This window comes from Populus alba, chromosome 17 (genome assembly GCF_005239225.2).
Source record: "Populus alba chromosome 17, ASM523922v2, whole genome shotgun sequence".
NCBI classification, from domain to species: domain Eukaryota; kingdom Viridiplantae; phylum Streptophyta; class Magnoliopsida; order Malpighiales; family Salicaceae; genus Populus; species Populus alba.
The window spans coordinates 4,719,858-4,791,530 of record NC_133300.1 but is presented as its reverse complement, the minus strand read 5'-3'; the positions used below and the strand labels follow the sequence as shown (position 1 = coordinate 4,791,530).

The 71,673-nt window shown below is 36.8% G+C and overlaps 7 protein-coding genes across 7 annotated transcripts in view; 3 read left to right on the top strand and 4 right to left on the bottom strand.

Moving 5' to 3' along the window:
* Positions 1-125: 125 nt before the first annotated feature.
* On the bottom strand, positions 126-2,198 carry LOC118040686 (uncharacterized; the record flags this gene model as incomplete). Its single annotated transcript, XM_035047689.2, has 5 exons — positions 126-463; positions 625-717; positions 1,374-1,490; positions 1,641-1,727; positions 2,010-2,198. Coding segments are annotated over 5 exons (537 nt in total), but the record flags the coding sequence as incomplete, so codon positions are not given.
* A 1,609-nt stretch (positions 2,199-3,807) lies between these two features.
* Positions 3,808-5,072, bottom strand: LOC118040691 (ATPase family AAA domain-containing protein At1g05910). Its single transcript, XM_073405587.1, has 2 exons — positions 4,799-5,072; positions 3,808-4,306 (listed from the first exon to the last, which is right to left on the bottom strand). The coding sequence occupies exons 1-2, from the start codon at positions 5,037-5,039 to the stop codon at positions 3,906-3,908; spliced, it is 642 nt and encodes a 213-aa protein (XP_073261688.1). The 5' UTR covers positions 5,040-5,072; the 3' UTR covers positions 3,808-3,905.
* Positions 5,073-6,625: 1,553 nt separating this feature from the next.
* Positions 6,626-7,308, top strand: LOC118040687 (uncharacterized). Its single transcript, XM_073405522.1, has 2 exons — positions 6,626-6,695; positions 6,869-7,308. Exons 1-2 carry the CDS (start codon positions 6,626-6,628, stop codon positions 7,306-7,308), a joined length of 510 nt encoding a protein of 169 aa, XP_073261623.1.
* Positions 7,309-17,574: 10,266 nt separating this feature from the next.
* On the bottom strand, positions 17,575-23,561 carry LOC140954769 (uncharacterized). Its single transcript, XM_073405521.1, has 8 exons — positions 23,041-23,561; positions 22,599-22,959; positions 20,841-22,370; positions 20,546-20,751; positions 19,937-20,091; positions 19,667-19,893; positions 18,147-18,389; positions 17,575-17,649 (listed from the first exon to the last, which is right to left on the bottom strand). The coding sequence occupies exons 1-8, from the start codon at positions 23,559-23,561 to the stop codon at positions 17,575-17,577; spliced, it is 3,318 nt and encodes a 1,105-aa protein (XP_073261622.1).
* A 16,433-nt stretch (positions 23,562-39,994) lies between these two features.
* LOC140954768 (uncharacterized) lies at positions 39,995-42,136 on the bottom strand. The gene is made up of 3 exons (XM_073405520.1): positions 40,994-42,136; positions 40,262-40,540; positions 39,995-40,129 (listed from the first exon to the last, which is right to left on the bottom strand). Exons 1-3 carry the CDS (start codon positions 42,134-42,136, stop codon positions 39,995-39,997), a joined length of 1,557 nt encoding a protein of 518 aa, XP_073261621.1.
* A 19,284-nt stretch (positions 42,137-61,420) lies between these two features.
* LOC118040688 (NAC domain-containing protein 83-like) lies at positions 61,421-62,640 on the top strand. The gene is made up of 3 exons (XM_035047690.2): positions 61,421-61,626; positions 61,914-62,179; positions 62,284-62,640. Exons 1-3 carry the CDS (start codon positions 61,485-61,487, stop codon positions 62,638-62,640), a joined length of 765 nt encoding a protein of 254 aa, XP_034903581.1. The 5' UTR covers positions 61,421-61,484.
* Positions 62,641-68,199: 5,559 nt separating this feature from the next.
* The window catches only part of LOC118061158 (ATPase family AAA domain-containing protein At1g05910), a 76,550-nt gene continuing 73,076 nt past the window's right edge, over positions 68,200-71,673 (top strand). The window contains exon 1 of the mRNA XM_073405516.1: positions 68,200-68,343. The gene's annotated coding sequence lies outside the window, so the exon portion shown is untranslated. The remainder of the gene's footprint in view (positions 68,344-71,673) is intronic.

The window sequence follows — 71,673 nt, the reverse complement described above, 5'->3', positions numbered from 1 at the left end:
CTTACTGTTGTCTCTTTCAAAGGATAACGTTGATGTCATGGAGCATATTTCAGTTCGTCTAGTTATTAAAGCCAAATGCAGATTGTTAAAAAAAGTTGGTGTGCTTGGAATTGGTTCTCCTATGCCTTTCCCGCATGCAATACCCATGGCACTCTTGAATCTCTCATCTTTTGAACAACAATCTGCATTTGAAAGGGAGAGTAGACTGTATGTCTCTGTGCACTCGCACGTGAGAGAGAGGAGGGGGGTTTCCTAGCAAGGTCTGGTATGTTGTCTGCATTTGAAATTACATCGCCCTATGATCATCCCACTCAACTGGTTGTTACAGGACATGTTTCTTGTTACATACAAGCTGGTTGTCGTCTTTGTCCAGTATTTGTGCTTCCTTTCACTGTTTACACTTCACAATATTCTAACTTCTTTGCAACTTACCAGATACAACAAGGCCCAATACAATAAGAACCTACATCCACAGTAAAAGAGTCACAAATATATCAGACTACAGATGAACTGGGTGGTTAAAAACAGGGAGAGAAATAAACAATGGAGACCTATATATCAGAAAATGACTCAAAACCGAACTCGAGCATGTAAGAAAAGGATAGGGTCCTTAGGACTCCTTACCCAACGAGTAGTTGAAAACTCACTCCACCCATGAGTCACATCAGAAAGATCCTTGAGTGTCGTTCCAATGTACACTAAAGCAAGGGTTATTGGCTGTAAGAAATACCATTGTAGATACGGTGAAGTGATTCAAACCAGCACTACCTTCTCAATTATGTTCTTCCATGAATATCTCATGAGCTAACATAATTAGAAGGTCATAACTATTTTGGAAAAGAATTGAAAACAAAAGAAAACCTAGAATTTCAAATTTTTTAAACACCAATTTAATTTCTCTCTTTGTTTTCTGGATATACACAAAGACAAACTAGCCAGCAATTGAAATGTTTGATCCACAAACTTAACATTGCTTAAGCTTAATGAAAGCACTAAGCATAACAACTGATTACACAAATCATCAAGTACCACCCATAATAATAACAAGTTAGTTGTTCTTCTATGGGGTGAGGACTCCCTCCCTTTGGTCAGTAATCCTCACACTAAAAAATTTTAATCAGTGCACAACATGCCAGTAAAAATCATGTCAGAACATGTTTTAATGTTTATATCAGATAGGGGCAATCAAAGTGGAGACCACATCACATCAACAACATGATTAAACAGGCCCATCAAGCACCAATGCTATCCTTCAATTGATCCACATGAAAATAAATCTCTTTTAAATACATATTTGGCATTTCATAAGGCTTTTGTATCTCGATACAGCATTAAAATTAATTCACCATGTACAATTGGATGAGTGAACATACCATCATTCCTATCCAGGAAGCCAGCATGTATTCTCTTATTGGAACAGGAGTGATGGACAGCAGGTAATTCAGCATTTTGAAAGGCAGTAAAGGAACAAGTCGAAGCAGCAGAACAATCTGCACAACAAAATAAGAAACTTCAGAGATTTCAGAGAAGAGTAAGCCATGTTAGAAATAATGGACAAGAGAGGAATAACAAGGAACTTGCAAATATATGTAGCAACAAAACCACTGAAGTTTTGAGGATCAAATATGAAGCACACAAACCTTGAAGCCAGACTTCTGAATAGCAATTGCAACTGAACTAAACTTTGGGTAATCCTTCAACTTGGAGACAACGAAAGATCTACCAATCTGAAGGCACCAGAATAAGACATAAACTAAACACTCACTTGCAGTATCAAACATAGAAACTACAAATCCTCTAGCTAGTTAGAGAAAACCAAAAGGAAATGAAAATACATAAAAAAAAATGCATGTTTCCTTTTTTTCCCAAGCCTTTAATAGTAAACAACAAACGCAAGCTCAGGTGAGTGATTAAGCACAAGTAACAAAAGATGCGCCTTTTCTCCTTCTATGCATATTATGCTGCTGGAACTAGTAAGTATATACCATTGCAAGAGTCTAATAACTTACTGTTCTTCCTAGAAGAAATGCTGCCCCAGCAGCGCCAATAGAATCGGCAACAAAGCCCACGGGCAACCCGAAAAGATATCCACCACCAAGCTGAAATATGGAGACCAAGTTACAAGAGAAATAGAGCTTACACAGGATAAGTTTTCTTCCACAACTACTTGAAGATATGCAAATGGAGAGAGATCCAAATCAAAGAATTGGGAGTGCATGATCTTGATAGCAGAAGTGGGAGAACAAACAAAGGGCGGATAAGCAAAATAGAAGCCAATAGGATGAAAGGATTGTTTGTGCCAAGAATCTTCGAACCATAAATGATTATGAGGATGGACAGCCAAAATAAAGGAATTGACTTTGAAGCCCTAAGAAGGGTCAGAGTATCAAACCAAAAAATACTGGAGCTGGACCACAGGCCCAAATGAAAAGGCCGGAGGGGCCTAAAGGCAAAATGTGGGCCAAGATGTAGAGGAATTATTAGCTTTAGAGGAGCAAGCCCACATTAAAAGTTCTTTGGCAGGCCCAAGCACAACTTCAGCCTGAGATGCTATACCAAATTTGAATGGTGAGGCAACTACAACCCTGTTTGGCATTATATTTTAAATGGGAGCAGAAATTTTTTTATTTGTTTTAAATAATTTTTTCATGTTCTTAAATCTTTTTTACATTCTAGTATCAAAATTAATTTTAAAAAATAAAAAATCTATTATTTTAATACATTTCTAAATAAAAATCACAACAATTGTTACACACTTTCAGATATCTTCTGCAAGTCAGCCGCGGGGAATCAGGAAGGCAACCAGTTGTTTTATCCAATAACACTAATTCATACGAGATGCCGAGACCACCAGATTCCACAGGAAGACTATATCAATGTTTTAAAAAAGTATGCTATAATATATATACATATATATTCAGTTTATAATTAATTTTGTTTACTAAAAATACGTTAATAATACCCTTACTCTTGACGTTTCTTAAAAAATAATTCAATGGTAGGCAAATTAAAACTAAAAAAGAAAGAAAAAGAATTTAACAACGAGGCTTGCCCGGCCCCGGATATTAAACCTAGTAATGAAATGAGACAACACCTTGAGGAGTTTAGAAGACTTGGAGGGAAATACGACAAGAAATGATCCAATCAGGGCTTCTGTTTTAGAAAGGCCCACATAAGTATCAATTGAGGGCTTGGCGCCTTCCCATCTGTTTTTCTTCTTGTTTCTTGAGTCGCTGCATTTTCTATTTTTTAACTTGTCTCCTATTTTACCAGCATGTTTATTTTTAATTTTTTTATATAGATTCAGTTTTAAATGTTGAAAATAAAATAAATAATTTTAAGACTTAATATCATAATTTTGAATCTCCGAAAAAATACTTGTTTTTAAATTAAATAAAATAATAGCTCTAATACCCTTTCTTCTCCTGTCTCTCTCTGAGTAGTTTGAAGTTGAAGATATTAAACAAACATCTTGGAAACTATGAAAAAATACTCAAGAATATTGTCAATCAGAAAGAGACTAATTTGTACCAGCGATGCTTTTGCTGAAATTCAAACCCTATTCTTGATATGTCAGCTTCAGAAAAGATCCCACTTAGTCCTCCCTGTAAAAGAATGCTACATTGGATATGCCACCAGCCATAATAATACCATGGAGCTTGACAGCTTGTGAGGTCAAATAAGCTTATGGAAACTGTACTCTGGGAGAGAGAGAGAGAGAGAGAGAGGGGTATAGAGAGAGAGAGGGGTATATAGAGAGAGAGAGAGAGACTGCTTTCACTCTAATTTTTTTGCATTGACAAGAAAATCCCGACTTTACATCAGCTACCTGCAAGATTTCTTTTTTTTGGGTTCATTTTTCATTTTTCTTTTATCCTCTGTTTTAAGGGGAAAAGGTATTGAGTTCAGAAGTTTGCAGTGTTCTCGGCAAATTTCACCAAAAACCTCAAAATTGAGTATCTGGGGCCATCATCTTCGATCCCTTTGTCCTTGGTTTCGAAGATTCCCTTCATTATACGAGTGTAGAGCCTTTCAAGCAGTGGAATGCCATAATTTTCAGTGCGCTCCACGAAAAGCCGCTTGATATGATCCACGTGGCTTGATACTTCGGCTTCTGACATTGTAACATCTTGGGATCCACTCCCTTCGGTATGACCAGAAGCTTCTCCTCCTGAAGTTTCATGTCGACTGTCATCGGCTGAAGAGGACTCGGGTCTGTCTGGATTCATATCATCTGCCCCGGCTTCCTGCGGCGGCTTTTCCTGTACTGAATCCTGATGCCGTGATTTATCTTCTGCTGTTGAAGCTGTTTTTCATGAAAAGTATAAAATGATCAGAGAGTTGTGTCCGAAGAGCGATCATATGGCAAATTAAAGAGTTCAGTCAAAGAATAACATTAAATATAACAAATCTAGGACAATTAGGAGCTAAAAACTTCAGATAAAGGGCACAAGCTGAAAGAATGCTAGTTTGGAATATGGGCTGCGAGATCAAATTCATATATTGAATAGAAAAATTCAGATTTCTGGCTTCAGGATTTAGTTGTCAATATTTACGAGAGGTTTTTCTAACAAGGAAAGGAAATTTGAAAACATGAACTACAAACAGGTCATCTCTATTATATACAAGAAGTCGGTGGCTGAGATTAGTTTTACTTGCTACTGATCTATTACATCAGTATCCGCACCAAAATTCAACATGTAAAATGTGTCTTGCAACTTGACATGTTTCAAGACATCATTCAGATAGCTGGGAAAAACAAACAGCAATATCACAAGGACATTACCAATCAACATACCAGCTTGAGTAGCATCAGCATTTTTCTTCTGCCTTTTCAAGGCCTCGTAGCTTTGATCCAGATTAACATCAGGCTGGACATTGCGTAGCCTCGCACTTGTTCTAGTAACTGTTCCAAGCTGCACAACTGGGGTTGAAGGGAAAATAGATCCCCCTAAATCATCTGGTATTTGTACAGGACCCCCTTGAGCAGCAATCTTGTCACAGTATGTGACAAGCGCAGGATCCATCTGTGACAACATTCCATGCACCTGTAAAATATTATGAGAAGGGATTCATCAAATGATTCTTCAGGTGATGGGACAAAATGAGAGGGAAAATCAGGGAAAACCAAAAGGCTTGGAAACTTCCTGCATCCCGAAGCTCATATCCTCAAGACAAATGCTGGCACCATCAGTGCACTTTTATGCTGGGGAATGGGAGGAACTCCCCACAGTTTTATCTATTGTGAGGAGCGATACATTTGAAGTGACAACAGGGATGAGCCTGAGTTTTTCTGAGGAGGATTTCATGGATGGATGTAGTAGCCAAGATGGCAGCATCATTGGTCAGGAGACTTCCTCAAGACGATCAAGGAAGCTTTCAGGGAGCCGGGCATGGGAAAGGGCTAGTGAGACCGGTCATGGAGAAGGGGGTTATGATGTTATTCTGATGACAGATATCCCACACTCTGTGTCTTCTTTGAATAAGCCTATGGGAATTGAAAGATGACGACGTCATCCTCATTTTGGAAAAAATTATCTTGAATCTATGGAATAAAAAGGTAGTTGAATGAAGTACTGTACTAGTTTGTTTTATTTGTCATGACCGTGACAACCTTAGCAGTGAAACAATAAACAGATTACTTATAATGTTTGCTATCTCATTATGCCAGAGTATCTTGCACCTAGGGCTGCAAATAAGCCAAGCTGAGCTGAGCTTTGATGTGTTTGAGCTTAGCTCATCTAATTTTAATAAGGCTTGTCGCACCCGACGTCACAGCAGCCTTCAAAATTATAATATTTAGAAAAGGAATAGATATATGGCATCCTATTCTTTGATGGAGAGGAAAATGTCTTATTTAAGGAGTTGCCACCTAGTATTATGGTCACTAGAAACCCTAATTGGTCAACAGAGATTCTATGGTTCGAAACTGGTTACGTAAAAGGAAAGATATTATCACCTCTTAAACGTCCTGCCTGAGGCAGGCTGCATTGCTAGTTTCATCTTAAATTGTTAAATGTTTATTAGTTTATGCTACGATAATTTGCTTATAATATTCCTGACTCTGGCGCCAATGAATATTCAACTATGAATATTTCCAACTCTGGCGTTGGTAAATATTATATAGTTATAAAACAAAATAAATTTAAATCCATATTTTTATATTCCTGACTCTGGCGTCATTGAATAAACAAATAAAATAAATTTATTTTTACGCATGCACAATCTTTTTATTTTTCTAGTTAAATAAAATAAAATACAATGAAAGAATAATATAAATTTAAACTGGTATTTTTATTCATGACTCTGACGTCAGTGAATAAACCAATAAATTTTATATTGTCTTTATTCATACATAACATATTTTTTTTATTTTTTACTTTTTTACTTTTCTGTTTTTTTTTTATTTTTTTTAGATTGGGTCTTGCCCTATCATATGCGGGCTGGGCTGGAACCAACAAGCCGAAACCCGGTTACTAGCATAAGCTGGTAACCCGTTTTCCTTTTTACCTTCATTTTTTTTTTACCTGCAGGTGTGCATGAACTGCTCACGCACGCCTGCTACAGAAACATGGTAATTAAAATGCAAACCGAAGCTTACCTGTTGCTGCATTTGAAGATGAAGATGACGGTGATGGAGGGCTGGCCAGCTGAAACGTTTTCTTCTCCTCTGTTTTCTCTTCATTCTTCCCCTGGTCTTCTTCCCGTGCTCTCCTTGTCTCTACTGCGCTCATCCATTTTCCTTCTCACTCTTTTAGTTTTCTTTTCATTTTAATCATCCCTTTCTGCTCCCTTCCTTTCATGGCTTCTTCAAGGGAAGGACACTATAGGGGAGTTCGAAAGAGACCATAAGGTCGCTATGCTGCAGAAATACGTGACCCATGGAAGAAAACACGGGTATGGCTAGACACATTTGATACACCTAAAGAAGCTGCTCTCGCTTATGATGGTGCATCTCGTTCTCTTCGTGGAGCTAAGGCGAAGACTAACTTCCCATCACCACCTTCCACTTCTGGTCTCTCTCTCGACCTCAATCTTCCATCCGAGCCTCACCACCACCACCTTCGTTGGAGTTCAAGTCCTCATGTCGGGTCCCACAGGTTTGGTGGTCTTGGTGAGTTCTTGCAGACTGGAGTGGTTTTTAATGAAATGAACTTCAATGCTACTAAGGCTGCAGCAGCTTCTGGGCCAGTAGTGAAGATAGAGGGTCCTGGTGTTGGTGCTGTAGTTGGAGCTCTTCTGCTGCTGGCTGGAAGAGGCGCGCCTTGCTGGTTGCTGATGCATGCTCACAATGCATGGAGGGGCTGAGGATGATGGTTAATGGGGAGAGTGAGAGCGGGGAGGATGAAAAAGGAAAAGGCCGAGGAGGGGGAAGGTATGGCTGGTCTCAGACCAGGGAAGAACAGAGAAAAAAGCCGTGGGGGGGGGGCAGCAGCGGCTAGTCTAGGATTCTGCCGTGCCCCCTCTTTTTTTTGTAAATGTCTTTTTTCGTAGGGTTTCGGGTAATAGCCTTCTTTTGGGGTTTTCTCTTCTTTTAGGGTTTTTCTCTTTTTTTTAGGGTTTCTCTCTCTAATTTCCTCCTCCTCTTTTGCATAGATTGGGATCAATATTTATAGTGCAAGAGTCTCTTCGCTTGCAGGAAGTAAAGTCTCAATCAAACTCATTCTCTTTTTTAAAGTTCGAATTAGAATCGAATTTGAAAGCAGACAACTATCATTATCTTGAAGGTAAGGATTATCTTGAAGATAAGATAATCATTATTTCGAAGGTAAGGATTATCTTGAAAGTAAGGATTATCTCAAAGATAAAAATAGAATGACAAAAGCACATTATAGTCCTTAATTTTCACGCAAGTTGACAAATCACACTTTTCATCGAAATAAGTCTCTGATCTTTTAATTTTACATTTTAAACCCTGTAAAAATTAAATTAAAAGCCAATGGGACAAAATTGGGTTACAACAGTTGCCCCCTCTTTACAATGCTTACAGTGCAAATGCATTAGAAAATTTATTTTCTTTTGACTTTGTATAGTAAGTTTTGTAAAGAAGAATAATTGTGAAAACTCTTCCTCTTTTCCCTTTTTTTTTTTTTTCTCTTTTTATTTTTTTATTTTTTTGTGTAATTGTTTTGGGCATCCTACGTGATGATAAAAGAAATGCGAAGAATTTCGCGAGTTGTCTAATTGTTCCAGGCGATCTGCCCGATAAAGGATAAAACATGAAAAGGGTTTCGCGAGTGGACTAATTGTTCCAGACGACCTGCCAGATGATTGAAAAAATACGAGGATTTTTTCAGGATGGTCACATTGTAATAGGTTACCTGCCCAGTTGGTCACATTGTAATGGATTACCTGTCTAGTGGAAAAATACGAGGATTTTTCAGGATGGTATATTGTAATGGGTTACCGACCCAGTTGGTCACATTATAATGGGTTACCTGCCCAGTATAGGATGGTTTATTGTAATGGGTTACCTGCCCATTGGAAAAATACGAGGATTTTTCAGGATGATACATTGTAATGGGTTGCCAGCCTAGATGGTCACATTGTAATGGGTTACCTGCCCAGTAGAAAAATACGAGGATTTTTCAGGATGGTATATTGTAATGGGTTACCGACCCAGATGGTCACATTGTAATGGGTTACCTGCCTAGTTGGTCACATTGTAATGGGTTACCTGCCCAGTGGAAAAATACGAGGATTTTTCATGATGGTACATTGTAATGGGTTACCAGCCCAGATGGTCACATTGTAATGGATTACCTGCCCAGTGGAAAAATACAAGGATTTTTCAGGATGGTACATTGTAATGGGTTACCTGCCCAGTGAAAAAATACAAGGATTTTTCAGGATGATACATTGTAATGGGTTACCGGCCCAGATTGTCACATTGTAATAGGTTACCTGCCCAGTTGGTCACACTGTAATGAGTTACATGTCCAGTTGAAAATTACAAGGATTTTTTTTTTTTAATAAGACATGATAGGGCTCGAAAATAGGCTTGCATAAGCTCAACTCTGTCATATAGCAAGCTTTGAAAATAGGCTTGCATAAGCTCATTATATCTTAACAAATGAGTTCGAGCCGAGCCCTTAGTGAGCTGAGCTTTGAGCGACTCTAATGGCCTGGCTCATTTGCAGCAGTACTTGCACATGAATGTAGGATGGGAAAATCAGATTTTCTGTGTTGCTGAGCTCATTTGATACCTGAATGTTATTTTATGCCCCGTTCTTGTACGTAGAAAGTAACCTTTCATATAATCTCTAGCCATATGAACTTGTGAATTTGATTCTCCATTTGTATTGAACATGTGCTAGTTGATTGGTGTTATTGATAAGAAGAAGTTTGCTTGCTAGACAGTTCATTTGTAAAATATGGCATAACTAATTTTGATCTTAAGAGCCACACAAATGATACCTTTGTCAGTACCTGATTAAACTAAATTTATATGCATGTTCCATGTTGAAAGAGGATAAAGTATCAAGTCCCATTTTGCAATACTTGAACTCAAAAAAATGAGAGGCTAATGGTGTTAGTGTTTATTCTTATTATAGATCCATTTTTGTGAAGATAGTTGGCCACTTGCTCTTGCATGGATGCTTGCCTATAAATAGGCAATGCATCCAAGCATTATACACACACCAAGGAATAGAGAAGAAGAGTAGAGTGAAGAGAGTGTAATCCCACTAAGTTGTGAGGTATTTGTGAGAGAGTAAGTGAGGTGTTTTCTCCTAGTAATAGAGAGATTTTAGTTGTTCTCTTATTATCTGAGAGAGGTTGTAATTCCCACATTACTAGTAAAATCCTTTTATACTTGCCCGTGGACGTAGCCTAATTGGGTGAACCACGTAAATTCTTGTCTCATTTCTCATTTATCCTATCATTTTAGCCTTTTGTCTTGTCGGGTTTGCATGCCAGTATCCTAACAGTGGTATCAGAGCCTTCTTGGTTGGTGTTGTTAACACGCAAAAGTTATTCGTGTATACGGTTACTATTCACGTCTACAGCACTATTCACCTACACATAACTATTCATCCATACGGTACTGTTCACTTACGTTACTGTTGGCGTATATAGAAAGTCAGTGCGGTGATTAAATACAGTTTAGGAAGTTCTGTCTAAGGAGATTGGGTTTTAAGCGGGATCGTTTGTGACCCCTCCAATCTTTCCTGGGAACTTACTTAGTGAAGTATTTTTCACACGATACTATTTCTATATACGTTACAGATCTGTGAAATGGTGATATCTGAATAGATCACGGTGAATAAAATGGCAGCAAAGTACGAGATTGAGAGGTTCAAAGGGAACAATTTTCTCACTATAGAAAATGAGAATTAAGGCTATCTTAAGGAAAGACAATTGCTTGGCAGCAATTGGGGATCGACCCACGGAGATCACTGATGATGCAAAATGGAATGAGATGGATGGCAATGCTATTGCTAATATACATTTAGCATTAGTTGATGAAGTATTATCAAGTGTGGCGGAGAAGAAAATAGCTAAGGAGATATGGGAGACTCTAACCAAGCTATATGAGTCCAAGTCTTTGCATAATAAGATTTTCTTAAAGCAGAGACTTTATACCCTTTGAATGGCAGAAACCACGTCGGTGACTGACCACATCAACACAATAAGAACTCTATTTTCACAACTCACTACGTTGGGTCAACAAATAGAGGAACATGAACGTGCAGAGCTTCTACTTCAAAGTCTTCCTGATTCGTATGATCAGCTCATTATCAACTTGACCAATAATATCCTCTCAGACTATTTAGTCTTCGATGATGTTGCAGCTGCTATCTTGGAAGAAGAAAATAGGCGCAAAAACAAAGGAGACAGAAACAGTTCAAACCAAGCTGAGGCATTGTTGGTATCAAGAGGAAGATCAACGGAACGTGGCTCCAGTGAGAGTCAAAGGCAGGGGAGGTCCAAATCAAGAAGTAAGAAGACGGTGAAATGCTACAACTGTGGTAGAAAAGGGCACTTCAAAAAGGACTGTTGGTTTAAAAAGGGTATAGAGAATATTGCAGAGTCATCAAAACCTCAAGGATGTGTTGCAAGCACCTCAGAAGATGGAGAGGTTTTATATAGTGAAGCAGCAACAATCTCTACAGATAGAGAAGAGCTCACTGAGGTTTGGCTAATGGATTCAGGAGCAACATGGCATATGAATCCTAATCGGGATTGGTTCCATACATATGAACCCATTTCTGGAGGCACAGTGTTCATGGGTGATAATCATGTTTTAGAGATTGATGGCATTGGCACCATCAAATTGAAGATGTATGATGGCTTAATTCGTACTATTTTAGGAGTGCGACATGTGAAAGACATAAAGAAGAATCTTTTGTCCGTAGGACAATTTGATAGTCTTGGCTGTAAGATCCGAACAGACAATGGAATCATGAAAATTTTCAAAGGCGCGCTGGTGGTTTTAAAGGCAAGAAAGACAGCTGCAAATATGTTTGTATTAATGGGAGAAACACATCATGGGCCAGAAGCATCAATTGCATCAGCCAGTCCGGCAGAAGAGAAGACGATGATGTGGCATCAAAAACTAGGCCACATGTCAGAGAAAAGGTTTGAAAGTTTCTCTCTGATCAGAAGTTACTTTCCCTAGGCTTACAAAGGTTACTTTACCCTTTTGTGAGCATTGTGTTACAAGCAAACAACATAGGTTGAAGTTTGGCACATCAACAACTAAGAGCAAATGCATCTTAGACCTGATTCACTCTGATGTTTGGCAAGCACTAGTTGTATCCTTGGGAGGAGCAAGATACTTTGTATCATTTATAGATGACTTCTCTAGGAGTTGTTGGGTGCATCCAATAAGAAGGAAGGCATATGTGCTCGCAGTCTTTAAAACATTCAAAGCGCGGATAGAACTTGAATCTAAAAAGAAGATCAAGTGTTTGAGGACTGACAATGGAGGAGAATATACCAGTGATGAATTTGATAACTTCTGTCAACATGAAGGTATCAAAAGGCAGTTCACAACGGCATACACTCCACAACAAAATGGAGTGGCAGAGCGGATGAATAGAACTCTATTAGAAAGAACAAGAACAATGTTGAAGGCTGTAGGTCTAGGAAAGTCATTCTGGGCAGAAGCAGTCAATACCACATGTTATGTGATAAATCGATCTCCGTCAACTGCAATTGAGTTGAAGACACCGATGGAGATGTGGATTGGAAAGCCAGCTGATTATTCTCGATTGCATATATTTGGAAGTCCTGTGTACATGATATACAATACTCAAGAAGTCAGCAAGCTGGATTCAAAATCCAGAAAATGTATATTCTTGGGATATGCTTGTCGCACCCCAAAAAATATACATCTACCCATTTTTCAATTGCGGGTTCGACTGGCGAAAATTTTTATTATTTGGTTCTTTGGAGTCGCCACCTAGTATTTCGGTCACTAGGAACCCTAACTGGTCTCAGAGATCGGGTACGGAGACTGGTTGCGTAAAGGGAAGGTATTAGCACCCCAAATACGCCCTACCTAAGGTAAGCTGCATTGTTTTATTATCTGATAAAAAACTAAGGTGTTATTATACTTCTAGTCGTTGGTCTGTTTATGGTTCAAGAAAAATCCTCCTCGGTAAGAAGGTCTTTTTTATCTTATCGGGTAAAATCCTAATTGTTCTAACGTCTATACCAAACTTTATTAATAATATTTAGGAATACGTTTTTACGTATAAATTCGTAATCCCAAATACTAAAAGAAAGCAAAAAAAGATTTTTTAGAATTTTGAAATATTGGCCTAGTTCTCATGGCTTGAATAAACTGGTTATTTAAAGCCCAAAATGCATGTTAATACATATATGTTTTGAATATTTTCTTTGTTGTATGAAAATATGATGTTATAATATTTATATATATATATTGGAGATACTAGGCCGTATTTTAAAACAAAAACAATTTTTGAAAATATTATTATTTTTTTTTGCTTTGACGAAAATCGGGTGTTTTTTAATACAGAGCTTGTATCCTTACGGTATAAAAATACAACCCAATATTAATCCTCTTTGCTAAAAATATGCAGAAAAATCAACAATATTTTTTTAGGGACTTTTTTTAGAAAAAAATTTTTGAAGGCAAAAACATTTGTTATTTTAAAAAAAAATCTTTGATGTTTTGACGAAAATCGGGTATTTTTTAAACACTGGTTTTGTATCTTTACAGTATAAAAAATACAAACCAACATTAAACCACTTTGACAAAAAAAATGCCGAAAAATCACAATATTTTTAAAAGATTTTTTTTAAAATATTTTTTTATATATAAATATATTTTTATATATATATAACATATATACACACATATATATATATATATATATTATATAGGGCTGGGCCGGCCCAAATAAATGGGCCAGGCTCAGCCCAAAAAAAGGGGGGGCGGGCCGGTCTCGGCCCGTAATGATATTGGGCCGGTCCTCGGCCTAAGACTAAGGTGGGCCGGTCTCGGCCCCAAGACTAAGGTGTGCCGGTCCTCAGCCCAAAGCTAACGTGGGCCGGTCTTGGCTTGCAAGGCTGGGCCAGCATCGGCTGGCCCAGCATCTTATGGCCCAGGGGGGGAGAATTATTTTTCTCCCCCCCCGCCTCCTGCATGCTACATGCAGGAGGCAAAAATGGCTATGATAAAAAAAATGCAGGGGAGGGAAGAAGTGTGCACCTGGCGTGGAGGCGATCGTTGGTGGAGCTGCGGTGTCGCTGCGGTGTCGTGGCCTCGAGGACGGCGGCGCTGTGGTGTTGCCTCTCTCTCGTTGGTTCTCTCTCTCTTCGGTCTCCTCTCTCTCTCCTCCCTTCGGTTTTTTTTCTGTTTTTTGGTTTCGTTCTTTCTTGCTTTCGGTCTGTTTCTCTTCTCCCCTCTCCTTCGTGCGTTATTTCTCTTCTCCCTCTATCCTCGGGTCCTCCTCTCTCTCGGCCTCTCTCTATTTATAAGAAAAAAAAGGGAACCGGCGTGCCTTTCGTTAGTGCGCCTTCAATCACGCAACGGCTGGTCGGCCATTGATGCTTTCGGTGGTGGTGGTGGGGGCGAGGAGAGAGAGGCGGGAAGTTTTGAAAAAAAAGCAAAAAATGGTTTTGTCTCTGTTTCTGTTTATGCGGGGAAAGGAAGAAGATGAACAGTGTCGTTCAAAACGACACCGTTCCGGTCTTTCCCTTTTTTTTTTTTTTTTTTTTTTTTAATGAAACGGCGTCGTTTTGGGTAAAACGCGCCGTTTCATTTAAATGGCTAAACTTCAAATCAGTCCCTCAAATTTGGTCCCCGCCCCTCTTGTTGGCCGCCTTTTTCATTTTGGTCCTTGGCCTCTGATTTATGCAATTGAGCCCCTAATTGATTAATAAACTTTCAATTTCTTCAATTAAGCCCCTGAAACAATTCTAAACAGACCCCTCTATCTTTGCGCCTTCTCCAAATTGGTCCCTGGTTTCGGATTTTCTTAATTAAGTCCCTAATTGGCCCTTAAACTTCAATATTTATGCAATTAAGCCCCTGATTTGACCCAATACATTCCTAAAAAATATATTTTGGCCCCAGAACTTAAATTTCTTCAAAGTAAAGCCCAAATTGACTTAAAAATCAATTTTTCTTGGAATCAAATCTTCTATAAATTCAAATAAAAATCCAATTAAGTCCATAAAAATCCAATTAAGTCCATAAACATCTAAATTTGGGCTTTTCTCCTCAAAATTCAAATTTTCCTTCTTAATAGGGCTTTCATCCCTTCAAGAATATACTGTCAAAAAATTTCAATCCTTGTATTTTTTAAATTCCTTGACCAATTTTCTGACTGTTTTCCGAGCGCTTCTGCCTCCTGTTATTTTTCTAACCTCTTTTGGCTATTTATTTTATTTTTTCATGGGGACCCAAAAATGGGTTACAACAGATGCCCCCTCTTTATAATGCTTACGGAGCATGGGTTTTGCGCAGTAAGTGTTATAAAGATAAACCCAAAACGGAACTCCCGAAACTGATCTGGTCGAAGCTTGATTGATCTGAAACTTTGTCCTTTATAACAATCCTCCTTGGCCCCAAAAAACCATGATCGAAACTTAGTCATCTCGAGATCCTTATCCGGCGATCCTCTGAATTCTTATTTTAGTTTGATCAACATGAAAATCCATCCGAGATCCTATCTAGTGATCTTCTTTAACCAGGAATCCCATCCGGCGATTCCTTTACTCATAACCAATACAAAAATGTGTGTGTGGTCTCATTATGATGGGTGACCTGCCCGAGTGGAAAAGAGAAAGAGTGGTCTCATTCTTTGGGTGACCTACCCAGGGGAAAGGATGGCCTCATTATTATGGGTGACCTACCCAGATAAAAAAAAAAATGGAGAATGGTCTCATTCTTATGGGTGACCTACCCAGAAAATATGGTCTCATTGTGATGGGTGACCTACCCAGAAAAAGGAAGAGTGGTCTCATTGTGATGGGTGACCTGCCCAGAAAAAGGAAGAGTGGTCTCATTCTTTGGGTGACCTACCCAGGGGAAGGAATGGCCTCATTCTTATGGGTGACCTACCCAGATAAACAAAAAAAATGGAGAATGGTCTCATTCTTATGGGTGACCTACCCAGAAAAGTATGGTCTCATTGTGATGGGTGACCTGCCCGAGGAAAAAGGAAGAGTGGTCTCATTCTTTGGGTGACCTACCCAGGGGGAGAAAATGTGATGAAGTGGTCTCGTTGTGATGGGCGACCTACCCAAATAGAAAGAAAATGAAGTGCGGTCTCATTGTAATGGGTGACCTACCCAAATAAAAATATGGAGAAAATGGTCGCGTTGTAATGGGTGACCTACCCAGAAAAATGTTGGTGAGGGCTCAAAGGCGCACTCGAAAAGAGGTAGGGTTAGAAAACGCACTACTCAAAGTGAGGGCTCAAACAGCGCACGAAAAGAGGTAGGGTTAGAAAACGCACTACCCGAAAAGTGAGGGCTCAAACAGCGCACTCGAAAAGAGGTAGGGTTAGAAAACGCACTACCCAAAAAGTGAGGGCTCAAACAGCGCACTCGAAAAGAGGTAGGGTTAGAAAACGCACTACCTGAGAAATGGTGATGAAATCCCGATCTGACAAATGTTGAAAGCAATATCTTATGGTTAATATGCATGTATGTTTTTGTTACCTATCTTGGAAACATAGGTCCCCCTTTCGTCGTAAACCTCTTCGCTCTTGTTTCAAGCTTTTCTCATGAAACGAAATATCCTTCATATCCTTTTAGTGAAGAGATCTCTAGTTCCTTATAGGGCCCTTTTTTGCTCCATTGAGTTTTACGCCAAAGGCAAAAATTGGTTTTGTTCATGAAAATTGAAACTTTTGATGCAATTAGCAAATTTTATAAAAGATGCTTTTTTTTTTTTTTTTTTTTTTTTTTTTTTTTTTTTAGAAACTTTTTATTATGATATCCCTTTTTGGGCTTGGGTTTACTATGAACCCTTATGTGCATTTTGTGCACCTTTTGCCCCCTAGTGTGATGTGCAACTATATGTCAAGTAGATTTGATTTAGTCATGCCAAAAAAGATTCAAAATGCTATGAGGTCATATGTTAAATTCACATATAAAAGGAAACTTTACAAAGAGAATTCATGGCCGAAACTTATTTTATTGACTGGGAAATTACGAAATACATCAAACGTAGTATTTCTTTACAGAGTCAGCATTCACAAACCTAACTAGATCTTCTCCATCCATTCCAGAAAGTAACAAAGCTCCTCCTGAGAATGCTTTCTTCACCACGTAAGGCCCCTCATAGTTAGGTGCCCATTTACTCTGATTTTCTCCAGGTAAAGGTAATATTTTCTTTAGTACAAGATCTCCTTCGTGGAATCCTCGAGGTCGAACCTTCTTGTCATATGATTTAGCCATCCTTCTTTGGTAGAGTTGATGATGACAGATCGCGGCTATTCTCTTTTCACTAATCAAATTCAACTGTTCATATCTAACTTTTGCCCATTCTACCTCTTCCAGCTCAGAGTCTAACAACACTCTTAATGATGGATTTCCACTTCTAAAGGCATCACCGCCTCCATTCCATACACCAACATGTACGGGGTGGCTCCTGTTGAGGTTCGAACTGCGGTGCGATATGCATGAAGGGCAAATGGCAACATCTCATGCCAATCCTTATAGGTGACTACCATCTTCTGAATAATCTTTTTGACATTTTTATTAGCAGCTTCTACCGCACCATTCATCTTAGGTCTGTATGGCGAAGAATTGGAATGCTTGATTTTCCATTTAGTGCAGAGCTCTATTATCATCTTGCCGTTGAAATTCTGAGCATTATCCGTTATAATCTTTTCTGGTGGACCATACCGACATATCAAATCTCTCTCAATAAACTTCTTCACCACTTTTTGCGTCACATGAGCAAATGACCCAGCTTCTACCCATTTTGTGAAGTAGTCGATAGCCACGAGAATAAACCTATGACCATTGCTAGCTTTTGGGTTTACCGGTCCAATCACATCAATTCCCCACATCGCGAAGGGCCATGGAGATGTTAAATTAAATAGAGGAGCTGGAGGAGCATTGATTTTGTCACTGTATACTTGGCACTTATGACATTTCCGGACATAATCGATACAATCTTTCTCTAACGTCATCCAGAAGTACCCGGCTCTTTGTATCTTCCTGGCCATCACATGTCCATTAGCATGAGTTGAGCAAATCCCTTCATGGACTTCCCGTACCGTGCTTTTTGCCTCAAATTCATCCAAACATCTCAACAAAGTCCCGTCAAATGATTTCTTATACAAAATTTCCCCATCCAGATAAAAATCCATTGCCAACCTTCTCAAAGTCTTCTTGTCGATTTTGGATGCCCCCATGGGATATGCCTGGTTTTGGATGAAATTCTTGATATCATAGTACCACGGGTTTCCATCCACTTGTCTTTCGACTGAGCAACAATGAGCGGGGTTATTTCTGATATTGATGTGTACTGGTTGTACCTTGTGCCCAAAGTCTATCTTGGCCATAGATGCTAGTGTGGCCAAAGCATCTGCAAACTGGTTCCCTTCCCTTCCCAGATGGGTGAACTCTATTTCCTGAAATTCTTTAGCCAGCTTAGCCAGGTATTCTTGGTAAGGCCTTAACTTCTCTTCTTTGGTTTGCCATTCCCCTTTTACTTGGCAAATAATCAGCATTGAGTCTCCATAAACATCTATCTTTTTTATGTTCATCTCTAATGCAGCCTCCAAACCAAGAATGCAAGCTTCGTACTCAGCCGTGTTATTGGTGCACCCGAACTGCAGCTTAACTGAAACCGGATACTGCTTCTTATCAGGAGAGATTATCACTGCCCCCGCTCCATTACCACATACATTTACAGCACCATCAAAGTACATAACCCACCAATCTGATTTCTCTTCCTCGATTGCAAACACATCTTCATCGGGGAAAGTCAAAAGTTTAACGGCTCATAATCTTCCATAGCATGGTCAGCCAGTGATCGGCAATAACACTCCCTTTCACGGCTTTCCTTGTCATATATACTATGTCATACTCAGCCAAAAGAACTTGCCATCTTGCAATTCGGCTAGATAGATAAGGCTTTTCACAAATGTACCTTAACGGGTCTAACTTGGAAATTAACCATGTAGTGTGATACAACATATACTGACGTAATCTCTTTGTAGCCCATGCTAGTGCGCAGCACAGCTTCTCAATCATAGTATACCTAGACTCATATTCCGTGAACTTCTTGCTTAGGTAATAAATGGCCCTTTCCTTCCTTCCGGTTTCATCATGTTGCCCAAGCACACATCCCATTGCCGTTTCGGTTACTGTTAGGTATAAAATCAATGGCCTTCTGGGACAGGAGGAACAAGCAGAGGTGGATTTAGCAAGTATTGCTTGATTTTATCAAAAGCTTTATCACACTCTTCATTCCATATTCCAGGGTTCTTTTTCCTCAACAAACGAAAGATCGGGTCACAAGTCGCGGTTAAATGGGATATAAACCTAGCGATGTAATTCAACCTTCCTAAGAAACCTCTCACCTCCTTCTCAGTCTTGGGGGGTGGCATAGATTGAATAGCTTTTACTTTTTCAGGATCCACTTCTATCCCTTTGTCACTCACCACAAACCCAACAGCTTACCGGATTTCACCCCGAATGAAACACTTTGCTGGGTTAAGTCTCAACTTATATTTCCTTAATCTTTCAAATAATTTCTTCAATATTTGGACATGATTCTCTCCCTCTTTAGATTTAGCAACCATGTCATCCACGTATACTTCAATCTCTTTGTGCATCATGTCGTGGAACAAAGTCACCATAGCCCTTTGGTAAGTGGCCCCAGCATTCTTTTAAACCAAATGGCATGACTTTGTAGCAAAAGGTTCCCCATGGTGTTACAAAGGTTGTCTTCTCCCTATCCTCTGGCGCCATTCTTATCTGATTGTAGCCTGAAAACCCATCCATGAAGGAATATGTGGAGCTGCGTGCTGCATTATCAACTAACATATCTATGTGTGGTAAAGGGAAATTATCTTTAGGGCTAGCCCGGTTTAAATCCCTAAAGTCCACGCAAACCCTGATTTTGCCTTCCTTTTTGGGTACCACCACTATGTTTGACACCCATTGTGGATACTTCACTACTTCCAAAAAACCAGCGTCCCATTGTTTTTCAATTTCCCGCTTTTACCTTGATTAAGACCTCCGGATGAGTTCTCCTTAACTTCTGCTTAATCGGCTTGCATCCTTCCATCAGTGGTATTCTATGTACTACAATGTCCGTATCCAAACCAGGCATATCCTCGTAGGACCAGGCAAAGACATCCACATAATCTTTGAGCAGTGCAATCAACTCTTCCTTTGCTTCAGGGGTGATCAAAGTCCCTATCTTCAGCTCTCGCTTGATTTCTTCATTGCCTACATTTATGGTTTCAAGTTCCTCTTTAGCGGGCCTCCAAGCCTGTTCGTGTTGTTCTATTAATTTTTTTGAATTCCCATATGTTTTCCTCCTCCCATTCCTCATCTTCTACAGCCACTATGTATTCTTTAAATTTTGGCCATTCATTCTCAATGTAAAGTGCAGGTGTTGTTGTGGAGGATCCACTTTCAGGGTTCCTGAAAGCGGAAGGTGATGTGTAAATGCATAGTAAGACATCAAGATGAATTTTGAAAATGCATGATCTCATTAAAAACAAAAGATTAGCTCATAACAAAATAAAATCCAATTGACATCTTGAGCCTCGATTGTCAACACAAAAAAAAAAAAAAAGGCAAACAACATAAATAAAAATATAATCCAACAAATCATTGTTGATTACATTTTAAAAACCAATGGAGCTTCTTGGGTCTCCCAATTCTGGAACTTCTCCCCTTCGGCTAGTTTCCGAACAAAAGTCTTGACGGTGACTTCTTCCAAAGTGTGGATGGTTAATTGTGGCAGCTCTTCAATCCTCCTTTCGGATTCAAATTTCTCCGCAATGTCTTTGACTTGATTTTCCTCCAGGGTGTTTATGTTCATTGAAGAAAACTTCTGAAAGAGGTCTCCATGTCCCCCAGCAGGTTGTATCACATAGGCGGCCTTTGGAAATGTAATCCTGATGGAGGGATGGCTAAGTTTTCTTCTTCAGGCTTCCTTCCTTCAATCCTAGCCATTCTCTTCTCCCTTCTTGCACCAGCAGCTCGTTTGTAATCTTCTTTCTTGGGCTTATATCCAAGCCCAAACCTCTGTTCTGCAGCTTTCAATTTGATTATACCCATCCATTCAGGCCTTCCTTGCTTCATATCGTATGGGAAAGGAATCTTGTTTTTTCAAAAAAGCTTTTAGCGGCCATTTTAGTGGCTTCCGAGATTTCTGGCTTTCTCACCACAGTGTTCTCGGGCACCCACTCTGTATTCACAACCTCAAATGCATGAAGGTTTCCGTCCTTACAATCTTCTGCTTCAATGAATGGAACCGCCACATTTCTTACCATCGATATAGTCTCCTCAGCCTTAACAGTAACCAGGACACCGTTGGCAATGTACTTTAAACATTGATGTAGCGAAGAGGTGACAGCTCCCGCCGAATGTATCCACGGCCTTCCTAACAGCATGCTATAGGAAGGGTAGATATCCATCACTTGAAGGGTTACTAGAAAGACTTGTGGACCCACAGCTAGTTCGACCTCAATTGACCCTACAACTGGCCTTGATGAGCCATCATACGCTCTCGCCGTTATCACACTGGGTTGCATATGTGAGGGATCTATCGGCATTTCATCTAGCATATGCCTTGGTAACACATTCAGGGCCGAGCCGTTATCAATGAGAACCTTGCCGACGAGGCAATCTTTGCATCGGACCGTGACATACAAGGGTTTGTTATGTCCAGTTCCTTCAGCGTCAAGTTCATCTTCCGTGAAATACAAGTAATTGGCAGCATGAATCCTTCCTACTAGATGTTCCATAGTCTTTTGCTCAATATCTTGGGGCACATAGGCCTCATTCAATACTTTTTGCAAAGCATTCCGATGTGGCTCGGAGCTGAGTATTAATGACATGATGGAGATCTTAGCAGGGGTCTTCTTCAACTGGTCCACTATACTGTACTCACTATGCTTCATCAATTTCAGGAACTCATTTGTTTCTTCCTCAGTCACAGGTTTATTCACCTCAAACTCTTTATCAAGGTCCAACACCTCCTTGCCTTTAGCCTTCCTTTGTCTTTCTAGTTCTTCAGGTGTGAAACAACGACCACTCCGAGTTAGCCCACTTATCTCAGTTCGGAACAGCGGCAAAGGAGTTTCGATATTCGAAGTATAACCATAATCTTCAGGCATCCCTCCATAGTTTACTTTGCTTGCATATGAGGGCCTAGTTAATACCAGTTTTGAGCGACCATTAGTTGTTGATTGGATTCTACATTTCTCTATCATCTCTACCTCTTCATTGTTACTTACGTCCTCAATCCTCAACTCTCCTAGAGTTAGCATTCTTGCAACTTTTTGATGAAATTCAATGCATTCATCAATGTGATGCCCTTCCTTTTTATGGAAAAGACAAAAGTTACTTTTCCTTGTGCAGTACTCAGTCGTTTCTTCCAAATGTTCAGACTGCACCAACATCAAGTAAAGCTTGGCCATGGTCACTTTCAACACCCTCTTTTTGCTACCAATCTCCATGGTATTTACTCCTCCCCTACCATCAACATGTTTAGGTAAAGGGTTTGAATTCTGATTAGGTGAATCCTCAAAAGTGACCCATCCCACTTTGATCAGTTGTAACACCTTTCTTTTAAAAGCAAAGCAAGCCTCGATGCTATGGCCCGCGTGACCAGCATGGTATTCACAAGTCACCTCAGGGTTGTACCAGGCAGGGAAAGGTGGTTGCATAGGTGGTATGGGTAGGGGAGCTATCTGCCCAATACTTAACAGCTTGGCATACAATTCTTTTAAGGTTATTGGTAAAGGAGGTAGTTGTTCTTCTGATGGTTGCTTTATCCTTTCTTTGGTAATTGTTGTGGTTATTTGCTGGGAATTTCATTTGATTGGGCTGGTTTGGAGTGGGGGGTTTGGAAAAGTTAATATTAGTGACTCGGGGGTAGGTATTTGATAGTTTTTGCTTCTCTTTTCTAGGTTGTTCACCTCAATTTCTTTCTTCCTTCCAATGAAACCTCTCTTCTCTAGAGGTTCTGCAATTCTCCCACTTCGGATCCCTTGTTCAATCCTCTCGGCGATCCGCACAACATCATAGAAATGTTGTGCTGAACTACCCATAAGGTGTTCATAATATGGAGCCCTGAAAGTATTTGCAAACAAAGTCACCATCTCTGTCTCTATCAGCGGAGGTTGCACATTGATAGCTTGGTCACGCCACCTTTGAGCATAAGCCCTTACGGACTCTTGAGTTCCTTTCTCCATGCTAATCAGGCTGGTCCTATCAGGAGCAATCTCTAGATTAAACTTGTATTGCTTTAAGAAAGCGTCTGCCAAGTCCGTCCACTTCCTGATCCTAATATTGTCTAACCTCATATATACCAACTGAGGGCCGATCCGGTCAGGCTATCCTGGAAGAAGTAAAATTAACATTTTATCGTCGTGGATAACCTCTGCCATCTTATTATAGTAGGAGCGGAGATGGGTCTTCGGGCATTCCATCCCAGTATACTTAACAAACTCCGGCACTCTGAACTTCTTTGGAATGACAATATTAGGTACTAAACATACTTCAGCGGCCCTAATTGGGTCAAACAAATCACTTCCTTCAATTGCCCTTAGCCTCTCTTCTAGGGCAGTCCACTTATCATCTCCTTCATGATTAGAGAATTTAAAGTCATGTGGATCTTCGTTTGTTAAATCCAGTGTAATAGGGATTTGGATGGGCCGAGCAGGACTCTGCTTAGTTGGTGTATTTGCCCCTATGTTTATAGGTGCGACAGGAATTTGAGCTGCTGCTGGTGCTTCATTAGGTTGAGTGGATGTTCCCTCTCCATCTCTGGCTCTTAATATTTGCTCTAACATACTGGTTAAGTGTGCCACATCATTCCGAACTCCTTCAAGTTCTCTTTGGTACTGAGCTTCTGGTTGTGCCCTTCCTTCGTTTTCCATTCTTGCTCTTTGCCGAGTGTAGTGGACTTTGGAAGGGGGACCTATGTTTCACGATCTGGAATGCATATGATAAATTAAAAATATGTGATGAGAATGTGATGCATATGTAATGTGTATATATGCATATTTTACGAGCTGATTCATGACTTTCGTAACCTTTAAGCAAGATTTCTGAGTTGACCCGATTACCATAAAGGAGGGTTTGCCAAGTTCTTATCATAGTGGCTTACCAAAAACATTAAGAAAGGAAATACGTCATGGACTTCTTAAAAAAAAATTGCTCATACAAAACAATAATGGGAAAGAGAGTCCTATACATTGCTACCTCTAAAAAGCATTTCCTCTATTAGCTAAATCCCCAATAAAACAGGCCATTGCCCCCATGTATTCTCGATACTTTGAAGTATCATTTCCGACTTGGGTGGCTTGTTGTTGCAACCTTTCTGCATAACGGGCTACTTGCTCAACCTGTTTTTCCATGTGTCTTATTCTGGCATGGAATACGGTGTTATCTTCAATTATTGCTTCGTTGCTGGCTCCTAAGGCTTCGTTGCTTCTTTCCAATACTCGCACCATACCCTCTGATTGTGCCAACTTATCTCTGGTTCTTTGTAGCTCTTCTTTTTCGATATCCAGCTCTGCCGTTTTGGAATTGATTTGAACTGCAAAGTTGTCCATGTAGTCTTGGCATTCTTGACGCTCTTGCTTAGCCTTACTCATTTCCTCTTCCATCTCGCAGTAGTGGATTCTCAAATCCCTTAGCTCTTCTTCTCGTACCTCGATCTCTGATTGTAAAGCCATCATCCTTCCTTTTGAAGACTCAACTCTCTTCTGGTAATCTCTCATGTCAGACTCAGCGGCCCTTCTCGCACTTCTTTCTTCCTCCAGTTGCACCGTGTATTGAGCTCTGACCTTCCTTTCTTCTTCTATGTCGAGCTTGGCTAGACGATTCTTCTCTTTTTCTACTTCTACTTTCTTTAAAAGAAGGCTTCTTCCCTTCTTCAAAGAATCCATCGTCTCCTTATCAACATTCACGCCTTTTGTTGACCTCTTGACCTTAGCCAACTCTTTTTCTGCTATCCCATTCTTCTTGACCAACTCGTCGTAATCAGCTATTCGTGCCCTTAACTCAGCCTGGACCCCCGTTGTTATTTCTTCAGCTACCTCGGCCCTTTTCTGCCATTCATTTAGAGACATTAATTGCTTCTCTTGTTTTTCTAAACGCTGATTCAAGAAAACCCTTATCGTATTTTCCTCCTCTAGCTGGTTCTCTAACAGTTGTTGTCGCCCCTTACTTTTGTTGAGCTCTATTCTACACTGCTCTAGCTGCTGTCTTAGATCTTCCTCATCATCCATTCTTTTTCTTTTATGTGGTTCTATCGTTGTTTCCGACTGTTCTTGTGTAGAGAGACCCTTTACTTCAGAAGAATCTTCATTCCTCCAAACTGTGTAATTCTGGCTGAATGAGGTTTCAAAACTGCTTCCTTCTTCCCTTTTCACCTTCAAGGGTCTTTTCCAATCCTGTCGGATAAACTCCATTTCTTCAGTGAATGGTTGATGCTTGAATAAACCGAAAAAATCAGCTAAACCCAAGGTTCTTGGTGTATATTGCATTCCGCCTAACTGCCTTGTTACAAGGGATGGCGCATAGCTGATGTAACCGGTTACACCAATCAAAGGCACCCATATCTTGCTTCCACAACTCATTGTGCAAATAGCGTTGTTCATCCATGGTGCTTTCCACTTGAAGTTGCTCCTTGGCAATGCTACATACTTATCTCTCCATGTCTTCTCATCCCAATTCTTCCAAGTCTCATCTATGGTAATCTTTAACGGTCGCAAGTCAAACCACCAAAAGTTGTTGAAGATGTCTCTTGGTGCTTCGATATGACTGATTATCCATAGGTACAACATAGGGATGCAACATCTCATAGCTCCTTTTCCATGTGTTCGGCAGTGATTTAGAGATAACATGGTTTCCCCCAAGATGGCTGAGGAAGGATTAATCCGATCATGCTCATATTCGACGAAAACACTTGCTGCTTCTAAACTGATGACCCCGGTTTCAGAAGGGAACAACACTAGTCCAAAAATGGCGAAGGCCACCAACCTATATCGTTCGTCTCCCATCTTACCTTCTTCGACATTTTTCTTCATTCGGGCTTCAATGACCTTCCATTTAAAACCCCCTTCGGCGACTCTACACTGGCTGATCTTTCCCAAGCCTAATAAACTGACTACTTCCGAAGCTGTGTCTTCAAATCTGCGTCGATGGTAGATTCTGTGGTTGGCATTTGGAAAATCCAGAATTCTCTCATACTCTTCCAAGGTGGGTGTCATATCGATGTTTCCAAAGGTAAAACATCGATAACTGGGATCCCAAAAATTCAGAAGGGCTTTGATCGCCGCTGCTTGTACAGGCAATCTCATTATGTGTGCAATTCTCCCATATCGCCTTTCAAACAGAGTCTCGTCAACATATTCCATAATAGGCAGTAACTTTCCTAATTCGTTTACCATGTGATTTACCTTGGTAATGCATGGTAACCCACTAGCATCGATTCTTGGGCATTTTCCTTCGGCAATCTGAGCCAACTCGGACTCTTGTCCATATTCTTGGAAAGAGAGGTACTTAGTCATGATTTCAGCTCAAAACCTGAGTTGATGAGTTTAACAATTAATCATGATGCAAATGAAAATAAAATTCATAACCTAAAGACAAGCTCTATTTATTACGTGAGAGTGGGTAGTTTTTCTATCTGGTCTTGAAGGGTCTCATATCTGCCCAGTGACGTTCTTCGTAAAGACAGTATGGGGGCGTTGCAAGGAACAATTAAGACACGTATGTCCACCATTACCAAGCAGGCACTCAGATATGAGTTGGGTGTTTCACGCATTTAAACCCTGACCAATAGTCTTAGGGTAAATCGCTAATTCCCCACTTAACTTAAGGCTTGTGTGTGCTTTTCAAAATTAAGGCAAGTGATGCATGAGACAATTGTATATAATGCATGAATAAATGCGCGTAAAATAAATAAAAATAAAAAATATATATATGCAAATAAACGGAAAGGAATATTAACACACAAAAACACAAACAAATCAGACAAAAACAAAGCTTAGTCTACAAGGTCCCCAGTGGAGTCGCCATTCTGTCGCACCCAAAAAAATATACATCTACCCATTTTTCAATTGCGGGTTCGACTGGCGAAAATTTTTATTATTTGGTTCTTTGGAGTCGCCACCTAGTATTTCGGTCACTAGGAACCCTAACTGGTCTCAGAGATCGGGTACGGAGACTGGTTGCGTAAAGGGAAGGTATTAGCACCCCAAATACGCCCTACCTAAGGTAAGCTGCATTGTTTTATTATCTGATAAAAACTAAGGTGTTATTATACTTCTAGTCGTTGGTCTGTTTATGGTTCAAGAAAAATCCTCCTCGGTAAGAAGGTCTTTTATCTTATCGGGTAAAATCCTAATTGTTCTAACGTCTATACCAAACTTTATTAATAATATTTAGGAATACGTTTTACGTATAAATTCGTAATCCCAAATACTAAAAGAAAGCAAAAAAGATTTTTTAGAATTTTTGAAATATTGGCCTAGTTCTCATGGCTTGAATAAACTGGTTATTAAAGCCCAAAATGCATGTTAATACATATATTGTTTTGAATATTTTCTTTGTTGTATGAAAATATGATGTTATAATATTTATATATATATATTGGAGATACTAGGCCGTATTTTAAAACAAAAACAATTTTTGGAAAAATATTATTATTTTTTTTGCTTTGACGAAAATCGGGTGTTTTAATACTGAGCTTGTATCCTTACGGTATAAAAATACAACCCAATATTAATCCTCTTTGCTAAAAATATGCAGAAAAATCAACAATATTTTTAGGGACTTTTTAGAAAAAATTTTTTGAAGGCAAAAACATTTGTTATTTTTAAAAAAAATCTTTGATGTTTTGACGAAAATCGGGTATTTTTTAACACTGGTTTTGTATCTTTACAGTATAAAAATACAAACCAACATTAAACCACTTTGACAAAAAAAATGCCGAAAAATCACAATATTTTTAAAGATTTTTTTTTAAAATATTTTTTTATATATAAATATATTTTATATATATATAACATATATACACACATATATATATATATATATATATTATAGGGCTGGGCCGGCCCAAATAAATGGGCCAGGCTCAGCCCAAAAAAAGGGGGGGGGCGGGCCGGTCTCGGCCCGTAATGATATTGGGCCGGTCTCGGCCTAAGACTAAGGTGGGCCGGTCTCGGCCCAAGACTAAGGTGTGCCGGTCTCAGCCCAAAGCTAACGTGGGCCGGTCTTGGCTTGCAAGGCTGGGCCAGCATCGGGCTGGCCCAGCATCTTATGGCCCAGGGGGGGAGAATTATTTTTCTCCCCCCCCGCCTCCTGCATGCTACATGCAGGAGGCAAAAATGGCTATGATAAAAAAAATGCAGGGGAGGGAAGAAGTGTGCACCTGGCGTGGAGGCGATCGTTGGTGGAGCTGCGGTGTCGCTGCGGTGTCGTGGCCTCGAGGACGGCGGCGCTGTGGTGTTGCCTCTCTCTCGTTGGTTCTCTCTCTCTTCGGTCTCCTCTCTCTCTCCTCCCTTCGGTTTTTTTTCTGTTTTTGGTTTCGTTCTTTCTTGCTTTCGGTCTGTTTCTCTTCTCCCCTCTCCTTCGTGCGTTATTTCTCTTCTCCCTCTATCCTCGGGTCCTCCTCTCTCTCGGCCTCTCTCTATTTATAAGAAAAAAAAGGGAACCGGCGTGCCTTTCGTTAGTGCGCCTTCAATCACGCAACGGCTGGTCGGCCATTGATGCTTTCGGTGGTGGTGGTGGGGGCGAGGAGAGAGAGGCGGGAAGTTTTGAAAAAAAGCAAAAAATGGTTTTGTCTCTGTTTCTGTTTATGCGGGGGAAAGGAAGAAGATGAACAGTGTCGTTCAAAACGACACCGTTCCGGTCTTTCCCCTTTTTTTCTTTTTTTTTTTTAATGAAACGGCGTCGTTTTGGGTAAAACGCGCCGTTTCATTTAAATGGCTAAACTTCAAATCAGTCCCTCAAATTTGGTCCCCGCCCCTCTTGTTGGCCGCCTTTTTCATTTTGGTCCTTGGCCTCTGATTTATGCAATTGAGGCCCTAATTGATTAATAAACTTTCAATTTCTTCAATTAAGCCCCTGAAACAATTCTAAACAGACCCTCTATCTTTGCGCCTTCTCCAAATTGGTCCCTGGTTTCGGATTTTCTTAATTAAGTCCTAATTGGCCCTTAAACTTCAATATTTATGCAATTAAGCCCCTGATTTGACCCAATACATTCCTAAAAAATATATTTTTGGCCCCAGAACTTAAATTTCTTCAAAGTAAAGCCCAAATTGACTTAAAAATCAATTTTTCTTGGAATCAAATCTTCTATAAATTCAAAATAAAAATCCAATTAAGTCCATAAAAATCCAATTAAGTCCATAAACATCTAAATTTGGGCTTTTCTCCTCAAAATTCAAATTTTCCTTCTTAATAGGGCTTTCATCCTTCAAGAATATACTGTCAAAAATTCAATCCTTGTATTTTTAAATTCCTTGACCAATTTTCTGACTGTTTTCCGAGCGCTTCTGCCTCCTGTTATTTTTCTAACCTCTTTTGGCTATTTATTTTATTTTTCATGGGGACCCAAAAATGGGTTACAACAATGCTGATGGAGTGAAGGGGTAACGCTTGTGGGATCCCACTGCCCACAAGGTAGTCATCAGCAGAGATGTCATATTTGCAGAAGATAAAATGCAAATGGAAGATTTTAAAGGAGACTACAACAGTCCAGATGGAAAATACTCAGAATCATACTTCTTCTGAAGCTGCACCAGAGCATGAAGAGCAAGAACAAATAGAGTCTGAAACTCTAGAAGTTCGGCGGTCGACTTGTGAAAGAAGACCACCGGCTTGGCACTCAGAATATGTTACTGAGAGCAACATTGCATACTGTCTTCTAACAGAGGATGGAGAGCCATCAACTTTCCATGAGGCTATCAAAAGCACAGATGTATCTATGTGGATGACAGCAATGCAAGAGGAGATTGAAGCTCTGCACAAGAATAACACTTGGGATCTTGTTCCGCTACCACAAGGAAGAAAGGCCATAGGCAACAAATGGGTTTACAAGATAAAACGTGATGGCAATGATCAAGTGGAGCGATATCGTGCAAGATTGGTGGTGAAAGGATATGCTCAGAAAGAAGGAATAGACTTTAATGAGATATTTTCTCCGGTGGTACGACTTACTACAATCAGAGTAGTCTTGGCAATGTGTGCTATATTTGATCTTCACTTAGAGCAGTTAGATGTGAAAACTGCATTTCTTCATGGAGAACTTGAAGAAGAAATTTATATGCTCCAACCAGAGGGTTTTGCTGAAACAGGCAAGGAGAACTTGGTTTGCAGGTTGAACAAATCTCTATACGGTCTCAAACAGGCGCCGGGGTGTTGGTACAAGAGATTTGATTCCTTCATAATTAGCCTTGGGTACAACAGACTCAGTTCAGACCATTGTACGTATTACAAGAGGTTTGAAGAAAATGATGTTTTCATCATTCTGTTGTTGTACGTGGATGACATGTTGGTAATAGGCCCCAACAAAGATCGAGTCCAAGAATTGAAGGCATAGTTGGCTAGAGAGTTTGATATGAAGGACTTGGGACCAGCAAATAAGATTCTAGGGATGCAAATTCACCGAGACAGAAGTAAAAGGAAGATTTGGCTTTCTCAGAAGAATTATTTAAAGAAAATCTTGTGACGCTTCAACATGCAAGATTGTAAGCCAATTTCCACCCCACTTCCTATTAACTTCAAATTATCCTCAAGTATGTCTCCTAGCAATGAAGCAGAGAGGATGAAGATGTCTCGAGTACCGTATGCATCAGCAGTGGGAAGTTTAATGTTTGCCATGATATGCACAAGACCAGACATTGCACAAGCAGTGGGAGCAGCTAGTCAATATATGGCAAATCCTGGTAGAGAGTATTGGAATACTATCAAGAGGATCTTGAGATATGTTGTTACCCAATTTCGGACCCCCACGTGCTGGAGAGGGTGTATACCTCTTTTGAACAGAGTATAGGAGTTTAGCTCATGTTCGCTAAAAAAAATTTGACGTACACCTTTAATAGGTCCTAGGGATCATTGTTCTTAGAGCAGATTCTCAGTCAGATTTGGATGCTCAACATTGTCGGATCAAGAACCTTTTTGACCAACTAGATTACTGCCAGATTTTGTTTCTCTAAAACGATGTTATCTCACTTCGACTCCTTCATAAAAGATGTAGTCCTGGACGCGTAGATAAATTTGGGCTTTCGAATCGCTTGATTTCAATATCAGAAGCTTAAAATATTCATGTTTGAATATCTAACGTGAAGGCAGAGAATTCTTCCATGAGAAGGATATTGACTCGAGTCTGCACTAAAAGAACTCTATTTTTGGCCTAGTTTTTGAGATTTTTGTTCTTATTTCACTCTCAGTCATATCAGGATTCTCGGCATTCGTCAGTTTTTTAGTTAGACCTGGAGATCCCTTTTTGACCCACTAGATTACTATCAATTCCTGTTCTGTAAAAAGATTTTATCTCACTTCAACGCCTTCATCAAAGTTGTAGTCCTAGATGCGTAGAATAATTTGAGCTTTTGAATCACTTGATTCTGATATCAGAGGCTCTAGATGTTCCCGTTTGAATATCTAACGTGAAGGCAGAGAATTCTGCCGCGAGAAGGATATTGACCCAAGTCTGCGCTAAAAAAAAAAAAAACTTTATTGTTGGCCTAGTTTTTGTGTTTTTTGTTCTTAGTTCATACTCTCAGTCATATCAGGATTCTCGGTATTCGTCAGTTTTGAGTTTAGACCTGGAGATCCCTTTTGACCCTCTAGATTACTATCAGTTCCTGTTCTGTAAAAAGATTTTATCTCACTTCGACGCCTTCATCAAAGTTGTAGTCCTAGATGCGTATAATAATTTTGGCTTTTGAATCACTTGATTCTAATATCAGAAGCTCAAGATATTCCCATTTGAACATCTAACGTGAAAGTAGAAAATTCTACCGCGGGAAGGATATAGCCCAAGTTCATAGGGCTGATTCGAAGGATTTTTTTGGAACCAAGGACTGAACCGAAAAGTTTTAAAATGAGGGATTGAATTGAAGAAGGATATTGAAAGCTGGAGAGGGAGGATGGATCATCATAAATGATAGGATTTTTTCCACACCAATAGGAAAAATGAGACCTTGTAGCTGCACCATCCAGCTGATTTTCTTTCCTTTTTCGCTGCAAATTCCTGCTGTTTTTCCTTTATCATCATGTCTGATTTTGGGAGCTGCAACCACGTTTTTTCTGGCCTCATTTCAAAGGGAGCAGCTGGCCCTATGAAAGGAAAGAAAACAGCCACACCCTCCTCTAAAACTAGAAAGAAATCAGACGTAAAACGCAAGAGAGGCAGAGTAAAAAAACGCAGAATAAAGGGAGTTTCTTGTTTTGCGTTCTGGTAGCACTGTGAGGGAAGAAATGAAGAAAAGACAAGACGGAGAGGGAGCTTTGCTGCTAAAGCTGGACAACAACGTTTTGCTTGGTTTTATTTCATCCTCTGCAGAAAAGAAAACAGTGAGACCTGCAGGTAAGTCTTAACTTTCTTCTCCTTTGCTGCCTTTAAATCAGTTTGCACCTTTTTCTTTTCTCTTTGCTTTGCTTTGCACATTCGGTTTTTTTTTTTACTATGTACACAATGAACACTTGCCTTGTTTTGTTCCTGCCGTGGCTTTGAGTTTTTTATGAGTGACTATGTTAAGAGGGCTGGCTTTTGGTGTTCCGTTTTTTTCTTTCTTTAGCTGTTTCAGATTTAAGGAACCGGGGAAGGGGGCTGTTGTTTCTTCATCATCAGCTCCTTTCTCTGTTCGGTTTTTTTTTTCTGCTTCTTGAGAGATTAGCCGGCCATGGTTTTGTTTTTTTCCTATATACGAATAAAGCATGCTTTCCCAGTTTCTGTTTTGTTTCTCTCTGTTGGCGTGGTGAAATGAATAAGGCAGTTCGTTTTTAAGGTGAGGAAATAATGGGGTTGTGAGGCACGGACATAGGGGTTAGATTTCAAAATTTCAGTTCTAAAACTGTGGCTCCCTCATACATACGGGTTTATTCCTTTCCAGTTACAAAAATTTAAGTTGATTTGGCTTTGATGGGTTTTTGTTACGAATTGTTTCAAGCTTCTTGTAATGCTTATAATATGTATGATGGCTTGCTATTTTCCATTTTGATGTTTACGTCTAATTGTGATGTTTGCGTTTCGACAAAAATATAAAAAATGTTTTTCTTGTGTGTTGCATACGGCCAATACCCTAACATGTTTTGAATTCTTTTTTTATGTATGTATATAAAAAAAATATTTGAAGTTTCAACAAAGGTGTTTTCGCATGGATTTCGTAAACACAACAAAAAAATTATTTTCTTGCATTTCTGAATTTTGCAACATGTTTGTAAAACTCCAAAGGGTATTGGCCAATATTTCAAAAAAAATATAAAAATCCTATTTTGGGGGGAATTAATCTATTATTCACCGCTAATGTTTGGATAAAGAAATCCTTAAAGGACGAATATCCAAAATATTATTGGGAGTAATAAATCCGCACACATTCGTGAAAGAAGCCTTGATTATAATCGAAAACATTTCAAAAATTTTCTTACTCCACGGTTTACGAGCCGTGAGAGTATAAAATATAAAAAAATATAGGTTTTTTTTGTAGCGCCCTAGATTTCTAAATTTTTTTCCCATTTCCTTGCGATTTACGAGTCGCAAACTCTTGAAATACTAAAGGGAAAAATGAGCTTTCAAAGCACATGGAATCTCCTTGGATTTCTATCCAAATAAATTTTATTTGAATCAAACCTAGGAAAATTGATGGGATTAGAAAACACCAACACCATAGCAATTATAGAGCAAACCAAACATCAAGCAGCTTACCCTAGGTAGGGCGTACTAGGGGTGCTAATACCTTCCCTTTACGCAACCAGTCCCTTGCTTTAGAATCTCTGAAAGACCAGTTAGGGTTTCTAGTGACCAAAATACTAGGTGGCGACTCCTTCACAAAAAAAACAAAAGACCCTGAAATCAATCGAAAGTCGCCACGACGCCGCGCTCCGCCGTGAGGGTGCGACAAGATACATCAAGGGTACCTCAGATGCTGCATTATGTTATGGAGGATCAGAATTCATTGTCAGAGGTTATGTTGACTCAGATTTTGCTGGTGACCTTGAGAAAAGAAAATCCACTACAGGCTATGTGTTCATAATTGCAGGAGGAGCTGTGAGCTGGGTCTCTAAAATTCAGACTGTTGTAGCGTTATCCACAACAGAAGCTGAGTTTATGGCAGCTACACAAGCTTGTAAAGAAGCAATATGGATGAAGAAACTTATGGAGGAGCTCGGGCACAAACAAGAGAAGATTCCTTTGTATTGTGATAGTCAGAGTGCCTTGCATATTGCAAGGAATCCAGCGTTTCATTCAAGAACAAAACATATAGATGTTCAATATCACTTTGTTCGTGAAGTGGTGGAAGATGGAAGTGTGGATTTTCAGAAGGTTCACACAAAGGAAAACCCAGTAGATGCTTTGACCAAACTAGTCAACACTGATAAATATATATGGTGCAGATCCTCTTATGGGCTAGCAGAAACGTAAGCAGCATGAAGATGACAAGTATTGAAAGGATAGAAGAATCACAAATGATCAAGTGTGAAGACTTGATTAAATCATCAAAGTCTTCAAGTGGGAGAATGTGAAGATAGTTGGCCACTTGGCCACTTGCTCTTGCATGGATGCTTGCCTATAAATAGGCAATGCATCCAAGTATTATATACACACCAAGGAAGAGAGAAGAAGAGTAGAGTGAAGAGAGTGTAATCCCACTAAGTTGTGAGGTATTTGTGAGAGAGTAAGTGATGTGTTTTCTCCTAGTAATAGAGAGATTTTAGTTGTTCTCCTATTATCTGAGAGAGGTTGTAATTCCCACATTACTAGTAAAATCCTTTTATACTTGCCCATGGACGTAGCCTAATTGGGTGAACCACGTAAATTCTTGTGTGTCTCATTTCTCATTTATCCTATCCTTTGCCTTTTGTCTTGTCAGATTTACATGCCAGTATCCTAACAATTTTTAACTCCTGTTTTGCTTGACCAGTGTTTGAGGCCTCCATATGGCGTATTATACCTGGCAACAAAGAGAAATTATGTTGGTTTCAGTAATGGAGCACGACAGCTAAGAAGCCTGGTGGACGAGGAAGGCATTTTCGGAGCGCATTTAGTTAAGGAGATGACTGATAGAGATATCTGGAAGTTCTTTCTTGAAAGAGTTTGAAAAGATTGAAAAGAAGAAGTGAAAAACAGAATGCAGATTTTGCTTTGAACAGTGGAATTTTTTTTTTTCTGTTTTATTGAACTGAAAAATATCGTTGATTGCTTACATGTTTCAGCAATCTTTACACGTTTAAATAGACTTGAAACAAAATGAAATTGCTGGTTTGTAGCACTAAAATGTGCCACGTTCAGCTGACCACTAACATGACCACTAACATAAATGTACCATGTTCAGCTAACAACATAACTGACTCCTAAAGACTAGTTCACGTCCTGAAGACCAGCTCTAGTCTTTTATTTCAGCAGAATTAAAATAACAAAGACAGACAATACTAAAATAAAACAAAGGCAGCAACTTAAGGCATAACTCCAACACTCCTCCTTGCATTAAGGGCTGCATACTCCTATCAGCCTTGTGAGAAATTCGAACCTGTTAGCAGGAAGTGCTTTGGTAAACAAATCAGCCATTTGATCTTCAGTCCTGCAATAAAGTAGCTTAACATCTCCATTCTTCTGCACCTCTCGGATAAAATATAATTTGATGTTGAAATATTTGGTTTTCCCATGAAACACAGGATTGTTAGAGATTGCTATAGCTACTTGATTGTCAACTGAGATTTCAGTTGCTTCTTCCTCTTCCATATGTAGATCACGCAGTAACTTTTGAAGCCATAAAGCTTGGTTAACTGCAGCTGTGGCAGCAATGAACTCTGCCTCTGCAGTTGATTGTGCAACAATGCTTTGCTTCTTGGATGACCATGAAAATATTGTTGAGCCTAGATTGAAACAAAAACCAGAAGTGCTTTTCATGTCATCAATGAATCCACCCCAATCACTGTCAGAAAAGCCATGCAATTTCAGTGTTTTACATTACATAAATTTAACACCAAAACTGCATGTTCCTTTGATGTAACGCAGGATACGTTTGGCTGCCCTCATATGTAGCTCACTTGGACAATGCATAAACCTTGATAGAAGGTTTGTTGCATAAAGAATGTCAGGTCAGGTTGCTGTCAAATACAGCAAGCAACCAATCAAGCTTCTGTACTTTTCTTCATCTACCCTGGCAGTCTCATCCTTTTTGCTGAATTTATCCTTCTGATTCATTGGAGTAGTAGTTGGTTTGCAATTCTCCATTTGGAATTTCTTCAAAATCTCCTTCGCATATTTTTCTTGACCAATGAAGATCACTCCTCTGCTTTGTTTAATCTCCATGCCAAGAAAAAAACTCATGAGTCCAAGGTCACTTATTTCGAAAGCTTACATCATGTCCTGCTTGAACCTTTCAATTTGCTGCAAATTACTTCCAGTTACAAGTAAATCATCAACATAGAGGGACACAATAAGAACATCATCATCAATTTTCTTCACATAGAGGGTTGATTCAGAAAGACTTTTCTGAAATCCAAACCCTGTCAAGTAGTCATCAATTCGGCCATACCAGGCCCTTGGTGCCTGTTTTAATCCATAAAGTGCCTTCTTCAGCATGTACACCTTGTCTTCTTCTCCTTGAACAACAAATCCAACAGGTTGTTCAACATAAATTTCTTCTTGTAAATCGCCATTGAGGAAGGCTGATTTTATGTCCATCTGGAACACTTTCCAGTTTTTGTGTGCAGCAACAACAAGCAATAATCTGATGGTGTCCATCCTTGCTACTGGAGCGAATGTGTCTGAATAATCCACCCCATACACTTGAGCATACCCCTTGACAACCAGCCTTGCCTTGAATTTGTTGATGGAGCTGTCAGCATTCAGTTTGGTCCTGAAAATCCACTTGACGCCAATAATGTTCTTGTCTGCAGGTCGATCAACAAGTTCCCACGTATGATTTTTTTCAATCATGTGTATTTCCTCCTTCATTGCTTCCTGCCATGCTGGATTCATCTGCGCATCTTCATAATTTTCTGGTTCACAAACAGCCACATTGCTCCTTTGATAGATTTCTTCAAGTGATCTGGTGCCTCGTACTGGTGATTCATCAATTGATTCATTTTGCAGGGGAGTAATAATTTGATCATCAAGCACCGTGATCTCTTGTGTTTCATCCTAGTTCCATTTGTTGTCTTTGTTGTAACCCATTTTTGGGTCCCCACAAAAAAAAAAAAAAATAATAAATAGCCAAAGAAGGTTAGAAAAATAACAGGAAGCAGAAGCGCTCAGAAAATGGTCGGAAGATTGGTCAAGGAGGTTAAAAAATACCAAGATTGGATTTTTGACAGTTTATTCTTGGATGATGAGAGCCCTGATGGATAAGAAATTTTGAATTTTTAGGAGAAAAACCCAAATTTGGATGTTTATGGACTTAATTGGATTTTTTATTGATTTTATAGGGGTTTTGATTACAAGAAAAATTGATTTTTAAGTCAATTTGGGCTTTAATTAGAAGAAATTTAAGTTCTGGGGCCAAAATATATTTTTTTGGAATTTATTAGGCCAAATCAGGGGCTTAATTGCATAAATATTGAAGTTTAATGGCCAATTAGGGGCTTAATTGTGAAAATCCGAAACCAGGGACCAATTTGGAAAATGCGGGTAAATAGAGGGAGCTGTCTTGATTTGATCCAGGGGCATAATTGAAGAAATTGGAAGTTTATTGATCAATTGAGGGCTTAATTGCATAAATCAGAGGCCAAGGACCAAGGTGAAAAACGCGGACAACTATGGGGGCGAGGACCGAAATTGACAGGGACGCAATTGAAAGAATCAAAAGATAATTGAGGGCTGAGTTGAAATTTGGCGCGTTCTGGCGCCATTTTTAAATGAAACGGCGCGTTTTCCCCAAAACGACGCCGTTTCATATATATTTTTTTTAAAAAAAAGGGACCGAACGGTGCCGTTTTGAACGGCACTGTTCCCCTTTCTTCTTCCTCCCCGAACGTGCAGCGAGCATGGAGAAAAACGTTGTTTAATCAGCCGGTGCCCTTCTCTCCTCGCGTGCGCTGATAGAACCCGGAGCCCATACACCTCGGACGACGCGAAGCCAGGAGGGCCACGCGTTGATCAACCACGCTTGCCGACCAGCCGACCGGCGCTGTCCCCCCACGATGCCCTGCTCAACCCGCTGTCATGCTCCCCACGCTGCCCTGCTCAGACCATGCAGCCCCGCTCCCTTTGCCCGCCTATAAAAGAAGGGGAGAGACTTGAAGCAGGGGAGGAGAAAAGAAGAAGAAAAGACCCGAGACCAAGAGAGGGAAAGAAACTGAAGGAGAGAGAAACCGTTGAACTAAAGGAATAAATACTCAAAACTCAAAGAAACAGAACCAGGGGGGGAAGATTACAGAAACCGTGGGAGAGCTTAGAGAAAACCAAGACCGAGCACGACCCGAGAAGTCACCGGACCGTTGAGAACCGTCGTTTGGAGCCACCAACCTCCGCTGCAGCACCAGCAACACGGACGTTCGACCACCACCCAAGCCATCACCACCAGCTGCCACTGTCTTCGTAGTTGACAACAGCACAGTTGGGAGTAGAAGGAGAAAGGGAAACAGAGAAAAAGCAGCGCCAAAACAGCAAGGAAGAGGAAGAGGAGCCGCAACAACGCCACCGCCAAACCAGCCACTGCCAGAACCACCGTGAGCCCTCATTGGTTTCCTCTCCACCGCCACCAGCATCACTGTGAGTGTTCGGCATCGTCTTCGCTCCTTTCGGTTCCACGTCCAGGTAAGCGTTTTGCGTCTCTGTGAAGGTGATTTCCTTTAGCATTTTCACTGTGCAAGTGAATTATAATTCACTTGAACAGTGAAATGCAAATGTTACTGTTCAAGTGAATTATAATTCACTTGAACAGTACCATATGTTACTATGTGTGTCTTCTTTTGCATATTACTGTGCGTGGTTTTCGTTTTGCATTTTTTACTGTTCAAAGTGAATTATAATTCACTTGAACAATACCATTTGTATATGATATTAAGGATGCACGCGTGAGCTTCCACCCAGGACACTGGCTTGGGCCAATGACCTGGTTAGGCCTGCTGGGTCAAGCCCAGTCATATGGGCCGAACGGGGCCCAACTTAAAAACTTTTTTTTATTAAAAATAAAAATTCTTCAAAAAAAAAATTATTTTGAAAAATATGTGATTTCCACAATTTTGTTACTGTATTTTGATCAATACTGGTTTGTATTTTTATGCTGTAAAGATACAAATCCGGTATTAAAATACCTGGTTTTCGTCAAAACATCAAAGATTTTCGAAATAAAAAATGTTTTTGCTTTCAAAAAAATTTCCAAAAGTCCTTAAAAATATTGTTGATTTTTCCTGCATTTTGTTATTAGGGTGGAATAATATTGGTTTGTATTTTTATACCGTAAGAATACAAACCCAGTATTAAAATACCCGATTTTTGTTAAAACATATAAAAAATAATATTTTCCAAAAAAAATGTTTTTTTGTTTTAAAATACGGCCTAGTCTCTCCAATATATATATATATATATAAATATTATAACCTTATATTTTTCAAAACAATATATGTATTAGCATGCATTTTGGCTTTGATAACCAGTTTATTTAAGCCATGAGAACTAGGCCAATATTTCAAAAATTCTAAAAAAATCTTTTTGTTTTCCTTTTAATTGGGATTACGAATTTATACGTAAAACGTATTCCTAAATTTTTTTTTGGTATAGACGTTTGAACGGTTAGGATTTTACCCGATAAGATAAAAGACCTTCTTATTGAGGAGGATTTTTCTTGAACCATAGACAGACCAACGACTAGAAGTACAATAACACCTTAGTTTTTATCAAACAATCAAACAATGCAGCTTACCTTAGGTAAGGCGTATTTGGGGTGTTGATACCTTCCCTTTACGCAACCAGTCCCCGTACCCGATCTCTGAGACCAGTTAGGGTTCCTAGTGACCAAAATACTAGGTGGCGACTCCCATTCCATTTTTCACCGATCAAAGACAATATTTTCTTGTCTCCCTATATTTACCAAATAGATATAGATAGATTTACATTGTAGATAAGAAAATGGAAAAACTAATTTTTTTTCGCCGCGACGCCGCACACGTGCGACAGTCTTCATGGAACTGCACATCCCGTGTAATTGTAATCTTCTGGGGTTTGAGGGAGGTATACTTTGTAGGCTTTAGAAATTATGCTATAGCCAACAAAGATACCTTGCATTGTCTTCTTGTCAAGCTTGTCCCTCTTAATCTGTGGAATGTGAACAAAACATGTGCTGCCAAAAACCTTAAGAAAACTAAGTGAGGGTTTGTAATTCTACCACACTTCAAAAGGAGTTTTTTTTGTCAAAAGCTTTGTTGGGAGACGATTTTGCAGGAATACTGCTGTGTTAGCAATTTCTGCCCAAAAAACTTTAGGCAAGTTCTTCTCATGTAACATGCATCTAGCCATCTCCATTATGTATCGATTTCTTCTCTCACTAACCCCATTCTGCTCTAGAGTGTAAGGGGCTGTGAGTTGATGCTCAATGCCAGCTTCTTCATAATAAAGATTGAATTCTGTTGATGTGTATTCTCTGCCATTGTTTGAACGAATTGCTTGAATTCTGCAGTTGCTTTGATTCTCCACATTCTTCTTGAATCTCCAGAAAATTCCAGCCACCTTTGATTTGAATTTCATGAAATAAATCCAGCACATTCGAGAGAAATCGTCAATAAACAGCAAGTAATATTTATTGTCATTTAATGATGGTGTGCTTAGAGGACCAACCACATCGGTATGAATCAGCTGCAGCTTTTGGGATGATCTCTAAGTTGATCTCGAAAATGATTTTCTATTCTGCTTACCAAACTGACAAGCATGACAGTTCAATGTAATTTCAGTAAATGAAGGTATACCTCTGACAGCCTCAGAATTCTTCATGGTAAGCATCCTTTATTGATGGCAGTGCCCCAACCTTTTGTGCCATAACTTAGTATAATTGAGTTTTGTTGGGAAAGCATTATGCTCCTCCTCAAATGGCAGAAATGAGAAACTTTTGCTCTTGATTCTAACTTGTAGAATTTTACACCCAGCAGCATAAAAAATACAGCAATGTTGATTTTCAAAAATCACCTTCATTCCTTTCTCAATTAATTGCCCCACACTCAACAAATTCTGATCTATATTAGGCACATAAAGAACATCTGCAATTGTTTTTGTACCTGAATTTGTTGTGATGGCAATTGTTCCCTTTCCCTTGGCTTCAATGCATTCACCATTTCCAATTCTGACTTTTGCAGCTTCTGTAGGCTGCAAATTTCGGAAAAGACTTTTATCAAAAGTCATGTGGTTGGTGCAACCACTATCAATTAGCCAATGGTCTGAGGTGGTTTGAACCGAGAAGCATGCAGCCACAAACATCTTATCCTCATCATCTTGGTTCGCGACTTGAGCATCTTCTTCTTGTTTTTGATTTTTGAATCTGCAGATTATTGCCTCATGTCCTAGCTGATTGCTTTTGCTGCACCTTGCATCAGGCCTCTTCCAGCATTTGAATGGTGGGTGACCACTCTTGTTGCAGTGTTGACAAGGTGGAAAATTCCTTTTAATAAATTTTCCTTTGTTGTAACCTTTATTTGGTTTAATGCTGCCTGAAGCTGCGCTCTTCCTGAAGAACTTCTTCTTGTCATAGTCTGCAAATTTTGCTTGCAAAGCACCTTCAATTGCATGATCCTGCCTCATAAGCCTTCTCTGCTCTTGAGCTTGTAAGGCATTTAGCAACTCTGTCAATGTAATTTTTGACAGGTCTTTAGTATTCTCCAATGTTGTAATTGAAGCTTCATACTTTTCTGGTACTGTGACCAGAAGTTTTTCAACAATTCTAGAATCTGCAAATGATGTTCCCAGCAGCCTGACTCTGTTAGCAATCCCCATCAATTTGTCTGAGTACTCCTTTATAGTCTCAGAATCCTTCATCCTTTGCAGCTCAAATTCACGTATCAAGTTTAAGCTTTGCATTCCACGAATTCTTTCATCTCCTGCATATTCCTTCTTCAAGTAATCCCAAACATCCTTTGATGATTGAAGTGACATGATCCTGGTGAAAATGGTTGTGGAAACAGCAGCAAACAAACATGCCTTCGCCTTCGATTTCTTGGTCTTTCTCTCCTTATGACTTTTGATCTGAGTCATAGTTGGATTATTAGGCAGTGGTGGCACCTCATAATCCTCTTCAACAACTTCCCACAAATCTAAGGCTTCTAGGTGAGTTTCCATTCTTACTGCCCATAGTTGAAAATTCTCTCAATTGAAGATTGGAGGAGAAATATGGGTGAAACTTGATTCAGAATCCATCACAGGCCCTTCAAGAAAATCGCTCTGATACCAATTGAAAGAGTTTGAAAAGATTGAAAAGAAGAAGTGAAAAACAGAATGCAAATTTTGCTTTGAACAGTGGAAGTTTTTTTTTCTGTTTTATTGAACTGAAAAATATCGTTGATTGCTTACATGTTTCAGCAATCTTTACACGTTTAAATAGACTTGAAACAAACTGAAATTGCTGATTTGTAGCATTACAATGTGCCACGTTCAGCTAACCACTAACATGACCACTAACATAAATGTACCATGTTCAGCTAACAACATAACTGACTCCTAAAGACTAGTTCACGTCCTGAAGACCAGCTCTAGTCTTTTATTTCAGCAGAATTAAAATAACAAAGACAGACAATACTAAAATAAAACAAAGGCAGCAACTTAAGGCATAACTCCAACATTTCTCAAGTGAACATAAAGTTCAGAACTCAACAGAAGTACCCGCTAACTGATCACATATTTTCAGATTATATTTCTTCTAATATCCTATTTGTATATCTCGGATCACAATTGTCATCATTTTTTTCTTTCATGAAAACGGAATCAGTGTTTAAAAGTTTTGCCAGTGTGCAATTCCTTGCCTGTGCCTTCTGTAACCCCTCTCCTCCTCCTCCTCCTCCTTGTCTTTCCCCTTTGCTTATTTTCTTTACATTTTGCTTGTATAAAAAAATATTCAGCAAATCTAAGATTCAAATTAATGATGTTATATAATGCTATTAATTTTTGTATAATGTTCTTGGCTTTCAATTCTATTTACAGAAATGCTTAAACGTGTTGTAAGTGGTCAATGTAATTCCATGTATCCATAGGCGTGAGTCTCAAGAATTGAACTACAATGAGCAGTGGCAGGAATCTTCCTGCTCGTGATGTTTGAACTCTGAAACAGTCTTCTCGCACGGTAGATAGAATTTCTGAACACCAATTTTCTCCCTCGGTATCGTGTCAAACTCTTGACGTGCACTGGAGCCAACAAAACGAATTTTGGTTGTTTTTCCTAAGGGTTGCAGCTTCGTCGAAGATGCCAGTCTAGGTCCCATGAAACACAGCCATTGACTTCCCTAGGATGCCATGTTCCCCCGCAATAACCCTCTTGAATACCTCGTGAAGGTTGCTCAAACATGGAAAGTTACACGAGCACCAATTCCTGAGCTTTAAATCGCAGCTGATTCTGGAATAGTATCAAATATACCATGCAAATAGGATCATACCAGCTCCCAACCCCTCAAAACTTTCACAAGGAGTAGCAGGCACATCCATGCTCAAATACCAAAAAGAAAGAAAGCAAAAAAACACATGTTGGACAGTTGGAGAACAAGCACTCCTCCATGTCGCAAAATGATCTCTTTCAATGAAGTATATAGTAGCCCTTGATGCTCCTGTTTGCATGCTTCCACAGAGAGTCGCATCGTTGTGCTGGTAAAGAAGGATGTGAATTCACAGAAATCACCTCCTTAATACATCACTTTCTGCTTCGATTTTCTGATAATCTTCTCCACGCCATATCCCCACAAGGCAACAAGGTTACGGAAGCCATAACATATAGGAGAGGAATGCCAACCACAATCCCCAGATGCGAAATTGACCAGTGTCTAAAAAAGAAATGTGTTTTAAGTTTAGTGGAAATTACAACGAAAATTTAAGTTATACGATTATAATTAAAAAATAATCATAATCATTAGGACTAATCTTATTTTATAGAAAAATTATTAGGCATACAATGAATATTATATACCTTAACATTTCCCACCTTCCCATTTTTTCATTTAACCTAAAATGAAGACGTTCAAATGACATAATCAGAGCAAAACTTTTCCCTTAGGAGCTTCCAAGTAGACTGACTGTTCGAAGTTGGGAAATATTCAATCAAGACAAAGACAGTGATGAAAAACAGGTAGCTAAGAGCAGGGGACATACCACATGTACATTGCTTGAAGTACAGCCTTTATTATTGAAGATAAAAAATAAATAGCATTTTTTTTAAAAAAATTCTAAATGTTGGGAGGCCCAAATGGCCAGGAGCAGGTCTTTCTCCCCTCCATGCACTTTTCTTCCCCGTGCACAAAAAAACCTTATGCATTTGCTGCTTAATTCATCCTTGCACAAACAAGTTTCTCTTGTGCACATTCAATGCATGCATGCTTACATGCATGGCATCAGAGAGGAGAGAAGAGAGAGGACAGAGAATTGGAGGAAAAAAAAAAGAGAATAAATAAAATAACAGTTATCAAGAAAACACCGGAATCCTTTTAACATTATAATATCATTAAAAATATCTCAAAGACTTGCAAGATCACAATACATTGCTTAAGTGGGCTGGATGTGCTGTCTAAAGATGGCGGGGCATGCTAGAGAGAAATAAAAAAAAAAACAAGGCCTTTTCTAGCTGTTTTGATTAGGCCCCAAACAAGATTCCCCCCCCCCCCCCCTCATCTCACTTTTCTCTCACCATACAGGCCAGCCAATACACATATAATGTATTTTTTTTTAGTTTCAAAGAGTCAGAAACCACGCACTGTCCACCACACAAACTTTATTATATTTTACTGACCAATTCTCTATAAATGCATGCTTTTATACAGGGTTGACATAATGTTTCTGGCCAAAGTTGACAATGCAAACTTGCACCACGTTATATGCAAAACAAACACTTCATTTGCTCATAAATGGTTATTTCTTGTTAATGTATCACTAACATTCACTAACCTCTCCACTAATTACAATACCAAATACAATCAATAATGTATTTGGCATTTTCATGTATCATACCATAACCTGAAACCTAACTATATTCTCAATTTTTATGATCATAGCTTCAAACTCATCTCTTGTTTCAACAAAAACATTAAAACCAAAAAGAGCACTATAGAGCTCTTCATAATCATGCTACAGGAAGATGAGAGCATTTATGTCTATTTTTAAAAGTTTAATAAGTGCTCAACGTGGAAAGACTTATTAGCCCATTGCCATAGAAATATTGATTAATGGAGTTTATAACTATTCATTATAAGACTCGCTGTATACTCTCTCTAATAATTTTTTTTTTAATTCTAAACAATTGTTTTAAAATTATTTTAGGGTGGAAGAAGCCAATATGGCTAGACAAGGAAATCCTCATTTCCACTCATAAGTAAAGTTTCTTTAACACCATCGGTCTCTCAAAAACATTTAAAAGGAGCACTAAGAGGTATATTCATAATTGACTAACATTCTTCGAGCTCATAACTCCTCTTTTGACCATAAAAAAATGACACAAACATAAAAAACCATGATAAGTTCTATTTTTTTCACTATGATCATAAGTATAACACTAAAGAATGCCACACCCTAAAAAGGAAGATAAAACGATAGATTGCCAAAGGTTACCCCTAGCAGTTCATAAAAAAACAAAACCAGAGCAAGAAAAGAAAGAAGTATGCACATTTGATGAGTTACTTGATATAAGATAATCTTCATATTATCTCGAAGAATTGTATCTCCATTATTTGAACTTTTCAATAAAAAATAGTTATTTTTCTCCATATCTCTAATGTCTCCTATAAAAATCTCCTATAAAATCTCAATGTCTCCAAATATATCTCCATAAAAAACCTCTTTTCAAGTCTCCAAACATATCTCCATCTCTCCAAGCATGTCTTTATAGAAAATCTCCACGATAAGATCTCTATATCTCCATTAAACCTTGCTACGTGTGTCTTATCTGCAATGTCTCCAAAAAGATTAGGAATTATTCTAGTCTACTTGATTGTTTGCCTTAAAAGGGTTAATGATCATTCTTCAATCTTTGTGATTGCTTTTATTTAGATCTTTGTGACCACTTATTTTTAAAAGAATCATGGGTTCTTCTCTATGTTTTGAGATTATTTATGAAACACTTTCTTGCATCTTAAATATTGACAAAAATTATGAGAAGTACTATTGGGCATGTTCACAACACATAAATAGGTAATATTTGTAGAAAATAAGTATTTTCTTATGTCATTTTTTGTAGTTAAGTATTTCAAATATGCATGTTTGTAAGATTTAAAAGGAAAAATTATTTATAAAATAATAATATTTTTTTAAAATAATGTTATGGATCATCTAAGTATATACCAAGTCTTATTTTCTTACAATTTTAAGAGTTTAATTTTCATATTGGCTTAGTGAATTTATATGAATTTAATAATTATTTTTTGATAACCTTTAAATTTAAACCCAAAAAATAAAAATAAAAAATATACTTTTTTAACCTAAAAAATAAAAATAAAAAATATATTTTTAACCCTGAGGCAAACCCGTTAGGATTGGTAATGAAAAATACTGTGACTACTTGTTTGGATGTCTCCATCCCAGAGATAATATTCACATCCAAGTTGATTATAAAAATCACATCAAGTCTAAGTACAATCTTAATGCTATGATTACTTAGTATTTGTTGTTTTTATATTTTAAAAGTGTTCTTGAAAAAATGAATTTTTTTTAAAAATTTTTTTATTTCAAATTAATATTTTTTTGGTGTTTTTAGATGATTTTGATGCGTTAATATCAAAAATGATTTAAAAAAAATAATAAAAATATTATTTTTGATATATTTCTAAATAAAAAATACTTTAAAAAACAACCATAACTACACCTCAAAACAAACATTAATCACCAAGAGAGAGAACAAGTAAATTAACTTATCATAAGCAATCAAAGCATGAGATCTTATTAAGATATTCTCCTGCCTTTGAAATCCACGGGAGATGTCTTTAAGATGGAAACAATAGAATATTTTTGTTATGTTCCCCTCATGCCTGGAAGGTTCCGATTAATTAATATATGTACTTTAACATTGAATGACATAAAGTAATCATGTTTTTGCTTTAATTAGAATTATGTCCTAATTTGTAATGATACATCCACTGAACTTAATTAGTTGCTTTAGTAATCTAAGACATGGATGTTTGGCTTTCCCCAAATATTTGGTCAAATATTTTATCCGACTAAAATTAAGTATAATTTTCCACCTGTATTTATTAGCACAGTACATTACAATAGTATTTTATAATGTTTTTTTTTTTGTATTTTTTCCTTGGTTATTGATTTTTTTTTAATTTTTTTTTATATAATATATGTATGGAGATTTAGAGTTCATAATTTATTTTAATTTACCTCTTATACGATTATCGCAGTATCATAAAAATATCACAACATCAAGTTGGTATCAGAAAGATATCACAACATCGATGTATAGTCTATTTTTTTAAAAAATTCTTATTTAAATAATTTTTTTTAAAAAAAAAACACTAGGTTATTAAATTTTGTGGAGTGAATGATCCAGTTTGAGAGTTCGGTAAGGTAACCCTGGTTGCTCTGGTTCATAGGTTTAGCCGGGTAACCCTTTTTTTTTTAATTGAACTCGATTATGTGATCTTCTATTTTTTTTATTATATAGTTAAAAAAATATTTTTGAGAAAAAAAACATGTTCTAAATTTTAAAAAGTCCATGAACCTGTTGACAGGTTTGACGAGTTTAGCTTTCCTTCTTTTCTTTTCTTTTTTTCTTTTCTTTTTTTTTTAATTTCATTATCTGATAGTGAGTTAATTGAGAATTGAGTTTCATAATTTTTTTTTGTTTTGCTATTTATGATATTATAATAGTTTTTTTAAAAAGTCTTGGTATTGCTTTGATGCTCGATTTTGTGATCGTTTATTATTTTTTTTTATCATATAGTTAAATAAAAAATAGTTTAGAAAAAATAAGTTATTAATTCTAATGGAGTCCATTAACCAATTGCGGGTTTGATATATTGACTCGGGTTACCTGATTTTCGGCTTTAACAGATTTACCCATCAAACTTGATATATTTTTTTGTTTTTATTTTTGGTCCTTTAATTTTTCAAATTGTTTTTTTTTATTTCACTCTTCTTCAATATTAGATTGGTTAGGAAATGAAATTTATGATCTATTGTTTTCTATTTTTTGTAGGGTTATCATGATCTCAATATGTCGTTTTTAGAGTTGGTGCTCAATTTTGCAAACATATAATTTTTATCATAAAATGAAATAAAAGTAATTTACAAAAACAATAAAGTTATTAAACTCATTGAAGTCCATGACTCATGTTGCAGGATAACTGAGGTCGATCCAATCTGTTATTGTCTCAATATAAAAAAATTATCATCTTAAAGTTTTTTTAAAAATCTATATCGTGTTTTTACTGGTCATCCAAGTTGTATTTGGACCTATTAAATTGAATGATTCATTTTGGATCAACTTCCACATGGTTTAATTTGAAACTCGAGCTAAGTAAAGAGTCAGGTTAATAGATTTTAAGATCGAACCACTTGATTGGATTTAATGATACTACCAATTGTTTTTAATAAAATTACAAACATACCAAAGATACTAATATTTTCGTATCTTAATTTTAAAAACCATTTTTGCCCATATTATTGATTATATCAAGAATTTCCTTTTTTTATATATGTGTGTGTTGTATTTTATTTTATTTTTTGAATTTAAGAATAAATCTAATAAAAAAACTTAAGGTTAATAAATTATGAATCATTTAACATATATAAAAAATATATGTTAAAATATTATAATTAGTATTTATCGTGTTTTCATTAATAATTATTTTATATCTTAAAAATACATTAATAGTATTTAACCAAATACTATTTAGTTGTTTCAAACATCTGTAAACATAACACAATTATTAATTATTTTTTTAATTTGTAGAACAAGATAGTTTTTATTTTATTTTATGAAATCAAGAATACATAAATAAATAAAAACAGGAAAAAAGAAACAAGGCTTTAGCTACTTCGATTGTAGCCAAAGCCAAAGGCTAAGAACATGAAAATAAAAGAAAAATTCAATCCTGCTACTAGAACATCAACCACAAAATCCAATTAGAATCAAAACTTAACATACCAAGACAAGATGCATTCATGGTTTCTATATAAATCAATACCTATATATCAAAATAAGACATTTAGATTTCTGATCTATCCTGCAACAAAATAAAACAAATGCCATATGGCATCCTCCTTAATAGGTTGCTTTTCCTCGAACACCAAATTGTTCCTAGTACTATAAAGAGTCCAAACAATGCTAAATAGAAAACCAGTCCAAATAGATCTTTCAAACTTGTAGTGATTATCTAGCAGAAGGTCTTGTAATTGACATTAAAGGTCATCTAGGGCGTAAAGCATTACCCAGTTCAAGCCTCTCTAAGCTACAATTTTATTTCAAAATTTTCAAACCACAGGGCAATGTATGATAATATGGGAGATAGTTTTAGAATGTTGTTCACAAAAAAGGAAATAGTCATATTGATGACTCAAAATATGTCTCCTGATGAGGAAAACTCCACTGCAGAGGCCTTCATTAGAGCCAGCCATGATGTCATATATGTTTTTAGAGGACAGATTGATTTCCAAGTGCCTGTAGGCTGTAGCATATGGTTTAGTTCTAGCAAACCTTGTCCTGTCAAAGAAAAGCATATAGGAGTTCACAATAAACTCACCTTCCTTCCCCTATTCCCAAATTAGTTTATCTCTATTCGTTAGACGAATTCCTACTAGATTTAGATCAAACATTAGCCCATGAAGATTCAGATTCTCTCTAGCTCTAAAGGGTCTTATCCAATTCAAAAAGAGAGCCAAAATAGTGCAGGATAAGAGTCAGCTAAACAGAAACCAGTTAGCCAAGTGTCTTTCCAAAAATTTACATGGTTACCCTTTCTCATTTGAAGTTTGCAGCTATCTCTCATCAGGGTGTTATCCTGATCCTGAGAGTTTATGGAGTAAGGTAGCCCATTGTTGAAGCTTGGTCTGCATTTTCCCCTAATAAAATCAGTCTAGCTAGTCTTGTCATTACAACCCAGTTTCCAAATCCAAGCTTTAGTTTTTGCCAAGACAGACCCGATACCTAGGTCTCCCCTGTCTTTTTCTTTCACCACTATTTTCCAAGCCAACTTATGGATTTTTCTTTTGTCAATGCCCCCATCCTATATGAATCAAGACTACATTGCTGTAATCTTCTGAGCTACTGTCTTTGGGATGCAAAACATGGACATGTAGTAAAGTGGGATGACAATGAGCACACTTTTGATTAAAACAGCTCTCCAAACCATAGACAACAGCCTGCCCTTCCATGATCTAAGTCTCCCATGAATTTTGAAGAGTATAGGTTTGCATGTGAAAATCCTATTAGGACTAGAGCCAAGAGAAAGACCCAAGTAATTAATAGGAAGTGTGTTGGATTTGCATCTGAAAACACTCGAGATCTTTGCTGTGAAGATCTCATCCACATTTACACCCACCAGACTACTCTTCACATTAAACGGGCATTAAAAATGGTAGAACAAGATAGTTGAGGTTACATTTTATTTTAAAGACTTAAACTTTATATGATGGAAGGTCGATTCTCAGTTTTTATATTGATTTGTGTTTTTATACTAGATATTTTCATTAACACCAAGCAACAACATAATGCAAAACATCATGTACAACATAGCACATTTTTCAATGCCTATAATCTGAAATGAATTTCCAAAAAAATATATAATAAAAATCTCTTTCTCGTCGATTTAGGCAATTAAACACCTGTTTTGGAACTTTACAGTCATCCCCAACCCATATAAAGATGAAGATATGCTTTGTGCCTCCCAGCTCCTCACCTGCTCATGTTTATGGCGCCTGCAGTAATTAATTTGTCGTCCCCACATGTCATGCAAAAGCAACAGCAGAAAATATTCGAGGACTCAATATTCTTCATTGCATTCTAGAAGTTCAAGATTCAAGATCTATATGTTCACATGTTATTTCTTTTTTTGAACTAATATAATATATAAGGTTACAATGACACAATCACAAGATACACCAAATCTAAGAGATTATCCATTGATCGATGCCATGGAAGAATTAGTACATATAACCTAACAAAAAAAAAAATTTCCACAAGGAGGAGATCTTGATTCTTGACTAGTGAAAGATATCCTCCATGTACAAGTCGTTTTTATGATTTATATCAATTTCGTTATTTGAGAACACTCGCGGCATTACTTTTGAATGTTTGAATGTTAGAATTTAAGCTGACATAATAATGGTCAAGGCATGCTTCTGCCCTGTAGCACTGCTCCAGTCTTGTATTTAATAATTCGGTCCATATATATACATCCATGTCTGTGTGTGTGTACACAGAAGTTTTGCACTCTCCACATAAGACGAAGCCTTACTAATTAAGACATCGAGAGGTATCCACAGATTATAATACCTTCTCTTTCTGTCATTTATTGAGTACAATATTACTAGTCTTGATTATCGATGTCTGGAAGAATATTTTGATTTTCTAATACATACAAATATGATAAATGAGCAAAACAATTTAAACGATATTGTTCATGGTCGGAAGCTAAATAATTACATTCTTCTCGTATTGTTAAAGAATATCTTTATATCATTTTTAATTAATGCCCCTGAGTATTAATCTTAAAATAAAAATTTTTATTGTCTTATCGACCAATTATTTTTGGTTTTGTGATTTTAGAAAAATATTTTTTGAAAAAACACTTTTTTTATGTGATTTCTTTATGTAAAGTTATGGTTGAAATTATAAGTGAACATGAAATTACTAAATAGGATATCAATTGTTTCCATACTTGAAACTGAACAATCAATAAATATTTAATTCTAACTACTTGAAAATAAAATTCTACACTAACACTAACACACTTGGTTGTACATGAAGAAGAGATTATAAGATTTAATAACAAAAGATCCGAGTTTTTTTATTTTTATTTTTTATAAGTTGATGTCCAAGCTAATTTGCTTGTATTTCTACTAATTTTACGAACCCTAAAGTTAACTATCATGTAAATATTCAGTGGTCTTGAGAGGACTCGAACTCGTGATTACTGGGAAGCAAACCCAAAATCTAACCAGATGAACTACCTCTCAAGATTAGGTGTTGGTTTTTATTTATCTGGTCGTGGATGGGTGGTGTGTAGATCTGGTTTTGATTTATGTGTTTTGTAGTGGTTTGTGGCTAGGAAAAAAAAAAAAAGACGATGAAAACACTGGATTTAGAGAGAGGTTCTTCAACGGTGGAAGAGGTTGGCATAGATTTGAATCACCGGACAATGAGAGCCTTGAACTGGATTCTCTAAGGAGAACGAGAAGAGAAGATAGAAATATTTTGGTAAAAATAAACGGTCTTCAAGGCTTATTACATTTTGCACATGAATCTTTAAAAACGGTGAAACATGCTTTTCATTAACATGTAGTTAGACTTCAAATTGAACATGAATCCCTCATCTTTAAGCCTATATTTTACTCATTTACCAAACCACACCATGCTTTCAAACACAATAACATAGCCCTCAATCAAGTGTGAAGATTATATCAAATGCCGTCAAGGGACAAAAGAACAAGATGCCCATGGACCAATGAGCAAGGATGTATGATTGATGACGATTCCATGTCAAAGACTACTTGCCTGGGATAAGTACAGGCTACGCAGCTAGCAGTACCATGGACAAATGAGCAATGATGTATGATTTGATGATGATTCCATAGCAAGGACTACTTGCCCTAGATAAATACAAGCTGTACAGCTAGCATACCATGGACGAATGAGCAAAGATGTATGATTGATCGATGATGATTCCATATCACATACTATTTGCCACCTCTCATATATCCGTGTTTTATATATATATATATATATATCAGTTCTCGATACAAATAATGAATAGTGTATTATGTTACAATCCAATACCTGAATTAGAGGATCGTCAATAATTTTTTTTTTTTCAAAAAACAAATCCCTGAAATTGTTTGAGGGATCAGTTTTTAGAAACAATACTAAACTAAATTATTTCCAGATTTTTTTAAAATTCTTATAAAACATATTTTAGTTTTTTTAAAATATAAATTGAACATAACAACTTGTTTTTTATTAAAATATACTTGGGTTAAATAACTATTAAGTTAAATTTAGGAAAGACTCGGATGCGTGGATTAGATAGATCAAGTTTAAAGAGTATGTTGTATGTAAATAGTCTGGTTAGCTTTTTATTTATTTATTTATTTATTTACCATTCATAATCTTGCATATATCAAACCAAACTCATTACAAGCATATAAAATTGACTGAATATTAAAAGTGGTCCACTAAATTACATATGGCTTAGGATTCTCATCATAGAAGGCTTTTTCTTGCATCAAATAAAAGAACATAAAACTGAGTCAACTAAAATCATTAAATTAATTAAGTTTTGAATCAATTGTGATCTTGGCTACTTATTTGCTAGTAATCCTTTCCATTTCCTTACCTTTAAGTCTCATTCTTGGGCCCGATAATTTATAGTGATCTATTATTTATTCAAATGGAGTGATCAGAAATCATTAAAACGAAGAACAAAAGATACTGATCTTGTCACAAAATTAATAATGCTAGCTACTAGGAAGATACTGATCTTGGCACAAAATAATACTAGCAACTAAGAAGTTTCCTAGCTGATGATCCCACACACACCTTTGGGCCCAAGAATGTATATCTAGTGGAGGTCATTTCATGAGCTCAATCAAGCCCTTCACTTTCCAGGAAATGAGTCTTTGCAAATATTTGACTTTCTGTAACTATTTAGACCTTAAAGTGACAAGTATGAATAGGAAAATGAAAGACCAAGTTGATAATTTAGGGAAATTATAGCCCTTTTACACGGCGTAAGCCATAGCAAAACAGCATCTTGCTCACATTCTCACCACCCCCCGGGTTTCTTTATCACTCCTATGGCGTATGGGATGATGTCAATAAGAAGGCTCTTGTGGCCTAATTCCGCGGCTTAAATTGTTAGTTTATGTTACTTGGAAATTATCTCCAATTTAGCTGTTGTGGTTGTATAAGCTCGACCAATAATTACTCATGAATTTTATTTCTGAAAAATTATCCTATATTCATCACATCTTGTCAATTCAACTCGGTAAAATTAAGTTATAATAAACAATATCAAATTTAGCAGATTAGAAGGAACTATATATAGTATAAAAGACAACTCAATTGGACCGATTTCTTTTTGGAGCTTTTTAACTGAATTGGTACAAATATAAAGCCTAAATTAATTGTTGAATGAGTGAGAAAAAATAGTTAAATTGGTTGTACAAATATAAAGACAGCTCAATTCAACAATAATCCTTGTAGGAATATGGCTATAAATGCAATGAGAATAAATCATGGTCATACAAGTCAATGTCCAATCATAAATAAGAACCTAATGCAGATGCGGCGATATTTTTTGATCTTTTGAAAGATTATAATGAACCATTATGAGATGGTTGCACAAATCACAGTAAATTATCGGTTGTTGCATAGATGTTTACCATAAAGTTAAATCATAAGTTGAGTGAGGTCGCTTATGATAGAATTGTTGAATGAGCAAGAAGCTTTTTACTTAAAGAAAATAAGCTGAAAGAGAACTTTTATACTACTGAGTCCATGATGAAACCTCTTGGCCTAGAATACTAGAAAATTAACATGTGTCCAAACTTTTGCATGTTGTACTACCTGGAAAATGTAGAGTTGACCTAGTGTAGAACATGTGAGCATTCTCATTATAAACCTATGAATGGAAGGCGAAGGACTCTTATTGTATATAGAAAACTTAGATACTTTTCAATCACACCTAGACTGTAGAGATTATTCATGTCACCAAAGACTGTTAAACATATGACAAGGCATCAATCATATGATGTGGTGGATGGGGTGATGATGCACCCTTCCGATGATGAAGCCTAGAAGCACTTTGACAATGTGCATCCTCAGTTTTCAATGGAGACAAGGAACATGCATATTAGATTATGTATAGATAGATTCAATCCATCCAAGTCATTCATCGCTCTTTATTCTTATTGGCTGATGATATTCACGGTTTACAACTTGTAATCAGAGAAGTGTATGGGGTTGAAGTTTATTTTTTTTTTTTATCTACGATCATACTTGGTTCTAATAGTCTAGGTTCAAATATAGATATTTATCTTCAACTATTGATTGATGAGTTGAAGTAGTTGTGGTCATCTAGGGCTTTAACTTATGATGTATCGAGGAAACAAAATTTTTCGTTGTAGGCAACTTTGTTGTGGACTATCAGTGATTTACCAGCTTATGGAATGATTTTTAGTTGGAGCATGCATGAAAAACTAACATGTCCATACTATATAAAAAATAACAAGGCATTCATGCTAACAAATAGTGGTAATATATATATATATATATATTTACTATCACCAATGGTTTTTGTCAACAGATCAATGATTAAGAAATAACAAAAATGACTTCTTTGTTGGCAGAGTTGAAAGGGATATTGCACCACTGCTTTTTTCAGGTGAAGAATTGTATAACATGGTGTTAGAGTATGATGACATTATGTTTGGTTTTCAATTTATAAGCATAAATTTTCTAATTTTGGTTTGACTTGTAATTGGGTAGAGCAAAGTATTTTATAGGAGCTTTATTATTAGAAGACCTTGATGTCATGCACATAGAAAAGAACATGTTTGAGAATTTTTTTCTATTTCTGTTAAATATATTTTTATTAATTTTTTAAAAAATATTATTGACGGGGTTACCAACGACAAAACTAGTTGAGAATAATGGAATGTGTTGGGTTGTGCCTTAGCTAACCTTCCTATTTATATAGAGGCAGCAGAACACAGCAGTAACTGTAATGATTACAACATCCTATATTAGAATCCTATTCTGATAGATACATGAGTAACTGTAATGATATAACATCCTATATTGGAATCCTATTCTATAATATGCCCCCTCAAGTTGAGGGCGGGGGATTAACCCGAAGCTTGAATCGAAAAGCAATAAATGATGCAACAGGAAGCGGTTTAGTGAAGACATCGGCAAGTTGATCCCGAGAGGGAACAAAATGAATCTGAATTTCTTTCTTGGCAACATGGTCACGGATAAAGTGATAATCCACTTCAACATGCTTAGTACGAGCATGGAAGATAGGATTTGCTAAGAGATAGGTAGCACCAAGATTATCACACCAAATGGTAGGGGCAGAGACTGAGGGAACCTGCAAATCTGTTAACAAGTATTGAAGCCAAATGACTTCAGCGGTACCATCAATAAGGACTTTATACTCAGCCTCAGTAGAGGAGCGAGCAACAGTGCGTTGCTTGCCGGATTTTCAAGAAATCGGCGTCTGACCAAAAAAGACAAGGTAGCCACCTGTAGACTTGCGATCATTAATACTACCAGCCCAATCTGCATCGGTAAAGCCATGTAGAGCAAAAGAGGAGCCTGGAGTGATATGGAAACCATAAGATGTCGTACCTTTAAGATAGCGTAAAATACGTTTGACAGTTGCCCAATGAGAATCTGTAGGAGCATGCATAAACTGACAGACCCTGTTAACAGCAAAGCATATATCTGGACGGGTGAAGGTAAGTTATTGAAGAGCACCCATAATTTGACGAAATCATGTAGGATCAGAGAATGAATGATCCGGTAATAAAATGACTTTCGAAGGGGAGACTAGAGTATCAACTGGTTTGCAAGAAGTCATACCAGCTCGGGTGAGGATGTCAAGAATATATTTATGTTGACGCAACATTAAACCCATACTGGTAGACTGAACTTCAATACCCAGAAAGTAGTGAACAACACCTAAGTCACGAAGCTTGAACTCAGAGCTGAGTAACTGTATAAGGTGATGAAGCATAGTAGAGTTGCTACCTATGAGCAGAATATCATCAACATACACCAGGAGATAAAAGATATTAGTACCATCAAATAAGATAAACAGGGAGGTGTCAACCTTGGAAGCTCGGAAACCGATGGAGAGCAAAAAATCACTTAGACGAGTGTACCATGCTCTCAGTGCCTGTTTCAAACCATACAATGATTTGTGCAATCTGCACACATGAGATGGAAGAGAAGAGTCAACGAAACCTGGAGGCTGTTTCATGTAGACCTCTTCAATAAGAACACCATTGAGGAAGGCATTATGAATATTAAGCTGATGAATCTTCCAATTTCACGAAACCGCGATAGATAAAACCAATCGGACAATGGCCTGCTTAATAACTGGACTGAAGGTTTCAGAATAATCAATACCTTCCTGTTGGGTAAAACCTCTAGCAACAAGGCGTGCTTTATAGTGCTCAATACTACCATCAACACAATGTTTGATTTGATATACCTATCTACTGCCAACAACGTTCATCGAAGGATGAAATGAAACCAAAGACCAAGTGCGATTTTCGCTTAAAGCGGCGATCTCATCACACATAGCATCATGCCAAACTGCATACCGGTCAGCATTAGAGAATGCAAAAGGCTCAGAAGAGGGAGAATACAGTACCCGTGTGGAGGTAGAAGTAACGGCAGTAGAAGCAACCAGATTAGTTGTCTTTGGCTGCCGCGGTCTAAGAGTCATAGGATGTCTGTTGTGTGTTGGTGGAGACGCAGGGGAAGACGGTTGTAGCGAGGAGACCTATGGCAGCTGATAAGAAGACAAATCAACCATAAGTTGCAGACCAGCGGGAGAGGATGATAAAGAAGCAGCCTCAAGCACAGGACTGTCAGCAGAGGAGGGGCTAGAAGTAGAGACTGAAGCTGTAGGAGTGTTGGCCAGGGAGGGCGAAGTAGAGGAGGGACTAGAAAGTGCCCCAAGACCATGAGAAGAGGAGACCAATTGATGATCTGAACCTGCATCATAAGGGTTAGATAAACAAGCATGAGATGATAGCCAAGGGATGGGTGGAGGCTGTGGACGGGTGGCTGTTTGGAGTGGCAAAGCGGAGTGTTATGGGCTGTTTGGGTGGCTAGTGAAAGTGGATGGCGGGGGTGGTTTAGCAATTTTAGAAGGGTGACAGTAGCGGGTGGGGCGGGGGTTGTTATGGAGACCTTTGCAATATGTTTAGAATTATCAAATGAAAACACATGTTCATGGAAACGAACATGACGGGAAATATAAATAAGGTGAGATGCAATGTCAAGACATCGATAACCAAGATGCAAGGAACTATATCCAAAAAACACACATGGAGAGGAACGAAAATCCAATTTATGATTATTATATGGACGCATAAAAGGAAAACAGAGACACCTAAATGTACGCAAAAAATGATAATTAGGAGATCGTTGAAATAAACAATCAAACGGAGAGCGATGGGCAAGAATAGGAGTAGGCATGTGATTTATAAGATAAAGAGAGGTTTCAAAAGCATAATTCCAGAATCGAAAAGGTGCTTTACATTGCCCTAAAAGAGTAAGACTTGTTTCCACAATATGCCTATGACGACGCTCTACTGTTCTATTTTGTTCATGAGTGTGGGGACAAATCAGACGATGATGAATACCAATGGTCTGAAAGATATGGATAGTTTTCGGTATTCACCGCCCCAATCAGTTTGAACAAATTTTATTTTTAATGAAAATTGATGTTCGACAAGAGTCTAAAATTGATGAAAAACAGAGTAAACATCAGACTTGGCAACGAGAGGATAATACCATACATATTTAGTATAAGCATCAACAAAGATAACAAAATAATGATAGCCATCTAAAGAAAAAAGAGAAGCAGAGCCCCATACATCACTAAAAAGTAATTCAAGTGGAGCAAAAGTTTTATGACCCGTAGGTCCTAAAGACAAACGCGATGATTTTCCTAAAGGACAACTTTGACATTGAAAATTAAGACGTTTGTTGTTACAAATGATCTTATTTTTCGAGATTAACAATTGAAAAATACGTGAAGTAGGATGACCTAGTCGACGATGCCATAAATCGGCAGAGGCAGAAGTATAGGGAGACCAATAGGCTTGAGGAATTGACGTGATGGAAGACTTGGTCAGGGCATAGAGACCATCTTTACTCTGACCTGAGAGAAGGACTTCATGGGTGTTGAAATCCTTAACATAAAACACACGAGGGTGAAATTCAAAATAAACATTATTATCAAGACAAAATTTATGAAAAGAGAGCAAAGGTTTTGTGATTGCAGGAACATGAAGAACATTAGATAAGGTGAAAGAATGATGTGGTGTATATATTTTTGTATAACCAAGATGAGATATAGGAAGACCCTTACCATTACCAACATGCAAATTATCATTACCAAGATACGGTTCTGAAGCGGTCAAGGTGGCAAGATCAGGTGTGACGTGTTGATTAGCACCGGTATCTGGAAACCAATCAACAGAACCGGTTGAGGAGAGATTGCGCTGCACCAGGTTGGCAATAGATTGTTGGCCATAACCTCGCTGCTGGAATTGAGGGCAATGGGGAGCTATATGGCCGAAATTCTGAAAAACTTGGCAGCGTGGATTCTGCCCCCTATTACGCTGCCAAGAGCCCTGCCTATTGTCACCAAAGGAGGAGTTTTGGAAGCTGCGGTGATCAGGTCTGGAGCCAGCAAATCGGTTGTCTCTGCTATTGGACTGGTTGGGACGCCAGCCACCGTTGAAGCGGTCCCTGCTGCGGCCAGAATTGCCAAAAGTTTGGCGTTGCGCAACAAGAGCAGAAGATGGAATGCTGGGTGTGGGCAGCAGAGGAGCATGTATAGCAGTAGAAGATTTTTGAAGAAATTCATGTGTGAAGAGATGGCTGTGAAGATCTGCATATGATAAAGGTTCAGCCTTGGTAATAAGACTGGTAACTAAGTCTTTAAACTCTCCTCAAAGACCATGAAACACATATAAATTGAAATCTGCAAGCGAAATTGGCCGACCATCAGCGACCAATTCATCAAATAAGACCTTCTCTTTTTGCATAAATTAAGTTACTGATTCATCACCCTGTCGAAGATCCCGAAGAGAGCCATGAAGTTGCATAATACGAGAGTTGGAGGTGGAAGCGAGAGCTCGCTCAAGAGTGCCCCAAGCTGAACACGAACTTTGACAGCCAACAACAAGATGCAAAACTTCCATAGATAGGGAGGAAAGAAAAGCACTTAGAATGAGTTGGTCCTGTTGTTTCCAGGTTTGAAAAGGCGGATTTACCTGAAGAGAGATACCATCACGGGCAAGAACATGAGTTGATGGACATGTGTTGGAGCCATCAACAAAACCAAAAACTCCTTGGCCTAGGAGATAAGGCAGCATTTGCATACGCCAATATAAATAATTGGTGTTTGTTAATTTGAGTGAGATGACTTGATGAGTGTGAGAAAGGGAGATAATGCTTGCGGCAGTAGAGGCAGCAGACGTGGGCTGCAAGAGGAGGCGTTCACCAGCCATGGCAGAGGAGAATCCAGGCGGTGACGCAGCAGAGGAAAGCAGAGGAGGCGCTGCAAGAGAAGAGGGCTGCACTGTCGGAGAAGAAGAAAGCTGGACTGCTGGTGCTGTAGAATTTGAAGATGTATGTGGCGGTTGTTCCATTGAAGAAGGGAGGCTGGGAGGCTGTGAGAAAAGTAGGTTTAATTTATTTTAGGGTTTTATGACTCTGATACCAAGTTGAGAATAATGAAATGTGTTGGGTTGTGCCTTAGCCAACCTTTTTATTTATATAGAGGCAGCAGAACACTGCAGTAACTGTAATGATCACAACATCCTATATTAGAATCCTATTTTGATAGATACATAAGTAACTGTAATGATTACAACATCCTATATTAGAATCCTATTCTATAATACAACTCTATCATTATATTCTAGACAGTTGAAAAAGAATTACTACAAATGCTACTATTACCGATGAGGTTACTGACGAAACTAGATTGTCGGTATATTACAGAGAGTTGGAAAAAAATTACTGCAAATGTCACTGCTACTATTAACTCACATACATAATTATAGATGACATTTTGTCGGTGATATATTATATTTACCGATGGATATACTGACAGACAAATAAAAACACTAATAACGTTACATATGATTTTCCTGTTAGTGATATGTTAAATTTACCGATGGAGTTACTGACAGAATAAAACGAGTAAATTTTTTTGACATGTTTTGTTCGTCTGTAAATCTATCAATAAATTTATTATTGATAGACTCATCAATAATCTATAAATTATTAATGAGAGTTTTTTTTATTAATTATTTTTGATTAAATCTATCAATCTTTTGGACAGTGCATAATATCCAGTGGTGTCGTCATTATCAATTGTGCTTGCGTTTTCTTCTTTGAATATTTTGCTATATCTACCTTTTAGTCCCTTTGCTCTATATAAAGAAGCAGCATTGGAGGCCATTTTTCAGAGAATTAGCTCTCTAAAACGAAAGGGAAACTACTTCATTGTATACTTCGAAGATGGTGCCGCAAGGGTTCAGGTTCAATCCCACTGATGAAGAGCTCATCCAATTCCTAGACAGAAAAGCTTCTGGCCAAGAAATGCCACTTCATTTCATTCTCGAAACAAATGTTTACGAGCGTGAACCACAGGATCTTGAATGTGCGTAATTTGCACTATGTATTTCTTTGTTCTACTGCATGTAGGGCTCGTGATTTCTCTTCCATTTTCTCTGTAATAATGGTATAGTGGAAATGAATTTTTCAAGCTTTTTTGCATGTATACTATATATTTTCTAGGGTTCAAGTTTAGAGGGTTAATATCATATTCCATGATCTTGTCCATCCATTGAAATTTACAGTATCAATGTTGAGTTTATGGTATTTTCTACCTTACTATGATATCTGACTGCTTAAGTCAGATCTCTATAACAAAATTGTTCCATGCAGGGAATCAAACCGCTCCTTTAAGCAATGGTGAGAGATACTACTATTGTACGAGGGAGACAAACTATTCGAGGGAAGTACTCGGTCGAGGATGGTGGAAAGCTACGAGCCATGTCAAGAAAATACATGCTAATAACGATGATCAACTTCTTGTTGGGAACAAGAGGCCTTTAACATTCCATAGGTTCAAGGACAATGAAAGAAATCGCAATAATGCCGTCAAGACTAACTGGATTATGTATGAATACAGCCTTGAATCAAGAACCACGGTACTGGTTTTTATTTTTTTGCGTGCACAGTTCTAAGTTAATTAGTCTTGATTAATTATATGCATCTTCTTATGTTTGTTTCATTTGTACTACCATTTTGTTAGGACTGGAGGCTTTGCAAGATCAAGCACAAGGGGAAACCAAGCGTGCAGGAAGAGATGGAGAGTATGAGGAAACAATATTCATCGAGGAATGATTTCGAAGCCGGAAGTTCGACCATTTTTGTCGGTGGGCAACAGCAACAGGAACAGACCTCATCACGGCCAACAAATTATGAAGGATATGATCATGAATCCTATTATCAATGGAACAATATGCAGCAGTCACCACCGTCTCCATATGATCCTTATCTACCGGCGCCACCGAGTACTAGTAGTGGTCACTATTATGTGGAGCAGCAAGAGAAGTTAGAGTCCAGTGATGGGCACCCATTTCCTAGTCTTTGGTCTTGGACAAACTAGGATTTTGTTGCTATATATGAATGTGAGAAAAAATTGCTTGTTCATGTTTTGGTACAGGGAAGGATGTCTCGTTGCCTTTCTGTTACTGTAGTCATTATTGCTATGTTAGAAATAAATACGATCGTTCAGTACTTGTTTATCCTCTATCTTGGTGCCCTCATTTACTACGTTGTACTTCTTTCTTGGTGCTAAAAATTGTAGCCATACCGATTAACTACCCTTCATACATACTAAAATACATCGATGCTACTATTTTTGGTAAAATTGGGGAATATCCTTTGTAGACAAGTTCGGATATCAACAGAAACTAAATACGCATTTGTTCAAACAAGAATCAACATCTATTCAAATTTTTATTTGATATTTTTTTTGAAACCTGAAACAATAATGATGGATATTATACAAGAAAAATACACAAATTCAATGTTGTTCAGCAATACTGTATCTATATTCACAAGAATCATGAATTTTATTTCATTATATGTGAAATTATAGTTAAATAATGTGTATTTCTAGTAAATCCTGGTCACTCCAGGGATATCAGTAATTTTTAATAATATCTATTTATTAATTATACCACGAGGGTGTTGGATCCACACCCTCAACCTATCAATCATTTCGCTGCCCTTGTTTTAATGCAATATTGTTTATAAACTACAAACTACAACGATATTTATAGATATTCTTGGATCTACATCAATTGAAATTAAGTTCTCTAATAAAAAAACCTTAAAGAGAAACATGTGATCTAGCGTAATATATTTTAAGGATAATAAAAAAATAATGTAATTTTCTTAAAAGTTATTGACATACAAAGTTTTTTTTATAGTGAATTATAGGTCACACTGTACTTAGCTAAGTTGTATGTTTGTAATACTTGTAAACGTACATCAATCAATCGGCTACATAGACCTAATTGCATTACTTCCAACCCCTTTTATTTTTACAAAAAGAAATATACTTTTCTTTTAAGTTTTTGACGTAAAGTACATTCGTATTGTGAATTATCATACATCAAGACTTTAAGTATAAATATATACAGATAGATCAATTGAATCCATTGAGTGAAGGAGGATTTGAATGTTCATATATTAACATATTTAAACATCGTAACTCTCATTCTCTTCAAGAAGTAAAATTCAGATTCAGCTCTAATTCGCATTATTGAATTTTGTAGGGTCAAAACACACGCAAATGAGTAATATTCCTACACATAACTATTAATCCAACATCGTCCACTTGCTTGCTGCTAGCTACATGTGGAATGAATGCCAAGAGTGTTGTATATATGTACAGTGAAAAATGTGAATGCATCCTTCTGTTCATACTAATTTAGCTCTAGGAGTCAAAGGTACGTAGATTCTTGTGAGATTTCAATGTGTGAAAAGGAAACAAGAGCAAGCACCCATGCATGGAATATGGAAATGAATGTGAGTGACTGTATCCACAAATCATCTGTAAAGGTACGGCTAGTATCGTCTAATACTAGCAATATTAGCAAATAATTCGTGTTCCTATCCAACTGGTAGCCAACAAGCAACCTTTCCTATCCAACTGGCCCTCTCACATATGAGGAAAAGGAGGGTGGTTTTACTTTTCCTTAGTTCCAGATAATTGAAAAGACCCCATTGATCTTGATTGGAACAAGGAATAGGAACAGTCGGTTATCATGGAATAAGAACAGTGCTAGTGTAGGGAAAAATATTAATTATATTTTAAGATATATAAATATAATTTAAATTATTGAGTTAAAATAATTTCTTAACGTGATATTAAAATCTTGCTATTAAATGATTACAAGTTTAAATTTTATTATTTTTATTTGTTTAATAAAAATTAAACATAAAATAATGTTAAAACCTTATCTAATAACTTTAATTATTAAATTCATATGATTCTTCAACAAATTAAGAATTGTTAAGAATTTCAGTTTATGTAATGTTCGATGCAAAGCTTGAAGGTTTCTTTATAGAAGATTTAACAGGGTTGGTGTAAGTAAAACGAACCCTCAATGCTCCTCCATTCACCCTGGTGGCTTCAGATAAAAGCCATTGTGGTCAGTGGCAGAGCCACATAGGATATTAAGGGGGAAATTGCCCCCTTAATTATTTTTGAATAATAGGTATTAATTTAATTGTTTTGAATTAATTAAAAGTTATATTATTTTTTAATTAAATTAATAAAGGTATGGAATTAAATTTTTTCATGAGATGAACAAGCAAATATTTCAATTGTTGTCAGTGAATAAATATTGATATTTGTAAAATTAAAAGTTGGTTTTAAAAAAGAAGAAAAAAAACTATTTTTTTTGTTTTAAAAATGATTTATCATGATAAACTTAAACTATCAATGTTGATCCATATCCATGCATTATATACAACATGTTATATGGTAATGAGTGCGTAAAATGAGTTTTGATGAATTAATGTGTATTTTATCATGAATTTCATTTGAAAAATTTACAATTATTATGTAACTGAACTTAATTTTGTTATTTTGAAAACTTAAAAAGAATGGTTATAATGTAAGTTTTTTTTATGTTAAAAGTATTTTTAAATTAATTTTGTTTTATATGAGTTGATATATTTATTTTGAATTAATTTTTAATGTATATCTATAAATATAATATAATATTTATTAATTAATTTACTTTTTTAAAAAAAAATATTCTTAGCTGATTTTGATTGCATAGGCGAGGTAGGAATTGAGTTACATCTTAGCTGATTAGCTTCTCGTGGAGGAGAACTATTTTTGGGATTCGTTTAATTGCCAATATTCTTCTGTCTTTCAGCACATTACACAGAATTTTATTAGTTCAAGGATTTCAACCACTGTTTACAGCAACGAATAAAAATACACAGAGGGACTGCACAAACAGCATTGCAGTACTTTTACGAGTATATTTGTTAGTATGATAGTAATTGTTTTTTAAAATAATTTTTCGTATTGAAATACAAGTTAATAATATTTTTTTAATTATTAAAAAATTATTTTTGACATCAGAACATCAAAACGATCCAAAATATTCAAATCATATTAAATTTAAAAAAAAATTAATTTTTTTAAAAACAACTGTTTAAACCGTATTTCCAAACAATTTTGATATGAAATCATGCGCGGAGGGAACCGCAGTTCATAGGAAAACAAAATCGGCAAAAAACTAAGATTGATACAGTCAAGGCAATACCAAAAGGGGACATCCTTCATGAAAGACAAAAACATGCTATCAAACGGGCACGTGTAGGGCCCACCGCTCATGCAAATGCATACGTTTTCCAAGCCTGTTGGATGAGTGAGGTTCCTGTCCATGGCTAATAAATTCATTGAAGAACAACTTGCCTTAAAGTCCTTTGTATCTATGGGGCCAAGTAAACGACGTAACAAAAACTTCAGACTAAAAACAGGTAACAAGCTGAAAAAGGCCCACATGAGAATTTGAGACAGAAACTACAAAAGTGGTTGTAATTGCTTTTTGAAAATTATATATATATTAATTATTTTTTTTTTTTTTTAAATTATTTTTAATATCAATATATTAAAATAATTTAAAAATACTTAAAATATATTAATTTGAAGTCATGCATATGAACTCTTTAATACTATTGTTGAGAACTTATGGATGACCTGTAATATAATATTTGGGTGAACTTCGAGAGCTCACTGTCAAGGCTAGCCATGGCTGGTAGGGTTAGCATCCATAGAAGAAGAAGAAGAGAAGGGGGAGAGAGAGAGATTCTCATAATTCATCATTCATTCATTCATCATAATTTGTTGGTTAACCATCCAATGTTTGAGTTTGTTACAATCACATAAAACTATATAATTTTAACCCGGGTTAATTTACAACCATTATTATCATTATCATTATTATCAAAACTTTCTCTTACCTTACCATACAAATTCATAAAATTACAACCCTTAAATAAAACATGTAACATACCATAGAGAAGCAAAAAACTTTGAAAAAGAAAAATTAGGTTTTGTTGTGTGAGTTAAAACAAAGGGGCATTTAATGATTAAGAAATTAGTGGTGAATTATTACACAAAATTATAAAAGAGACCAATTTTTCATTCACTTATTAAAATTATCTTTTTACCCTTCATAATTATAACTTGCTTTTAAGGGTAATATGGTTTTTTCATCGGAATATTTTTGCAATTACAAGATTGAATATGAGTGGAGATTTTTTTTGACCTTTTATTTGCTTAGCATGATGTCCAAAATACCCTTAAAACTTGAATTTTCTTAACTGCATGAACATATTTAGCTTTTTCTTCTTTTTTTTTTGGCATAGTATAATTACTAAAATATCTTTTTGAATAAAAAAATCTATAGCAATGATTGAAGGGCTTTTTGGTTCTTTTGTTATGCTTTTTTTTTTTTTGTTAATATTGTGTGTGGTTAGGAACAGTACTTGTGTATTTGTATAAATTAAATAAATTTAAAAATTAAAAAAAAATCATTAGTGTATGCAACCCACATAACTGCATGTGAAAGGCGTCCACATCTTTTCAACGACAAGAAGGACTTTTCCCAGCTGTGATCAAAATAGGCTAGCTGTTGTCTCTTTCAAAGGATAACGTTGAGGTTTGGTGGTGGTTGAATTCTCCCTTTCTTTCTCTCTTCCCCTTGCAACGCCCGCTAATCTAGCCAAAATTAAAGAGAAGTCCTGGTTTCATGAAATTAATGGTGCATCCTAAGTATTTCCCAATCGTTCTGACTTCTGCGTACGTTTTAATTTTGAAAGCAACTGTCGGTTGCAATCCCTGTACTGCTGCTTATAATCATTATGATATAATTTTTCTAGCTCGTAATGTAGCTCTTAAATATAAATTCTTTACTTTAAACATCATTTTAATATCATACTTTATACATACATTCTTGTTTTTCCAAAGTAAGATTATGTTACATATTTGCCCAGATAGAAAGTACTGTCTATCAATGCAATAAAATAATTTGAATATCAAAGACATATTAAATTAAAGTTAAGAAAAAAATAAAATAAAATTTAAATTTTTTTAATAACGTTTTGAAAACATATAAACAAATAGAATCTTAAGACTTCTTGGAATCATTGTGATATGATAGGGTTGGCAACTTTTAGGCATCAAAAGGCTTTCCAAGAAATCACAAGGATCTGCACCCCTTCCTGAACTTCCCAAGGCACAAACAGTGGCGAGTGGCCCGAAGGCCTCAGAGTTAAAAGCCAAGTTAGAAGCTGAGCAGCATGCTCTACGTTGAATGCGCATGTGCCTCAGAGATGTTTGCAACCGGTAAGACCATAGTCCCAGTCTTATGGGTAGAAGATCGGTATATAATGTTGACATCACACTTGTGGTTTTACCCCAAACTACATTTTTCCTCAAAACGATGTCATTTTACTGCCCTAATGCAACAAGAAATTTTTATATTCATACTGTAGTTGTAGTTTAAATCACATTGAAATGGTCTAAACAAAACACAGATATGGTGGAGTGTGGTACTTCAAAGCAATGCAACATGGAATTTGCTTCTTCATGCAACAAGAAATTTTAAATTTTAAATTGTTGCTTCTTCAACCCCAGTTGTGCAGCTTGGAACAGTTACTAGAACAAGTGCCAGGCTACGCAATGTCCAGCCTGATGTTAATCTGGATCAAAGCTACGAGGCCTTGAAAAGGCAGAAGAAAAATGCTGAGGCTACTCAAGCTGGTGTGTTGATTGGTAATGTCCTTCTGATATTGCTGTTTGTTTTTCCCAGCTATCTGAATGATGTCTTGAAACATGTCAAGTTGCAAGACACATTTTACATGTTGAATTTTGGTGCGGATACTGATATTGCGGGTTTTGGTTTAATTCGGATTGGGTTCGGTTCAGTTCAATTATTTTAGAACAAAAACCGATTTAAATTGGTTTGACTCGGTTTTTTTGGTTTGGCTCAGTTTTTTCTGTTTCAGGTTTATAAAACCGAAACTGAACCGAACCAGTTGGCTTTTTGAAAATTCTAATAAGTTTAATTGGTTTTTTTCATAGTTTGATTTTTTTTTCTAATTTTCTTGATTTAATTGGTTTTTCAGTTTTTTTTTTTTCATTCTGGTACACATTACCTGTTTGTAGATCATGTTTTCAAATTTCCTTTCCTTGATAGAAAAACCTCTCGTAAATATTGACAATTAAATACTTAAGCCAGAAATCTGAAATTTTCTGTTCAATATATGAATTTGATCTCACAGCCCATATTCCAAACTAGCATTGTCTTCAGCTTGTGCCCTTTATCTGATATTTTTAACTCCTAATTTTCTTAGATTTGTTATATTTAATGATATTCTAACTGAACTCTTTAATTTTCCATGATCGCTCTTCGGAGACAACTGTCTGATCATTTTATACTTTCATGAAAAACAGCTTCAGCAGCAGAAGATAAATCACGGCGTCAGGATTCAGTACAGGCAATGCCGCCAGAGGAAGCCGGGGCAGATGATATGAATCCAGACAGACCCGAGTCCTCTTCAGCCGATGACAGTCGACGTGAAACTTCAGGAGGAGAAGCTTCTGGTCATACCGAAGGTGTGTGTGTGTGTGTGTGTGTGTGTGTATAAGAGGTATAATTTTTAAATTGGCTAGTTTTTCATATCAAGACTAAATTATTTTTTAATTAAATATATTTATATGCAAACTAACTTATTTATACGAAAATATTTTCTCTCACAATCTTTTTAAGATTCGAAATTTGAATAATATTGTGAAGGATATATTTACATGGTAATTGAGTTAAATTTTTAAAGGTTACTTCACCGCAACATCAAGATTAGGTTCCAATAGCTTTGCCCACACTATGTAATTATGTGAGGATCTTGATTTCATTTCTTTCCCATAAATTTTAGAATATTAATTCCAGTAGTAACTACTAATATTTATTTAATAAAAAGATAAACATAAAAAGAAAAAGAGAGAAACACAAGAGAGAAAAAATAAAAATAAAAATAAAATATTTTTGAGTTAGATATAAATATTCTTATAATTTTTTTATAAGTTTTGATATGATTTTCTCTTTTATTATCTAGTTTTTATTTTTAAAGTGGATCCATAAAATAAGTATTGGTGATGATTGTTAAATTTCTTTAAAATTTTCCCTTGATGTTTATGTTCTCACTTCATCTCTTATATATATATATATATGTAAGTGGGTTGCCTTTTGTAATTCTTTTAAGACATCATTTATTTTTACGGTCAAAAAATATTTTTAAAAAATTTTAAATTGTTTTTCTTTAAATTAGTTTTTTTTTAAATGTCTCTAGATTATTTTGATATATTGATATTAAAAATAAATTTTAAAAATAAAAAAAATATTTTTTTACAGTATTTCTAAATGAAAAACACTTTGAAAAAAAACTAATACCATAATACTAATTAAGAGTGACTTCATTTTTTGTGCTTTTCCCTTAGGATAATTATCAATGATCAAAAATATAAAATGACAAGGTACTAAAGTGAAATATTTCTTTCAAATTTAGGATTGTTGTAAGTTATGAAGATTACAAATGAAAAATATCTGTTCAAAATCAAAAAAAAAATTGTAACTTGCAAAAGCCATGATTGGATTGAAATTTGAATTAAGGTCTACTTTCTTTGACTTTATTTGACCTTTAACTTACAATAATATTGGTTACTTTTAAGTTTTTATGCATATATTAATCAAATCCAAACCCTAATAATATCTTTAAGTTCAGTTGTTATGATTTTTATTTTCTAAAACTTCTAAATACAAAATGGCTTAAATCTTGTCAAAGATTCAACATCATTCACAAGAATTAATGTTGATCGAAATTCTCACTAGAATTCCTACCAAATATTTTATACAATCCAAGTGTGTATGCAAATATGCCTATAAAAGAAGAGGTCGTAGAACAAAAGGGAAAGGAAAAACATAGGAGAAAATAGAGAGAAGCAAATAGGAAGAAAAGAAGAAGAGAGAAGGAAAAAAAAACTTAGGCTAAGGGGTAAGGGTCTTATTGAGAGAGCTTTTGAAGCTTTAACACTTGTCTAGGGAGATCTGGAAATAAGAAGAAAGGTAGACAACACCAAGAACTAATCCAGATTTAGATTTTTAAAGCTAAAAAGGTGTATACATTCAAACTTTAAAGATGGATTCCATGAGGCTTGTTGGATCATTCTTTTGTGTTCAATACTAAATCTTGAATGCCTTAATATGTTCTTGATTTCTTTTTATTGCATGAAACCTTGGCTTAAAGGACGCCGAAGGTGGCAACAAAGAGGTAGGGGCACTTTCTGTTAAAGAAAAGATAGCCCCTTATTTTAGGTAGTTGGTCTAACCATCTAAAATGAAAGTGGTTAGATTTTTGAAGCACATTCTACTAAAGATTGATTGTTGTTTTGAGTTGGTAGCTTTTAGGATTGTAAATCAATGCACTTTTTTTGAGTTTTTCTATTGTTTTGTTGTTTTTTCTTTACCATAATCATTGTTGCACGTTAAATCCACGCGGCATCGGCTGGTGATTTTTCTTTTATGCTTTGCTTTGATTTGATTGGTTCGTTGGGAGTCGTCGCCACCTAGTAATTTATTCGAGGGCTATTAGGAAACTCGGATGTACTGGTCTTGTCAGATATTCGCGGGTAAGGGACTGGTTGTGGTTAAGGAAGGTATTAGCACCCCTAACGCACCCTACCTGAGGTAAGCTGCTTCGTGGCTTTGACGTGCTAAAGAAGTTTTAATAAATTGTCTTTTCATCGGATATTAGAAATACGACTTACATGTAAGTTCATAATTCTTGATCGTGGGCAAATCAAAATATTAAATTCTTCTTTATTCTTTGCAATTTTATCATAAATAAAAAGAAACATCCATAAAACAAATACAAACGCACACATACACTTTCACTATATATATATATATATATATATATATATATATATAATATATTATATATATATATATATATATTACATCCACACTACAAATAATAAAAAATCAATACTAAACAAAAAAAAATATTACATCAAACAATTTAAAATTAAAAAACAGCCCTTAAAACA

Bases quoted from the DNA above. Each gene is read 5' to 3' on its own strand.
- LOC118040691 (XM_073405587.1), bottom strand. From the start codon at position 5,039: ATGTTGTCACAGATGGATCCTGCGCTTGTCACATACTGTGACAAGATT. The intron at 4,307-4,798 runs GTATGTTGATTG...CATGAAAAACAG, and splicing joins TGCTGATGCTACTCAAGCTG to CTTCAACAGCAGAAGATAAA.
- LOC140954768 (XM_073405520.1), bottom strand. From the start codon at position 42,136: ATGGAAACTCACCTAGAAGCCTTAGATTTGTGGGAAGTTGTTGAAGAG. The intron at 40,541-40,993 runs GTGATTTTTGAA...TTCAAATCAAAG, and splicing joins TAATTGAGAAAGGAATGAAG to GTGGCTGGAATTTTCTGGAG. The intron at 40,130-40,261 runs GTATTCCTGCAA...CACATTCCACAG, and splicing joins CAGAAATTGCTAACACAGCA to ATTAAGAGGGACAAGCTTGA.
- LOC118040688 (XM_035047690.2), top strand. From the start codon at position 61,485: ATGGTGCCGCAAGGGTTCAGGTTCAATCCCACTGATGAAGAGCTCATC. The intron at 61,627-61,913 runs GTGCGTAATTTG...TGTTCCATGCAG, and splicing joins TGAACCACAGGATCTTGAAT to GGAATCAAACCGCTCCTTTA. The intron at 62,180-62,283 runs GTACTGGTTTTT...CCATTTTGTTAG, and splicing joins GCCTTGAATCAAGAACCACG to GACTGGAGGCTTTGCAAGAT.
- LOC118040687 (XM_073405522.1), top strand. From the start codon at position 6,626: ATGACGGTGATGGAGGGCTGGCCAGCTGAAACGTTTTCTTCTCCTCTG. The intron at 6,696-6,868 runs GTCTTCTTCCCG...GCTATGCTGCAG, and splicing joins TTCTCTTCATTCTTCCCCTG to AAATACGTGACCCATGGAAG.
- LOC140954769 (XM_073405521.1), bottom strand. From the start codon at position 23,561: ATGGAAAACGAAGGAAGGGCACAACCAGAAGCTCAGTACCAAAGAGAA. The intron at 18,390-19,666 runs GTAAAAGCGGGA...TTTGCAATCGAG, and splicing joins ATCCGGAGGTCTTAATCAAG to GAAGAGAAATCAGATTGGTG. The intron at 17,650-18,146 runs GTAAAAGGGGAA...TGTGATGGCCAG, and splicing joins CAATGCTGATTATTTGCCAA to GAAGATACAAAGAGCCGGGT.